The sequence below is a fragment of the Mesoplodon densirostris genome, chromosome 13 (assembly GCF_025265405.1).
Source record: "Mesoplodon densirostris isolate mMesDen1 chromosome 13, mMesDen1 primary haplotype, whole genome shotgun sequence".
Lineage (NCBI taxonomy): Eukaryota > Metazoa > Chordata > Mammalia > Artiodactyla > Ziphiidae > Mesoplodon > Mesoplodon densirostris.
This window is the reverse complement of record NC_082673.1, coordinates 49,848,371-49,920,459: the sequence shown is the minus strand read 5'-3', so window position 1 is coordinate 49,920,459 and position 72,089 is coordinate 49,848,371. Positions and strand designations below refer to the sequence as shown.

At 36.7% G+C, this 72,089-nt stretch overlaps 1 protein-coding gene across 1 annotated transcript; it reads right to left on the bottom strand.

Annotated features, from left to right (window-relative positions):
- Positions 1-22,770: 22,770 nt before the first annotated feature.
- On the bottom strand, positions 22,771-63,580 carry LOC132500616 (large ribosomal subunit protein uL15-like). Its single transcript, XM_060115725.1, has 2 exons — positions 63,434-63,580; positions 22,771-23,201 (listed from the first exon to the last, which is right to left on the bottom strand). The coding sequence occupies exons 1-2, from the start codon at positions 63,578-63,580 to the stop codon at positions 22,776-22,778; spliced, it is 573 nt and encodes a 190-aa protein (XP_059971708.1). The 3' UTR covers positions 22,771-22,775.
- Between the last annotated feature and the right edge of the window lie 8,509 nt (positions 63,581-72,089).

The window sequence follows — 72,089 nt, the reverse complement described above, 5'->3', positions numbered from 1 at the left end:
TTGACAAAATTCAACACCCGTTTATGATAAAAACTCTCCAGAAAGTGGGCATAGAGGGATCCTACCTCAACATAATAAAGACCATATAGGACAAACCCACAACAAACATCATTCTCAATGGTGAAAAACTGATAGCATTTCCTCTAACATCAGGAACCAGACAAGGATGTCCACTCTCACCACTATTATTCAACATAGTTTTGGAAGTTCTAGCCATGCAAACAGAGAAGAAAAAGAAATAAAAGGAATACAAATTGGAAAAGAAGCAGTAAAACTGTCACTGTTTGCAGATGACATGTTACTATACATAGAGTATCCTAAAGATGCCACCAGAAAACTAGTAGAGCTAATCAATGAATTTAGTAAAGTTGCAGGATACATAATTAATGCACAGAAATCTCTTGCATTCCTATACACTAATGATGAAACATCTGAAAGAGAAATTAAGGATACACTCCCATTTACCACTGCAACAAAAAGAATAAAATACCTAGGAATAAACCTACCGAAGAAGACAAAAGATCTGTATACAGAAAACTATAAGACACTGATGAAAGAAATTAAAGATGATACCAACATATGGAGAGATATACCATGTACTTGGATTAAAAGAATCAATATTGTGAAAATGACTATACTACCCAAAGCAACCCACAGATTCAATGCAATCCCTATCATATTACCAATGGCATTTTTTATGGAACTAGAACAAAAACTCTTAAAATTTGTACTGACATACAAAAGACCCCAAATAGCCAAAGCAGTCTTGAGGGGAAAAAAATGGAGCTGGAGGAATCAGACTCCCTGACTTCAGACTATACTACAAAGCTACAGTAATGAAGACAATATGCTACTGGCACACAAACAGAAACATCGATCAATGGAGGAAGATAGAAAGCCCAGAGATATACCCATGCACCTATGGTCAACTAATCTATGACAAAGGAGGCAAGGATATATAATGGAGAAAAGACAGTATCTTCAATAAGTGGTGCCTGGAAAACTGGACAGCTGCATGTAAAAGAATGAAATTAGAACATTCCCTAACACCATACACAAAAATAAACTCAAAATGGATTAGAGACCTAAATAAGACCAGACACTATAAAACTCTTAGAGGAAAACATAGGAAGAATACTCTTTGACATAAATCACAGCAAGATCTTTTTTGATCCACTTCCTAGAGTAATGGAAATAAAAACAAAAATAAACAAATGAGACCTAATGAAACTTAAAAGCTTTCACAAAGCAAAGGAAACTACAAACAAGATGAAAAGAAAATCCTCTGAATGAGCAAAAATATTTTCCAATGAATCAATGGATAAAGGATTAATCTCCAAAATATATGAACAGCTCATGCAGCTCAATATTAAAAAAAAATGAAACAACCCAATCCAAAAATGGGTAGAACACCTAAATAGACATTTCTCCAAAGAAGATATACAGATGTCCAAGAAGCACATGAAAAGCTGCTCAACATCACTAATTATTAGAGACATGCAAATCAAAACTACAATGAGGTATCACCTCATACCAGTTAGAATGGGCATCATCAGAAAATCTACAACAACGAATGCTGGAGAGGATGTGGAGAAAAGGGAACCCTTTTACACTGTTAGTGGGAATGTAAATTGATACAGCCACTATGGAGAACAGTATGAAGGTTCCTTAAAAAACTAAAAATAGAACTACCATATGACCCAGCAATCCCACTACTGGGCATATACCTAGAGAAAACCATATTTTAAAAAACACCTGTACCCCAATATTCATTGCAGCACTATTTGCAATAGCCAGGTCATGGAAGCAACCTCCATGCCCATTGACAGACAAATGGATAAAGAATTATGCTACATATATACAATGGAATATTAGTCTTAAAAAGGAAAGAAATTGGTTCATTTGTAGAGACGAGGATGGATCTAGAGACTGTCACGTAGAGTGAAGTAAGTCAGAAAGCGTAAAACAAATATGTTAACACATATACGTGGAACCTAGGAAAATGGTACAGATGAACCAGTTTGAAGGGCAGAAATTGAGTCACAGATGTAGAGAACAAAAGTATGGACACCAAGGGGGGAACATGGTGAGGGTATGGGGGCATTGTGGTGTGATGAATTGGTCTATTGGGATTGACATGTATACAGTGACGCATATAAAATTGATGACTAATAAGGACCTGCTGTATAAAAAATAAATAAAATAAAATTCAAAAATTAAAAAAGAGAAATCTCTTGCATTCCTTTACACTAACAACAAAAGATCAGAAAGAAAAATCTGTGAAACAATCCCATTTACCATCTTATCAAGAAGAATAAAATACCTAGGAATAAACCTAACTCAGGAGACAAAAGAGCTCTACTCTGAAAACTGTAAGACACTGATGAAAGAAATCAAGAACAACACAGACAAGTGGAAAGATATATCATATTCTTGGATTGGAAGGATCAGTATTGTCAAAATTAATATACTACCCAAGGCAATCTACAGATTCAGTGCAATCCCTATAAAGTTACCAATGGCATCTTTCATGAAACTAGAACAAAAAATTCTAAAATTTATATGGAAACACAAAAGACCTTGAATAGCCAAAGCAATCCTCCCTGACTTCAGACCATATTATAAAGTTACAGTTATCAAGACAGTCAGTTACAAAAACAGAAATATAGATCAATGGAACAGGATAGAAAACCCAGAGATAAACCCATGCATCTATGGTCACCTAATATATGACAAAGGAGGCAAGACTATACAATGGAAAAAAGACAGTCTCTTCAATAAATGGTGCTAGGAAAACTGGAGAGCTACATGTAAAAAGAAATGAAATAGAACACCCTCTAACACCATACACAAAAATAAAGTCAAAATGAATCAAAGACCTAAATGTAACGCCAGGCACTATAAAACTCTTAGAGGAAAACATAGAACACTCTCTGAAATAAATCACAGCAATATCTTTTATGATGTACCTTCTAGGTTAATGAAAATAAAAACAAAATTAAACAAATTGACCTAGTTAAAATTAAAAGCCTCTTCACAGCAAATCAAACCATAAATAAAACGAAAAGACAACAGAATGGGAGAAAATATTTGCAAATGATGTGACCAACAAGGAATTAATCTCCAAAATATACAAACAGCTCAAGTAGCTCTATGTCAAAACAAACAAACAAACAAACAAACAAACAAACAAAAACCCAAACAACTGAAACAAAAATAGGCAAAAGTTCTAAATAAAAGGTTACCAATGGCATTGAGGGTGGTCAGAAAAGAGAACCCTCGTATACTGTTGGTGGGAATGTAAATTGGTACAACCATTATGGAGAACAATATAGAGGTTCCTTAAAAAAACTAAAAATAGAACTACCATATGATCCAGCAATTCCCTTCAGGGGCATATACCCAGGGAAAAATCGAATTTTAGGGCCTCCCTGGTGGCGCAAGTGGTTGAGAGTCCGCCTGCCGGTGCGGGGGATACGGGTTCGTGCCCCGGTCTGGGAGGATCCCATATGCCGCGGAGCGGCTGGGCCCGTGGGCCATGGCCGCTGGGCCTGCGCGTCCGGAGCCTGCGCGTCCGGAGCCTGTGCTCCGCAGCGGGGGAGGCCGCAGCAGTGGGAGGCCCACGTGCCGTGGAGGGAAAAAAAAAAATCTAATTTTAAAAGATACATGCACCCCAATATTCATAGCAGAACTCTTTACAATAGCCAAGACTTGAAAGCAACCTAAATATTCATCAACAGATGAATGGATACAGAAGATGTGATACTTATATACAGTGGAATATTAGTCATAAAAAGAATGAAATAATGCCATTTGCAGCAACATGGATGGGCATAGATATTATTATACTAAGTGAAGCAAGTCAGACAAAGACAAATGTCATATGATATCACTTTTATGTGGAATCTAAAAAAAGTGATAAAAGTGAACTTATTTACAAAACAGAAAAGAGTCACAAATATAGAAAACAAACTTATGGTTACCAGGGAGGAAAGTGGCGGGGAGGGATAAATTGGGAGATTGGGATTGACACATACACACTACTATATATAAAATCGATAATTTTTGGTAGATAAGTAATAAAGACCTACTTTATAGCACAGGGAACTCTACTCAGTACTCTGTAATGTCTTATATGGGAAAAGAATCTAAACAAGAGTGGATATATATATATATATATATATATATATATATATATATATATATATATATATATATACATATACATATATAAATGATTCACTTTGCTGTACACCTGAAACTAACATAACATTGTAAATCAACCATACTTCAGGTTACAGGGGAAGATGTCAGAATAGTAAGATGCGGAGATCACCTTCCTCCCCACAGGTACATCAGAAATTCATCTACACGTGGAACAACTCCTACAGAACACCTACTGAACGCTGATAGAAGACCTCAGACCCCCCAAAAGGCAACAAACTCCCCACATACCTGGGCAGGGCAAAAGAAAAAAGAATAAACAGAGACAAAAGGATAGGGACGGGACCTACACCAGTGGGAGGGAGCCGTGAAGGAGGAAAGGTTTCCACACACTAGGAAGCCCCTTCGCGGGCAGAGACTGCGGGTGGCGGACGGGGAAAGCTTCGGAGTAGCGGAGGAGAGCAGAGCAACAAGGGTGCATAGGGCAAAGCGGAGAGATTCCCGCACAGAGGATCGGTGCCCTCAGGCACTCACCAGCCCGAGAGTCTTGTCTGCTCAGCCGCCGGGGCGGGTGGGGCTGGGAGCTGAGGCTCGGGTATCGGGTTTCAGTCAGAGCGCAGGGAGAGGACTGGGGCTGGCGGCAGGAAGAGAGCCTGAAGGGGTTAGTGCACCATGGCTAGCCCGGAGGGAGTCCGGGAAAAAGTCTGGAGCTGCCGAAGAGGCAAGAGACTTTTTCTTTCCTCTTTGTTTCCTGGTGCACGAGGAGAGGGGATTAAGAGCACTGCTTAAAGGAGCTCCAGAGACGGGCGCTAACCGTGGCTAAAGGCGCAGACCCTGGAAATGGGAGTGGGACGCTGGGACTGCTGCTGCCACCAAGAGGCCTGTGTGCGAGTGCAGGTCACTGTCCACACCCCCTTTCCAGGGATCCTGTGCAGCCCGCCACTGCCAGGGTCCTGGGATCCAGGGACGGCTACCACGGGAAAGCGCACGGAGCGCCTCGGGCTGGTTCAACGTCACGACGGCCTCTGCCGCCGCAAGCTCGCCCCACACTCCGTGCCCCTCACTCCCCTCTGCCTGAGTGAGCCAGAGCCCCTGAATCAGCAGCTCCTTTAAACCTGTCCAGTCTGAGTGAAGAACAGATGCCCTCCGGAGACCTATACGGAGAGGTGGGGCCAAATCCAAAGCTGAGACCCAGGAGCTGTGAGAACAAAGAAGAGATAGGGAAATCTCTCTGTGCAGCCTCAGAAGCAGCGGATTAAAGCTCCACAATCAACTTGATGTACCTGCATCTGTGGAATACATGAATAGACAACAAATCATCCCAAATTGAGGAGGTGGACTTTGAGAGCAAGATTTAAGACTTTTTCCCCTTTTACTCTTTTTACAACGAATTATCCCAAATTGAGGAGGTGGACATTGAGAGCAAGATTTATGATACTTTTCCCCTTGTTCTCTTTTTGCGAATGAGTATGTGTATGTGTATGATTCTGTGTGAGATTTTCTCTGTATAGCTTTGCTTCCACCAACTGTCCCAGGGTTCTATCCGTACGTTTTTATTTTTATAATTATTTTTTTATTTTAATAATGCTACTATATTTTATCATACTTTATTCTATTTTACTTTATCTTCTTTCTCTTTTTCCTACCTTCACTTCCTCCCTCCCACCCTCCCACCTTTCTTTCTTTCTTTCATTCATTCATTCATTCTTTCTTTCTTTCTTTTTCTTTCTTTCTGTCTTTCCTTCCTTCCTCCCTCCTGTCTTTCATTCTTTCTTTCTTTCTTTCGCTTTCTTTCTTTCTTTCTTTCCTCCCTCCAGCCCTCTCTCCTTTCTTTTTTTCTTTCTTTCTTCATTCCTTCCTTGTTTTCTTTCCTTCTTTCTTTCTTTCTTTCTCTCTTTCTTTCTTCTACTAATTCTTTCTTTCTACATTTTCTCCCTTTTATTCTGAGCCGGGTAGATGAAAGGCTCTTGGTGCTGCGGCCAGGAGTCAGTGCTGTGCCTCTGAAGTGGGAGAGCCAACTTCAGGACACGGGTCCACAAGAGACCTCCCAGCTCCACATAATATCAAGTGGTGAAAATCTCCCAGAGATCTCCATCTCAACACCAGCACCCAGCTTCAGTCAATGACCAGCAAGCTACAGTGCTGGTCACCCTATGCCAAGCAACTAGCAAGACAGGAACACAACCACACCCATTAGCAGAGAGGCTGCCTAAAAACATAATAAGGTCCCAGGCACACCAAAACACACCACCAGACGTGGACCTGTCCACCAGAAAGACAAGATGCAGCCTCATACACCAGAACACAGGCACTAGTCCCCTCCAACAGGAAGCCTAAACAACCTAATGAAACAACCTTAGCCACTGGGGAGAGACACCAAAAACAACGGGAACTACGAATCTTCAGCCTGCAAAAAGGAGACCCCAAACACAGTAAGATAAGCAAAATGAGAAGACAGAAAAAAACACAGCAGGTGAAGGAGCAAGATAAAAACCCACCAGACCTAACAAATGAAGAGGTAATAGGCAGTCTACCTAAAAAAGAATTCAGAATAATGATAGTAAAGATGATCCAAAATCTTGGAAATAGAATAGAGAAAATGCAAGAAACAGTTAACAAGGACCTAGAAGAACTAAAGATGAATCAAGCAACGATTATAAACACAATAGATGAAATGAAAAATACTCTAGATGGGATCAATAGCAGAATAACTGAGGCAGAAGAACGGATAAGTGAGGTGGAAGATAAAATAGTGGAAATAACTGATGCAGAGCAAAATAAAGAAAAAAGAATGAAAAGAAGAGAGGACAGTCTCAGAGATCTCTGGGACAACATTAAATGCACCAACATTCGAATTATAGGGGTTCCAGAAGAAGAAGAGGAAAAGAAAGGGACTGAGAAAATATTTGAAGAGATTATAGTTGAAAACTTCCCTAATATGGGAAAGGAAATAGTTAATCAAGTCCAGGAGGCACAGAGAGTCCCATACAGAATAAATCCAAGGAGAAATACACCAAGACACATATTAATCAAACTGTCAAAAATTAAACACAAAGAAAGCATATTAAAAGCAGCGAGGGAAAAACAACAAATAACACACAAAGGAATCCCCATAAGATTAACAGCTGATCTCTCAGCAGAAACTCTACAAGCCAGAAGGGAGTGGCAGGACATATTTAAAGTGATGAAGGAGAAAAACCTGCAACAAACATTACTCTACCCAGCAAGGATCTCATTCAGATTTGATGGAGAAATTAAAACCTTTACAGACAAACAAAAGCTGAGAGAGTTCAGCACCACCAAGCCAGCTTTACAACAAATGTTAAAGGAACTCCTCTAGGCAAGAAACACAACAGAAGGAAAAGACCTACAATAACCAACCCAAAACAATTAAGGAAATGGGAATAAAAACATACATATCAATAATTACCTTAAATGTAAATCGACTAAATGCTCCCACCAAAAGAAACAGATTGGCTGAATGGATACAAAAACAAGACCCATATATATGCTGTCTACAAGAGACCCACTTCAGACCTAGAGACACATACAGATTGAAAGTAAGGGGATGGAAAAAGATATTCCATGCAAATGGAAATCAAAAGAATGCTGGAGTAGCAATTCTTATATCAGACAAAATAGACTTTAAAATAAAGACTATTAGAAGAGACAAAGAAGGACACTGCATAACGATAAAGGGATCGATCCAAGAAGAAGATATAACAATTGTAAATATTTATGCACCCAACATAGGAGCAACTCAATCCATAAGGGAAACACTAAAAGCCATAAAAGGGGAAATTGACAGTAACACACTCATAGTAGGGGACTTCAACATCCCACTTTCACCAATGGACAGATCATCCAGAATGAAAATAAATAAGGAAACACAAGCTTTAAATGATACCTTAAACAAGATGGACTTAATTGGTATTTATAGGACATTCCTTCCAAAAACAACAGTATACACATTTTTCTCAAGTGCTCATGGAACATTCTGCAGGATAGATCATATCTTGGGTCACAAATCAAGCCTTGGTAAATTTAAGAAAATTGAAATTGTATCAAGTATCTTTTCTGACAACAATGCTATGAGACTAGACATCAATTACAGGAAAAGATCTGTAAAAAATACAAACACATGGAAGCTAAACAATACACTACTTAATAACGAAGTGATCAGTGAAGAAATCAAAGAGGAAATTAAATAATACCTAGAAACCAGTGACAATGGAGACACGACGACCCCAAACCTATGGGATGCAGCAAAAGCAGTTCTAAGGGGGAAGTTTATAGCAATACAATCCCACCTTAAGAAACAGGAAACATCTCAAGTAAGCAACCTGACCCTGCACGTAAAGCAATTAGAGAAAGAAGAACAAAAAACCCCCATAGTGAGCAGAAGGAAAGAAATCATAAAGATCAGATCAGAAATAAAAGAAAAAGAAATGAAAGAAACAATAGCAAAGATCAATAAAACTAAAAGCTAGTTCTTTGAGAAGATAAACAAAATTGATAAACCATTAGCCAGACTCATCAAGAAAAACAGGGAGAAGACTCAAATAAATAGAATTAGAAGTGAAAAAAGAGAAGTAACAACTGACGCTGCAGAAATACAAAAGATCATGAGAGATTACTACAAGAAACTCTATGCCAATAAAATGGACAACCTGGAAGAAATGGGCAAATTCTTAAAAATGCACAATGTGCCAAGACTGACTCAGGAAGAAATAGAAAATATTAATAGACGAATCACAATCACTGAAATTGAAACTGTGATAAAAAATCTTCCAACAAACAAAAGCCCAAGACCAGATGGCATCACAGGCGAATTCTATCAAACATTTAGAGAAGAGCTAACACCTCTCTTGTCAAACTCTTCCAAAATATAGCAGAAGGAGGAATGCTCCCAAACTCATTCTATGAGGCCACCATCACCTTGATACCAAAACCAGGCAAGGATGTCACAAAGAAAGAAAACTACAGGCCAATATCACTGATGAACATAGATGCAAAAATCCTCAACAAAATACTAGCAAACAGAATCCAACAGCACATTAAAAGGATCATACACCATGACCAAGTGGGGTTTATTCCAGGAATGCAAGGATTCTTCAATATATGCAAATCAATCAATGTGATACACCATATTAACAAGTTGAAGGAGAAAAACCATATGATCATCTCAATAGAGGCAGAAAAAGCTTTTGACAAAATTCAACACCCATTTATGATAAAAACCCTGCAGAAAGTAGGCATAGAGGGAACTTTCCTCAACATAATAAAGGCCATATAAGACAAACTCACAGCCAACATCGTCCTCAATGGTGAAAAACTGAAACCATTTCCACTAAGATCAGGAACAAGACAAGGCTGCCAACTGTCACCACTGTTATTCAACATACTTTTGGAAGATTTAGCCACAGCAATCAGAGAAGAAAAGGAAATAAAAGGAATCCAAATTGGAAAAGAAGAAGTAAAGCTGTCACTGTTTGCAGATGACATGATACTATACATAGAGAATCCTAAAGATGCTACCAGAAAAGTATTAGAGCTAATCAATGAATTTGGTAAAGTTGCAGGATACAAAATTAATGCACAGAAATCTCTGGCATTCCTATATACTAATGATGAAAAATCTGAAAGTGAAATCAAGGAAACACTCCCATTTACCATTGCAACAAAAAGAATAAAATATCTAGGAATAAACCTACCTAAGGAGACAAAAGACCTGTATGCAGAAAATTATAAGACAATGATGAAAGAAATTAAAGATGATACAAAGAGATGGAGAGATATACCATGCTCCTGGATTGGAAGAATCAATATTGTGAAAATGACTGTACTACTCAAAGCAATCTACAGATTCAATGCAATCCCTATCAAACTACCAATGGCATTTTTCACAGAACTAGAAAAAAAAATTTCAAAATTTGTTTGGAAAAACAAAAGACCCCGAATAGCCAAAGCAATCTTGAGAAGGAAAAATGGAGCTGGAGGAATCAGGCTCCCTGACTTCAGACTATACTACAAAGCTACAGTAATCAAGACAGTGTGGTACTGGCACAAAAACAGAAAGATAGATCAATGGAACAGGATAGAAAGCCCAGAGATAAACCCATGCACATATGGTCAACTTATGTTTGATAAAGGAGGCAGGAATGTACAGTGGAGAAAGGACAGCCTCTTCAATAAGTGGTGCTGGGAAAACTGGACAGCGACATGTAAAAGTATGAGATTAGATCATTCTCTAAAACCATACACAAAAATAAGCTCAAAATGGATTAAAGACCCAAATGTAAGGACAGACACTATCAAACTCTTAGAGGAAAACATAGGCAGAACACTCTATGACATAAATCACAGCAAGATCCTTTTGGACCCACCTCCTAGAGAAATGGAAATAAAAACAAAGGTATACAAATGGTACCTAATGAAACTTCATATCTTTTGCACAGCAAAGGAAACCATAAACAAGACTAAAAGACAACCCTCAGAGTGGGAGAAAATATTTGCAAATGAAGCCACTGACAAAGGATTAATCTCCAAAATTTATAAACAGCTCATGCAGCTCAATAGCAAAAAAACAAACAACCCAATCCAAAAATGGGCAGAAGACTTAAATAGGCATTTCTCCAAAGAAGATATACAGACTGCCAACAAACACATGAAAGAATGCTCGACATCATTAATCATTAGAGAAATGCAAATCAAAACTACAATGAGATATCATCTCACACCAGTCAGAATGGCCATCATCAAAAAATCTAGAAACAATAAATGCTGGAGAGGGTGTGGAGAAAAGGGAACACTCTTGCACTGCTGGTGGGAATGTGAATTGGTACAGCCACTATGGAGAACAGTATGGAGGTTCCTTAAAAAACTAAAAATAGAACTACCCTATGACCCAGCAATCCCACTACTAGGCATATACCCTGAGAAAACCATAATTCAAAAAGAGACATGTACCAAAATGTTCATTGCAGCTCTATTCACAATAACCCGGAGATGGAAACAACCTAAGTGTCCATCATCGGATGAATGGATAAAGAAGATGTGGCACATATATACAATGGAATATTACTCAGCCATAAAAAGAAACGAAACTGAGCTATTTGTAATGAGGTGGATAGACCTAGAGTCTGTCATACAGAGTGAAGTAAGTCAGAGAGAGAAAGACAAATACCGTATGCTAACACATATATATGGAATTTAAGAAAAAAAAAAGTCATGAAGAACCTAGGGGTAAAACAGGAATAAAGACACAGACCTTCTTGAGAATGGACTTGAGGATATGGGGAGGGAGAAGGGTAAGCTGTGACAAAGCGAGAGAGATACATGGACATATATACAGTACCAAACGTAAGGTAGATAGATAGTGGGAAGCAGCTGCATAGCACAGGGAGATCAGCTTGGTGCTTTGTGACCGCCTGGAGGGGTGGGATGGGGAGGGTGGGAGGGAGGGAGACAGAAGAGGGAAGGGATGTGGGAACAGATGTATATGTATGACTGATTCACTTTGGTATAAAGCAGAAACTAATAATAAAAAAATAATAATAAAGTAAAAAAAAGCATACTTCAATAAAAATTAAAAAAAACAAAACAGTGGAAAAGCAAATTACCTTAATCACATCAACTAGGAACAACTACTGCTGTTAACATTTTGGTGTATTTCTTTGTAGTATTTTTCCTGCATATTTATAAATTTGCAGCTATAATATATATACAAATTTATTCTCAGTTATTAATATTTAACGTTTGTATTTTAATTATGTGTGTAATTTTTATGTCCTGAATTAGTATTCACAAATAGAATTTTTTAAATGACCCATAAGTCAAAAGCCTATTTCCATTCTTTTTAAAAATTATATATATATATATATATATATATATATATATATATATATATATATATATATATATATATATATTTATTATTTATTTTTGGCTGCACTGTGTGTTCATTGCTGCACACGGGCTTTCTCTATTTGCAATGAGTGGGGCCTATTTTTCATTGCAGTACCTGGGCTTCTCATTGCAGTGGATTCTCTTGTTGTGTAGCACGTGCTCTACATGTGTGGGCTTCAGTAGTTGTGATATGCAGGGTCAGTATTTGTGGCTTGCTGGCTCCAGAGTGCAGGCTCATTTGTTGTGGTGCACAGGCTTAGTTGCTCCTTGACATGTGAGATCTTCCTGGACCAGCAATCGTACCCTGCACTGGCAGGCAGATTCTTAACCACTGTGCCACTAGAGAAGTCCCTATTTCAGTTTTTAATGCATATTGTCTAACTACCTCTGGAAAAGATTGTATTAATTAGAAATCTTACCACTAACCTGTGAGAGTAATTGCCTTACTACATATTCTTACCAGCAGTGGGTATTATTGGTTTATAAATCTTACCAATTTAATACGTTGAGAATGGTATTTCAATATTGTTTTAATTTATTTGATTGCTATACTGCTAGATACTTTTAATACCTCCTTAGAGTTGTCTTTTCATATTCTTTGTCTACTTTCCTATTGGGTATGTTTAATCAATTTTTACAATCTCTTTATATATTAAAGGTGTTAAATCCTAATTAAATTTATTTTTGCAAAATTTTCCAATTTTAACTTTATTTACGTATTTTAACACATACAGAAATTTAAAATGTTTATGCAATGAAATTCATTGGTACTTGCCATTTTCATTTTTTTCTTTGCTTTTATTCACTGTGCTGAGTTTCCTATTGATTTATATTTACTTCTTTTAAATTATTATTTTTTTATTTTAAGGGGTGGGATTAAAATAATTGTACATCAAATCTTCTCTGTGCTGTTTCAATTTTAGTATATTTGCTGCTAAAATGAGCACATAATCTTGTTTTCTTATGGTTTAACAGTTTTATATTTAACCCTGCTATCCATCTGGAATTTATTTTGTTGAGAATTTATATTGAGTTTTTTCCACAAATAGCTGAATTTTCCAACATAATTTGTTAAACAATCCATTTCTTCCTATAGGCTTCTGATCTCTCTTTTATCATATATTAAATTCTTACATACATACATGACATATCTGATTTAGGGCTCTCCCATTCTAGTCATCTGTAGATTCTAGAGATAATACAATGTTGTTTTAATCTTCAGAGTTTTTTTTTTAATTTAATATAATTTATTTTTTTATGCAGCAAGTTCTTATTAGTTATCTATTTTATACATACTAGTGTATATATGTCAATCCCAATCCCCCAATTCATCACAGCACCACCACCTCCCTCCACCGCTTTCGCCCCTTGACGTCCATACATTTGTCCTCTACATCTGTGACTCAATTTCTGCTCTGCAAAGCAGTTCATCTGTACCATTTTTCTAGGTTCCACATATATGCCTCAATATACGATACTTGTTTTTCTCTTTCTGACTTACTTCACTTTGTATGGCAGTCTCTAGATTCATCCACATCTCTACAAATGACCCAGCTTCATTCCTTTTTATGGCTGAGTAATATTCCATTGTATATATGTACCACATCTTCTTTATCCATTCAGCTGTCAATGGGCATTTAGGTTGTTTCTATGACCTGGCTATTGTAAATAGTGATGCAATGAACATCGGGATGCATGTGTCTGTTTTTTTCTTTTCTTTTCTTTTTTTGAATATTATTTTTATTTTATTATTTTTAATATTTTTAATATTATTTTTATTTTATTTTATATTTTAAATCTTCATTGGAGTATAATTGCTTTGCATGTTTTTTTTTTGAATTATGGTTTTCTCTGGGTATATGCCCAGTAGTGGGATTGCTGTGTCATATGGTAATTCTAGTTTTAGTTTTTTAAGGAACTTCCATACTGTGCTCCATAGTGGCTGTATCAATTTACATTCCCACCAACAGTGCAAAAGGGTTCCCTTTTCTCCACACCCTCTCCAGCATTTGTTTGTAGAGTTTCTGATGATGCCCATTCTAACTGGTGTGAGGTGATACCTCATTGTAGTTTTGATTTGCATTTCTCTAATAATTAGTGATGTTGAGCAGCTTTTCATGTGCTTCTTGGCCATCGGTATGTCTTCTTTGGAGAAATGTCTGTTTAGGTCTTCTGCCCACTTTTGGATAGGTTTGTTTGTTTTTTTTCTAATATTGAGCTGCATGAGATATTTATATATTTTAGAAATTAATCCTTTGTCCATTGATTCATTTGCAAATATTTTCTCCCATTCTGAGGGTTGTCTTTTCATCTTGTTTGTAGTTTCCTTTGCTTTGCAAAAGATTTTAAGTTGCTTTAGGTCCCATTTGTTTATTTTTGTTTTTATTTCCATTACTCTAGGAAGTGGATCAAAAAAGATCTTGCTGTGATATATGTCAAAGAGTGTTCTTCCTATGTTTTCCTCTAAGAGTTTTATAGTGTCTGGTCTTACATTTAGGTCTCTAATCCATTTTGAGTGTATTTTTGTGTATGGTGTTAGAAAGTGTTCTAATTTCATTATTTTACATGTAGCTGTCCAGTTTTCCCAGCACCACTTATTGAAGAGACTGTCTTTTCTCCATTATATATCCTTGCCTTCTTTATCATAGGGTAGTTGACCATAGGTGCGTGGGTTTAGCTCTGGGTTTTCTATACTGTTCCATTGATCTATAACTCTGTTTTTGTGCCAGTACTTTGATTACTGTAGCTTTGTAGTTTAGTATGAAGTCAAGGAGTCTGATTCCTCCAGCTCCGTATTTTTCCCTCAAGACTGCTTTGGCTCTTTGGAGTCTTTTGTTTCTCCCTACAAATTTTAAGATATTTTGTTCTAGTTCTGTAAAAAATGTCATTGGTAATTTGATAGGGATTGCATTGAAGATGTAGATTGCTTTGGGTAATATAATCATTTTCACAATATCAATTCTTCCGATCCAAGAACATGGTATATCTCTCCATCTGTTGGTATCATCTTTAATTTCTTTCATCAGTGTCTTATAGTTTTCTGTATACAGGTCTTTTGTCTCCTTAGATAGCTTTATTCCTAGGCATTTTATTCTTTTTGTTGCAATAGTAAATGGTTGTAAATAGTAAATGTATCCTTAATTTCTCTTTCAGATGTTTCATCATTAGTGTATAGGAATGCAAGAGATTTCTGTGCATTAATTATGTATCCTGCAACTTTACCAAATTCATTGATTAGCTCTACTAGTTTTCTGGTGGCATCTTTAGGATACTCTATGTATAGTCTTATGTCATGTGCAAACAGTGAGAGCTTTATTTCTTCTTTTCCAACTTGTATTCCTTTTATTTCCTTTTCTTCTCTGATTGCCGTGGCTAGAACTTCCAAAACTATATTGAATAATAGTGGTAAGAGTGGACATCCTTGTTTTGTTCCTGATGTTAGAGGAAATGCTATCAGTTTTTCACCATTGAGAATGATGTTTGCTGTGGGTTTGTCCTATATGGCCTTTATTATGTTGAGGTAGGATCCCTCTGTGCCACTTTGTGGAGAGTTTTTATCATAAACCAGTGTTGAATTTTGTCAAAAGCTTTTTCTGTATCTATTGAGATGATCATATGGTTTTTATTCTTCAATTTGTTAATATTGATTTGCATATATTGAAGAATCCTTGCATCCCTGGGATAAATCCCACTTCATCATGGTGTATGATCCTTTTAATGTGTTGTTGGTTTCTGTTTGCTAGTATTTTGTTGAGGATTTTTGCATGTATATTCATCAGTGATATTGGTCTGTAATTTTCTTTTTTTGTAGTATCTTTGCCTGGTTTTGGTATCAGGGTGATGATGGCCTCATAGAATGTGTTTGGGAGTATTCCTTCCTCTGCAATTTTTTGGAAGAATCTTCAGAACTTTATAAATATGTTTTAGTGTCTGTTAAGACAAATCCCTTTGATTAATCTCCTTTTTATTATATATTTTTGATGAATTTTAGAATAATATTATCGAACATAAAATCATTTTAGATTTTGATTGAAAAACGTTAAACATATTAAGGTATTTGGTCATCTCATTCAGGATAATTACGTGCCTTTTCTTTTATTCATAACTTTTTATATGTCCCTTGGTGGAGTTTAGCAGTGTCCTTCATATGGGTCTCTATAAAGTCCTAGTTCTAAAAACGACAAACAGTTCATTCTTTAGTATCTAGTAAAAGCACTTCTTACTCTTCAAACGCCTTAAAATTTTCTACAATTTTGGCCACTGGTATTCTCCGTCTTCCACTTACTTACCTCATGGTTACATCCTCATTTATTTTTTTCTGATTATTTCACGTAGCTTAAGCTATTATTCCTTAACAAAATTAATCACTTTTTTTTTTTTTTTCAGTACGTGGAGCTCTCACTGTTGTGGCCTCTCCCCTTGTGGAGCACAGGCTCTGGACGCACAGGCTCAGTGGCCATGGCTCACGGGTCCAGCCGCTCTGCGGCATGTGGGATCTTCCCGGACCAAGGCATGAACCCGTGTCCCCTGCATCGGCAGGCGGACTCTCAACCACTGCACCACCAGGGAAGCCCCCTAAATTAATCACTTTTAAAGAATATAGACAATGCTTTATAGTTTTTTTTGAAGTACATGCAGTAATCATTTTCACTCATTACATCATCAGCTACTCACTTGGTTCCAACCATTTGAGTGGCCCTGCACTAAGCACGAATATATATCAGCAAACAAGTCCAACACAGAACTTAGCCTTTGAGGAGTTTATATCCTAGTGTGAGAGATAGATTTTAAGAGACTAATTGAAAAAATAAATTTCAAAAGTGATAACTAATAGAATAAAGATCCGCAGGGTGTCATGAGAAAACATAACAGAGACACTTGATTTACATCTGGGGTGTCTAAGAAGACTTCCTTTTATAAGGACCAAAACCTGAGTTTTGGAGGATAACTATGTGTTAATTTGGTAATGAAGGTTTAAGGGTGGGACAACAAGAATTCCAGATATAAGGAAAATAATAACTAAGAGCTAACACTGATTACTTATTACTTATTATGTACCAAAAACTGAACTGTGCTAAGCTCCATATATACTATATATATATATTAACCCTAACAGTCTCCAGTTAACTCATGGAGAAACTGAGGCATAGAGACCTTAAGCAACTTACAGTTTGCAGGCAATGTGTACAAATCTCGTGTGACTCCACAGCTCATAGTCTTAACTCCTATGCTATCTGGTCCTTCTATGCAGGCTTTGAAGGGGGAAGAAGCATTTCATGTTTGCATATCTAAAAGAAGGTCCAGAGTATGGAGAGCTGGGAAAAGTGGAGCTACCTCAGACTGTTGGGTCAGGTAGGTGTCAGATTGAATTTGTAGACCATGGTGAGACATTGGCTTTTGTCCTAAAAGAATTCAGAGCCCACTGGTAGGTATTCATCAGGAAAATGACAAGATCATATTATCACTTAAAAAGGATTTCTCTGGCTATGGTATGAAGAATAGATTGAAAGAGGTGAAATGAGGGCAGAGAAAACAGTGTGGAAACTATCTCAGTACAGGCACACCTCATTTTATTATATTCACTTTATTGTGTTTCTCAGATACTGCATTTTTTTTTTTTTTTTTTTTTTTACAAATTGAGGGTTTGTGGCAATCCTGTGTTGTCAGATGATGGTTAGCATTTTTTAGCAATAAATTATTTCTGATTAAGTTATGTACATTGTTTTTCTAGACATAATGCTATTTCACACTTAACAGACTATAGTATAGTATAAACATAACTTTAATATGCACTGGGAAACAAGAAAAATTCATGTGACTTACTTTATTGTGATATTCACTTTATTGTGGTGTTCTGGAACTGAACCTGCAATATCTCCAAGGTCTGCCTGTACTACGAGTTAGAGATAATGGTAGCTGAGAGTAGGGTAATAGTGACGAACATAGAAAGAAGACTATATTTGAAATATACAGTGGAGCCATAAAGAAATGGACTTCTGATAAGTTGGGTATAGAAATAAGTGAAAAGGAAATATAAAGCACATTTTAGGCACATGTAACAGAGTGACTAGTGGTGACAATCACTAAAATGAGAATCACTTATTAGTTCTAGAAAGAAAAACAACACAGAAAATAGTCTGATTTTTTCCCCCTCTTTAAGAACGCTAAAAAACATTTTTTCTTGTCTTTGATTTTCAGTTTCACTATACTAGCCTTAGGTGAGTTTTTCTCAGTGTTTATCAGGCTTCTTAAATCTGTGCCTTGATATCTTTTGTCAAATTTTTGGAAAGTCATTTGTCATTATCCTTCAAATATTGCTTCAGTTTCCCTTCTCTGTCTTCCCTTTCTGGGACTCCAATTATATATATGGTAGAACTCTTAATTTATTCTCTTTTCTGTATACTCTCTTTTTTCTCTACAGCTTCAGTCTAGATATTTTTTTCTGTCCCCTTCCACATAACAAATGCTCTCTTCACTGAGTTTAATCTGCTGTTAAATCTACTGTGTCAGTAATTACATTATTGCCTCTCAGCTCCAAACCTACTCTTCTGTACTCTGCTTTGGGATGTTGAACTGGGACTCTGCAAACCACATTTCTGCTTCATCACTAGGATCCAAATTAGGTCGTCTGGTTCTACATTAGGATCTGACCAGAGGAAACACTAGAGGGAGAGTGCAAGATTGGAGAAGGAAAAAGGAACTTGTTTCTTACTCTGTGTCCTGTGAGTTTCCTATGAGATTTCTTTCTCCTACCAGATCCTTTGAGCATTACCTCCATGCTTCTTGAAATGCCTTCCTGTTGCATCAGCTGAATACTGTTTGCAGTTTTTCCATATGAAGCTAGCAGAGATAGCTTCATTGTTCTTCCCTCTAAGGCCACAGAATCTCAGAGATTTAAGTCCCAGACTCAGAAACACCAACACCAGCTGGCCAGGGCCTCCTTCTCAGAGGCCCAAGTTTCATCTTCACAGGACTCTTCCTCTAAGTTTCTAAGTTTTAATAATGTCAATGTCTTCACTTTGTTTCCCTATTTCTGTTGTAGGTGTGGTATTAACTCCTTGAAGTTGCTAATTTCATGATATATTAGAGTTCTTATCCTACTCTTTTAGTTACTTAGTTAATAAATTTATGCCTAGCTAACCATTCTCTACATTAAACTCCTCTGTTCAAATTACTGGTAGTGGTTTTCTCTCCTGGGTCCTGTTACTTCCACTTATTGTGTTCTTATTTTCAGTTGTATTTCTCAATTCTGAAATTAGCATTCGTTTTTTTAAAAAGAATTTTTACTTTTCTGATGAAAATTTTCATTTTGTCGTCTAATATATTGTGTATAAAATCATACAACTTAAGAGTTGGTGTCTGGTACTTTTAATATCTCAATATCTAAATCACCTGTTAGTCTATTTCTACTATCTATTTTGTTTGTATGATTTTTATTGCTTGTTTGTGTTTGATCATTTGGTCTTGTTCCTGGTATCCCTTGTAACTTAATGATGAACCTTGTATATGAACATTTGTAAAGGCAATTTGGGTCTTTGGATATATTAGCATCCTCCAGAAGATTTATGCTACTTGTGTCAGGCAATTAAGAGTCAAGAAGATCATCTCAATCAAACAAGGAACTGAGCTGACTTGAAGACAGTTTTCAATATTTTTAGGGCCCAGCTTCTTTTAGTTTGTCTTTATTTCTAGGGTATGACCTTCAGGGGTCTCAGCTAAAAGCTAGGGTGTTTACATTGGTGTAAATGTATCCTGAACTCCATTTTTATTATTACATCACAGGAGATCCAATTAACAATTAAAACAGCCTTACAAATCACTAAATATAGTAGAAAAATGATACTGACTTTGTATATTATTTTAATATTAGACAAAGTTTTCAGCTCAGATGAAGCTGTGTTGCACATACATATCCAATTGAAGAATTAAGGCAATTGCTTTTATAATTTAGGCCACCATCACTCCCTGCCCACCTCCTCAATCCATTAACACATAAATATATCCTTAAATGATTTGTTGGTTTTGGAAGATGAAAAGATAGTAGAAAGATGACTGGTGAATAATGAAGAGAAGAACTTCTTTAAACAATTTAACTGAATAATTTTATGTTATCTATGTGCACATGGAGTTTTGGGTCTCTCTGGTTGAACATATATACATTTGAGATATTTGCAATCAATATTGTTGCATGTTAAATTAAATGAGTTTGCATGTATTTCTAAGGTTGTATGAAATAACTAATGTATATCCAACTTTTAGCTACAGTAATAACTAATCAATTACATCTATTTTAAGATGTGAGTCTATTATAAAGTCTGTTATAGTACTGACAGACAAGCTTCCCCCAAAATTTAGGAATATAAGTTGCAGTATCCATTGCAGGTGGGATCTTATTGTTTTACCTACACATCAGACATTTTCACTAATATGCGAAATAAGCCATAAATTCAACTGATGTAGTTTTTTCCCCCTCCTTATTTACTAATTTGTTTGCAATGCTACTTAACTATCTGGGTAACACAGGTTTATTTCAACTATTGTCAGAAAGAAGTTAAAGAGTCCCTTTCTCTTATTCAAGTTCGATTTCTTATAGTACTGCAAGTATGTCTATATAACTTGAACATGGCTAGAAATATCCCTTAGAGAAATTATACTGGTTTTACAGCTTATGGTGCTTCAGTATAGACATTTTAAAAAGCAAGAGAGTTAATTTAGATACTTTGAAATGACTATGTTAATATGAGCTTGAGATTTGTTTTCAAAAACTAATTTAGGTCAATAGAAAAACCTTGGATGTTGTAACCAATTGGTTGAAGGAGTGAGAAACGTTAGTCTAGGATATAATTTTACTAACATTGGAGCCATTCAGGCTTACGATATAGGCAGTATTGAAAAAGATGCAGGAATTGGTCAATTTTAAGTTATTTAAAGTTAGATGGAGTGAACTTTTACTAATTTTAGTGGTCAAATAAATGAAATACTAAGTCAAGTAACCTAGCAGATATGGGTCAGTGTTCAGGCTTTTTTGAATTGATAAAAGAAGTTGGTGGCATAAAAGTGTTGCAGGTCACATGAACACTTCTTTCAAGTCACGGAGTCACTGCCATAGCAACTTTAAATAGAGTTCAGTGTGTTTCTGCAAGGTCATGGCTGAAATTCTATTAGTGCTTGAGTTGAAATGTCTGCTCGTTATGCCACTTTAAGCATCTGAGGTGGTCTCCCCTTCAACTGCTTAGGGTGACAAAGTTGCTTTCCTAGTTTATTATCAACTTCAATCCTGGAAAATTTTAGAATTAAGTGTAGAAGTGTTACAGAGACTTAAACACATTATTTATTTCTTTGCTTCATTCAGTTTTTTCCTCAAATATTGTCTCAAAACAGATTCAGGTTTCCTAAAACAGGAAATCCCGTCCATTTCCTTATTGTGCTTTATTTTCTTCTATAGCATCTATTACTACCTATTATATATTATACTTTATATAATATATTTATTTAAGTTATTTGGTTCTTTTTCCATTCGGATATAAATTCCTCTAGGGTGTGGACTTTTTTTTTTCTTTGCTATATCCCCAACATATAGAGTAGTGTACCCTGCTGTTACACAATAAACTGTTGTTAAATGAAAGAAAATAACTACTGGAGTCACTGTAAAAAGGAACCCTCACTTTTCAGGCTTCTAAAGCAATCCAAGGAAGCTAAAAATGAAGAAATAATTCCTTAGCATTACTTTGTCTTTGAAATTACAGAACAGCATTTTTATTTTAAGTAGTATTTCTTCCAGTGACTACCTGTTCTTTTCTTATAGTTCTCCAGTTCTAAAAGGTATGGTAGAGGTGTTAATTATGTACTTTTGTATTTTAGTCATCCATAAAATAAGTTAAGCAAACAAGCATATTAAAAACCTTATAATGTTCCAGGCACCCTATTAGATGCTCTAGATTTGAAAGTAAAGAACATGTCCTTGTCCTTAAGAGGTTTTCCAGTCCTGTAGAGGAGGCAGCAAGAAAACAAACACTTAGAACATGATGCAATGACATTTGCACAGAGTGTGAAGAGAGTCCAGAAGTAGGGCATGTAATCTAGAACAGGAGTGTCAGCAAAGATTTGCTAGAATAGATGCTACTTTAACTCAGCATTGACTGATAAACATAATAAAAATATTAACAATCATCATTCATTGAGTGTTTATTATATGTCAGACAATTTACAACCCTGATGTCATTATATCCTTTCAAGAAGCTTCATGTGGTAAATATTATTATTCTTATATTACAGAAGAGGAAAGTATGTTTAGAAATACTGAATTAGTAATTTGCCCAAGATTACATAGGCAGTTCAGTGTCAAAACAGAAAGTTGAGTGTAACAGAACATGACAAGGCAGGAACTAATGGGACTGAATCAGGTATTCTTTGGAAGCTGAGGGAAGTAGCAATAATTTGATCTAATGTTGCAGATGAAAACAGAGCCAGATCATAATGGACAAGGATCACTCCAAGAATTTTAAAGTTTATACTGGTTTTGACCCAATATTCCAAAGAATTGTTAATTAGGTTTGCACAGAAATTGGTGGAAAACTTTGAGATATTAAACGTTCCTTATTTAGTAACTTTTTATTCTTTAGACTAGTGAATTTATTGATTTATTGATTTATATTTTTTGAAAAGCACTTGTTAACATTTAATGAACCTTCTACCATGTGGCTTCAAGCTACCAGGACACAAGCCCCACCTACATCCTTAATCTTCTCCTCAGCTCTTCTGCTGAAGAATTTGGGCTTCACAATGACAGGCTGCTTTGGGAACTTCCCCTTCCCCAGAACTTTGTAGTAGCCCGATAGCACCATATAAATGATAGGAGCAGCTCCAGTCTTGTTCTTTGCAGCATTTACCCAAGTCTCCTCACTGACGAAGGTCCATAATTTATCAAGGTTGACAGATGGGCAGAAGTTCTGGTTCTTCTTTAAGTGGTAATGCCTCATACCAACTTTCCCAACGTAGCCTGGGTGGTATTTGTTGAAGTTGATCCTGTGGCGATGTATGCCACCAGCATTACCCTGGACTTCTGGGTGCTTCCAGTGTTTGCCGATGTGGCCGTGGCTGTGGCCATGGCTCACTTGGCCCCTAATAGACTAGAGAATTTAAACAAGTGTTTTGTCTATGAGTTTGTGAAAAAGACTGAGAATGAAGGAGAGGGAGAAGGTTTAAAAGGGTTTGAAAAGCAGTGTTTCTACAGAGAGCTTGCTCCCTCTTAGGCTTTTTGAGATTTAAGGGATGATCCATGAACTAATATTTATTTTCATTCTACCATATATCAGAGAATGGGCTTGGATTTTCACATGTCAACTCAATGATCCTCACAATCTTCCTGCAAAGTAGGAATATTACCTCCATTCTAGGGTTGAGGAAACTGAGCATATGAGCTAAGGATCTTGCCAAAGGTCACATGGCTGTCAATAGCAAAGTCAGATTTTAAACCTATTTCAAGACACAAGCTCTTTCTAGCTTAAGCTGCTTTCATCTCTTGAGACAGTGTTTTTCAACACTTTAGGTCAAGACTTAAAGGATAATGGAATCAATTTAGTGGTTCTTAAACAGCATTTGAAAAAAATACGAAGACTAGAATAAAATAAAATAGAGGGTATCAGAGTGTACTACACATAGTAAGGGTCAACACTGGTTGAAATTCGTGCTTCAGTTAGACATACACATGTATAAACATAAATACTAGTGTGTCCTGAGTTGTGATGGGAAATATACTTCTTACAATTGGCTGAGTTTTAAAAAGTTTGAAAAACTCATCTAGTGAAATAAAGATCATATCACAGCTACTACGTTAACTCATTTCTTATTTCCTCCTATGAAGTTGAATGTTCGTAGGTAACCGACAGGACACCACACCTCACAGCAAGGGTAGAATAGGAATGAGAAGCAGAAAACTTCATGAGGGCTGAAGGAGGACAGTGGACCTTCATTTCAGTCATGGCAAACTACAAGACTTCTTTAATTTAACCCTTCACCTGCCATATCAAGGGAAGATAGTAGTAATTACTGTTTAAAGGAAAATGTATGTGTGTGGGTCATTTATTGAGGTGATAAACTGAGAGGGGTTCCCCACCTCCTGCTTCCCACCTCCCTCTGGATTTTTTACCTGTAATGAAAGAGAAAGAGGAATAACATTTGAAATTGAAGCGTATGTGTATGCTAATATGTCATACTTATTGAACACATGTGCTTTTGCAGATTTATTATTTATACTGTATAGAATTATATATAAAATCCAACTAAACTCTGTGTGTGGTGTTAAGTTACAATGTTTCTCTTTGGAATCCCATTCTGTGTACAAACATTTTTACAAAACGTGGATTAGTAGTAGGAGTAGATGGTTTAAAAACGTTATGTTAAAGCAACACCTTAAGTCAGCATGTTGAAAGAATGAGAAAATCAAAATAGTACTGTAGTTCCTTTACTGGTGGAAATAAGAGGGGAATCTTAGGATGAGGGGAATATATAGATTTCTCTGTATGTTTACAAATGTCCCAGTAGTTGTTAATTTCTCCTGGAAGAACCTTAGATACACTAAATTTCTCAATAAATATTATTTTACATTTTAGCAAAGAAACTAAACTACTTACCTAGTAAACAAGGTTTTAAATTTGCCATTTTCCTCTTTTCCCTTTTTATATTCAAATATCAGTGCTAGTGCTTTTTTTTGTTTGTTTGTTTGTTTTTTTGCATTACGTGGGCCTCTCACTGTTGTGGCCTCTCCCCTTGTGGAGCACAGGCTCCGGACGCACAGGCTCAGCGGCCATGGCTCACGGGCCCAGCCGCTCCACGGCATATGGGATCCTCCCGGACTGGGCACGAACCCGTGTCCCCTGCATCGGCAGGTGGACCCTCAACCACTGCGCCACCAGGGAAGCCCCGCTAGTGCTGTTTTGAAGAGCCTAGATTTTACTCTGTACTGTATTTAAATTTTATAAGTCTGAATAAATTATTGTAACTAGCTAGTTGTGTTAATTATATTTGAGTTTCTAACTAGTCAGATTTTAGAGGATTAAAAGACAGAAAATTTAATTGCCTAGTGTCAACCATTTCCAAATGCATGATGATACCAAGCAGAGTGGACTTAGATATAGTGAAATAAACAATTCTATGTGTATGTCACTGACACCATAAGATATTTAAATTTATCTAAACCAACTCTTTCCATAGTGTTGCCTACTATAAATTAATATAGAAAGCCCTTAGGATGCTTGGCCAGTGATATGGAAATTGACACTGTAAATATTTGTTTCCTGTTCTGGGAATTGTGTACACTGCAGATCAGTGGTGTTTAATCATTACCATTTGGCCAATTTTGCTTTTTCAGAACAAAGATAAATAATTATGTATTGGATATGGCAGTCTTGGTGCTTGTTAAACACATAGCTCTTTTAGGCTTATACTGCTCTACCTCGAGTCCCTTGCTCAGGAGGTGAAAGCTATAATTTGTGCAGAGAAAGGGAATTTGTTGTCTCAAATAACTGAGAAGGAAAAAATAGGGTAAATTCACGCATGGCTGGATTCAGAAACCCACTTATTGGATTTAGTAGCTGGTTTCTACCTGTTGCCCAGATTGGCCATGTTTTGGCTTCATTTTCAGGATCAGTGAGGTCACAAGATGGTAACAGCTGCGCCAGCCTCACATCTCCTCAAGTCAAAGCCAAACTGAAGGGGGAAATGTCCTTTCTGTTGAAATCTCTCTTTCTGGTTATTCAAGTAAAAGTCCTGAGATTAGCTCTGATTTATTCTGACTAACTTGGCTTGAGTTAAGTGCCTATTCCTGGATCAATCTTTGTAGCCAGGGGAATTCATAGTTCTGATTAGCTGAACTTGGGCCTTATGTTCCATCCCTGGAACCAGGAATTGAGGTTGGATTCAAAGCACATGGATTGAAAGTTGGGAAGGGGTATTGTTTTTAGAATAAAGAGGAGTGGGCTGCTGGAGAACAAAAAATATTCACAATGCTCAGATCATTTTTATTTTCTTTAGGCTAATTCAATATTTTTTAAATGAGAATGGGAAATATATGTATATTTATCAGTCTCAATCTAGGGAGAATATATATGGAAGGAGCCAGTCACTTACTGACTTTATTATCTTGTGTGGATCAAAATATCTTTGATCCTTGTTCTCCTCAGCAGCAAATGGGGATAATATTGTTTTTCTACTACCTCACAGGTGGTTGTGAAGACTCAAACAGTTAATGCTTCTAATGAAAATCATAATATCTAATATTTAATGAGCAGTTTGTCTAGAAATTACATTGTTACATCCCTATAATCATTCTGTACAGTAGATACTACTACTGTAATACTTATTTTTAAATGACCTAAGGCTTACAGAGGTTAAGTAACTTGCCCAGTATCAATCACACAGCAGTTAAATGACTGAGTCAGTACTCATGTCTATCTGGCTACCAAGTTCATGCTAATAGCCACCATGATGCAGATATAGGGGATTGTCATTGGATTCTTCAATTGTAAGACTCACATGTTTTCACATTTCAGCATTAAAAAAAATCAGTATGTGTCTTACAACTGATGGTAAGAGGACAATCATGACGTAGTAGTTGTTGCCTGCTTATGTGTAACTTGGTTACCACTAGTCTTATTGTTATTTCAATTGACTCTGCTACATGTGTTGAGTTTAAATGCTATACAAATATTAAAATATTACATTATGATTTGGCATTGAAATAGAAATTTATTTAATAGAAAGATGCAGAAACAGAACAATGAAGCCTAAATGTGATACAGTGAAGTAATATCCATCACCAGAGGAATAGCCAGTTTCACATTTTCTTATAAGGCAATGACCACATGCTTTATGGGATCTTAGAAAGGAGGATCCCCAAAAGTAGAAGCTACCTTATGTTTTCTACTGATATATGTGCTAAAGGACTGCCTGTCAAATGACAACATTTACCAAAGCAATAATGAATTTATTTTGCTTATATTTTGCTTTCTATGTAGGAATAAGATGATAAATATCTATGTCCAAGTAAGTCACAAAGATCTCTTTTTTAAAATATAGAACACAATGTTAAGTGACAAGAAGCTTTGTGCCATAGTTTAATTGACATTGGTCTTCCATTTTAATGTGTATAAAACATTTGTGTTTCTTACAGTTTATGGAGTCTTAAATTCTATAAAATATGACATTATTGTAATGTAGAAATAAGAGAAAGGTTTTTTGTTAAACATCTTTATTGGAGTATAATCACTTTACAATGTTGTGTTAGTTTCTGCTGTATAAAAAAGTGAATCAGCTATACATATACATATATCCCCATATACCCTCCCTCTTGAGCCTCCCTTCAACACTCCCTATCCCATACAACTAAGTGGTCACAAAGCACCAAGCTGATCTCCCTGTGCTATGCAGCTGCTTCCCACTAGCTATCTATTTTACATTAGGTAGTATATATATGTCAATGCTACTCTCTCACTTTGTCCCAGTTCACCCTTCTCCCTCCCCGTGTCCTCAAGTCCATTCTCTACATCTACATCTTTATTCCTGCCCTGCCACTAGGTTCATAAGAATCTTTTTTTTTTTTTTTTAGATTCCATATATATATATGTTAGCATATGGTATTTGTTTTTCTCTTTGTGACTTACTTCACTCTGTATCAGAGACTCTAGGTCCATTCACCTCACTACAAATAAATCAATTTCATTTTTTTTATGGTTGAGTAATATTCCATTGTATATATGTGCCACATCTTCTTTATCCATTCTTCAGTCGATGGACACTTAGGTTGCTTCCATGTCCTGGCTATTGTAAATAGTGCTGCAATGAACATTGTGATACATGTCTCTTTTTGAGTTATGGTTTTCTCAGGGTATATGCTCAGTAGTGGTATTGCTGGGTTATATATAGTTTTATTATTAGTTTTTTAAGGAACCTCCATACTGTTCTCCATAGTGGCTATATCAATTTACATTCCCACCAACAGTACAAGAGGGTTCCCATTTCTCCACACCCTCTCCAGCATTTATTGCTTGTAGATTTTTTGATGATGGCCATTCTGACTGGTGTGAGGTGATACTTCACTGTAGTTCTAATTTGCAGTTTTCTAATGATTAGTGATGTTGAGCAACCTTTCATGTGTTTGTTGGCAATCTGTATATCTTCTTAGGAGAAATGTCTATTTAGGTATTCTGTCCATTTTTGTATTGGGTTGTTTGTTTTTTGGTTATTGAGCTGCATGAGCTGTTTGTATATTTTGGACATTAATCCTTTGTCAGTTGCTTCATTTGCAAATATTTTCTCCCATTCTGAGAGTTGTCTTTTGATCTTGTTTATGGTTTCCTTTGCTGTGCAAAAGCTTTTAAGTTTCATTAGATTCCATTTGTTTATTTTTGTTTTTATTTCCATTTCTCTAGGAAGTGGGTCAAAGGGGATCTTGTGTGGCTTCCCTGGTGGTGCAGTGGTTGAGAGTCCACCTGCCAATGCAGGGGATACGGGTTCGTGTCCCTGTCCAGGAAGATCGCACATGCTGTGGAGTGGCTGGGCCCATGAGCCATGGCCACTGAGACTGCTCGTCTGGAGACTGTGCTCCAAAACGGGAGAGGCCACAACAGTGAGAGGCCTGCATACCACAAAAAGAAAAAAAAAAGGGATCTTGCTGTGATGTATGTCATAGAGTGTTCTGCCTATGTTTTCCTCTATGAGTTTTATAGTGTCTGGCCTTACATGTAGGTCTTTAATCCATTTTGTGTTTATTTTTGTATACTGTGTTTGAGAGTGTTCTAATTCCATTCTTTTACATGTAGCTGTCCAGTTTCCCCAGCACCATTTAATAAAGAGCCTGTCTTATCTCCATTGTATATTCTTGCCTCTTTATCAAAGATAAGGTAACCATATATGTGTGGGTTTATCTATGTGCTTTCTATCCTGTTCGATTCACCTCTATTTCTATTTTCATGCCAGTAGCATACTGTCTTGAATACTGCAGCTTTATAGTATAGTCTGAAGTTAGGGAGCCTGATTCTTCCAGCTCCATTTTTCTTTCTCAAGATTGCTTTGGCTATTCAGGGTCTTTTCTGTTTCCATAGAAATTGTGACATTTTTTGTTTTACTTCTGTGAAAATGCCATTGGTAATTTGACAGGGATTGCAATGAATCTGTAAATTGCTTTGGGTAGTATAGTCATTTTCAGTGTTGATTCATCCTAACCAAGAACATGGTATATCTCTCCATCTATTAGTATCATCTTTAATTTCTTTCATCAGTGTCTTACAATTTTCTGCATACAGGTCTTTTGTCTCCTTAGGTAGGTTTATTCCTAGATATTTTATTCTTTTTGTTGCAGTGGTAAATGGGAGTGTTTCTTTGATTTCACTTTCAGATTTTTCATCATTAGTGTATAGGAATGCCAGAGATTTCTGTGCATTAATTTTGTATCCTGCTACTTTACCAAATTCATTGATTAGCTCTAGTAGTTTTCTGGTAGCATCTTTAAGATTCTCTATGTACAGTATCATGTCGTCTGCAAACAGTGACAGTTTTACTTCTTCTTTTCTGATTTGGATTCCTTTTATTTCTTTTTCTTCTCTGATTGTTGTGGCTAAAACTTCCAAAACTATGTTGCATAATAGTGGTGAGTGTGGGCAACCTTGTCTTGTTCCCGATCTTAGAGGAAATGGTTTCCATTTTTCACCATTGAGGATGACGTTGGCTGTGGGTTGGTCATATATGGCCTTTATTATATTGAGGTAGGTTCCCTCTATACCTACGTTCTGGAGAGTTTTTATCATAAATAGGTGTTGAATTTTGTTAAAAGCTTTTTCTGTATCTATTGACATTATCACATGTTTTTTATTCTTCAATTTGTTAATATGGTGTAACACATTGATTGATCTGCATATATCGAAGAATCCTTGCATTCCTGCGTTAAACTCCACTTTATCTTTTTTTTTTTTTTTTGTGGTACATGGGCCTCTCACTGTTGTGGCCTCTCCCGTTGTGGAGCACTGGCTCTGGATGCACAGGCTCAGCGGCCATGGCTCACGGGCCCAGATGCTCCACGGCATGTGAGATCTTCCCAGACCGGGGCATGAACCTGTGTCCCCTGCATCGGCAGGCAGACTCTCAACAACTGTGCCACCAGGGAAGCCCTATCATGGTGTTTTATCCTTTTAATGTGCTGTTGGATTCTGTTTGCTAGTATCTTGTTGAGGATTTTTGCATCTATGTTCATCAGTGATACTGGCCTATAGTTTTCTTTTTTTGTGACATCTTTGTCTGGTTTTGGATCGGGGTAAGTTGGCCTCGTAGAATGAATTTGGGAGTGTTCCTCCCTCTGCTATATTTTGGAAGAGTTTGCAAAGGATATGTGTTAGCTCTTCTCTAAACGTTTGATAGAATTCCCCTGTGAAGCCATTTGGTCCTGGGCTTTTGTTTGTTGGAAGATTTTTTTTCTTTTTTTTTTGCGGTACGCGGGCCTCTCACTGTTGTGGCCTCTTCCATTGTGGAGCACAGGCTCTGGATGCACAGGCTCAGTGGCCATGACTCACGGGCCCAGCTGCTCCGTGGCATGTGGGATCTTCCTGGACCGGGGCACGAACCCGTATCCCCTGCATCGGCAGGCAGACTCTCAACCACTGCACCACCAGGGAAGCCCTGTTGGAAGATTTTTAATCACAGTTTCAACTTCAGTGCTTGTGTTTCCTCTGCTTATATTTTCTATTTCTTCCTGGTTCAGTCTAAGAAGGTTGTGCTTTTCTAAGAATTTGTCTATTTCTTACAGGTTGATCAATTTATTGGCATATAGGTGTAATCTCTCATGATTCTTTGTATTTCTGCAGTGTCAATTGTTAGTTCTCTGTTTTCATTTTTAATTTTGCTCATTTCAGTCTTCTCCCTTTTTTTCTTCGTGAGTCTGGGTAATGGTTTATCACTTTTGTTTATCTTCTCAAAGAACCAGATTTTAGTTTTATTGATATTTGCAATCATTTCCTTCATTTCCCTTTCACTTATTTCTGATCTGATCTTTATGATATCTTTCCTTCTGCTAACTTTGTTTTTTTTTTTAATTCTTTCTCTAGTTGCTGTAGATGTAAGGTTAGGTTGTTTATTTGAGATTTTTCTTGTTTCTTGAAGTAGGATTGTATTGCTATAAACTTCCCTCTTAGAACTGCTTTTGATGCATCAAATAGGTTTTGGGTCATCGTGTTTTCATTGTCATTTGTTGCTATGTATTTTTTGATTTCCTCTTTGATTTCTTCAGTGATCTCTTGGTTATTTAGTAGTGTACTGATTAGCCTCCATGTGTTTGTATTTTTTACAGTTTTTCTTCCCTGCAATTGATATCTAGTCTCATAGTGTTGTGGTTGGAAAAGATACTTGATATGATTTCAATTTTCTTAAATTTACCAAGGCTTGATTTGTGACCCAAGATATGATCTATCCTGGAGAATGTTCCATGAGCACTTGAGAAGAAAGTGCATTCTGCTGTTTTTGGATGAAATGTCCTATAAATATCAATTAAGACCATGTTGTTTAATGCATCATTTAAAGCTTGTGTTTCCTTATTTATTTTCATTTCGGATGATCTGCTTATTGGTGAAAGTGGAGTGTTAAAGTTCCCTACTATTATTGTGTTCCTGTCAATTACCCCTTTTACGGCTGTTAGCATTTTCCTTATGCATTGAAGTGCTCCTATGTTGGGTGCATAAATATTTACAATTGTTATATTTTCTTCTTGGATTGATCCCTTGATCATCAAATACTGCGTGTCTTTGTCTCTTGTAAGAGTCTTTATTTTAAAATCTATTTTATCTGATATGAGTATTGCTACTCCAGCTTTCTTTTGATTTCCATTTGCATGGAATATCTTTTTTCCATCTCCTCACTTTCAATCTGTATATGTCCCTAGGTCTGAAATTGGTCTCTTGTAGACAGCCTATATAGAGGTCTTGTATTTGTATCCATTCAGCCAGTCAATGTCTTTTCATTGGAGCTTTTAATCCATTTACATTTAAGGTAATTATTGATATATATGTTCCTATTACCATTTTCTTCATTGTTCTGTGTTGTAGGGCTTTTCCTTCTCTTGTCTTTCCTGACTAAAGAAATTCCTTTAGCATTTGTTGTAAAGCTGGTTTGGTGGTACTGAATTCTCTTAGCTTTTGCTTGTCTGTAAAGGTTTTCATTTCTCTGTGAATCTGAATGAGATCCTTGCTGGGTAAAGTAATCTTGGTTGTAGGTTTTTCCCTTTCACCTCTTTAAATATGTCCTGCAACTCTCTTCTGGCTTGCAGAGTTTCTGCTGAAAGATCAGCTGTTAACCTTATGGGGATTCCCTTGTATGTTATTTGTTGCTTTTCCCTTGCTGCTTTTAATATTTTTTGTTTGTTATTAATTTTTGATTGTTTGATTAATATGTGTCTTTGCATATTCCTCCTTGGATTTATCTTGTATAGGACTGTCTGTGCTTCCTGGACTTGATTTACTATTTCCTTTCCCATGTTAGGGAAGTTTTCAACTATAATCTCTTTAAATATTTTCTCAAACCTTCTCTTTTTCTGTTTTTCTTCTGGGAACCCTTTAATTTGAATATTGGTGTGTTTGATGTTGTCCCAGAAGTCTCTGAGACTGTCCTCAAGTGTTTTCATTCTTTTTTCTTTATTCTGCTCTGCAGTAGTTGTTTCCACTATTTTATCTTTCAGGTCACTTATCCGTTCTTCTGCCTCAGTTATTCTTCTATTGAGTCCTTCTAGGGAATTTTTAATTTCATTTATTTTGTTGTTCATCATTGTTTGCTCTTTTGCTATTCTAGGTCCTTGTTAAACCAATTTTTGTATTTTCTCCATTCTATTTCTATGATTTTGGTCACCTTTACTATCATTATTCTGAATTCTTTTTCAGGTGGACTGCTTGTTTCATCTTCATTTGTTTAGTCTGGTGGGTTTGTACTTTGCCCCTTCATCTACTGCATATTTCTCTGTCTTGTCACCTTGTTTAACTTACTGTGTTTGGGGTCTCCAATCTGCTGGTTCATATTTCCTGTTGTTTTTTTTCTGCCCCCAATGGGTGAGGTTGGTTCAGTGGCTTGTGTAGGCTTCCTGGTGGAGGGGCTGGTGGGTGGGACTGGATATTTTCTTTCTAGTGTGCATGACTGTGTCCGGTGGTGTGTTTTGAGGTGTCTGTGAACTTATTATAATTTTAGGCAGCCTCTCTGCTAACGGGTGGGGTTGTATTCCTGTCTTGTTAGTTGTTTGACATGGGATGTCCAGCACTGGAGCTTGTGGGCCATTGGAGCTGGGTCTTAGCATTGAGATGAAGATGTCTGGGAGAGTTCTCACCAATTGATATTACTTGGGGTCAGGAGGTCTCTGGTAGTTCAATGCCCTGAACTCGGCTCTCCCACCTCAGAGGCTCAGGCCTAACAGCAGGCTGTAACACCAAGACCCGGTCAGCCACACGGCTCAGAAGAAAAGGGAAAAAAGAAAGAAAAAAAACAATAAAAATTATTAAAATAAAAACATTAAAATAATAATAATAATAAAAAGTAGAGAGCAATCAAACGAATATACTAATCCACCTAAGATAACAAGCACTAAAAAGCGTACTAAGAGAAACATAAAAATCTGAAACAAATCAGTCACAGACAGCAAACCCCAATTGTACAGTTGCTTGTAAAGTCCACCGCCTCTGTTTTGGGATGATTTGTTGTCTATTCAGGTATTCCACAGATGCAGGGTACATCAAGATGATTGTGGGAATTTAATGTGCTCCTTCTGAGGCTGCATGGAGAAATTTCCCTTTCTCTTCTTTGTTCGCACAGCTCCTGGGGTTCAGCTTTGGTTTTGGCCTCACCTCTGCATGTAGGTCACCCTCAGGCACCTGTTTCTGCCCAGACAGGATGGGGTTAAAGCAGGGCTGATTAGGAGGCTCTTGCTCATTCACGCCAGAGTGAGGGAGGGGTATGGTAGTTATAATTGTAATATGGAGTGAGCCTGCTGTGGCAGAGGCCAACGTGATGTTGCAATAGCCCGAGGAGCACTGTGTGTTCTCCCAGGGAACTTGTCCCTGGGTCACATGACCCTGTCAGTGGAATTCTGCGCAGGCTCCTGGTGGTTGTGTGCATGGATAGTGACCTGTGCTTGCATACAGGATTCCTGGTGTCTGTAGCAGCAGCATGAGCATTTCATGCCCATCTCTGTGGTCTGAGCTGATAGCTGTGGCTCACGCCCATCTCTGGAGCTAATTTAGGTGGTGCTCTGCCTTCTGTGGGCAGACAGGGAAGGAATCCCCTCTCCTTGTGCACCCTGAAACAATGGTCTCTTGCCTCTTAGGAAGATCCAGACTTTTTCCTGGACTCCCTCTTGGCTAGCTGTGTTGCACTGGCCCCCTTCACGCAGTCAACCCCAGTCTTCTCCCTGGGGTCTGACCTCCAAAGCCCAAGCCTCAGCTCCCAGCCCCCACCCACCCTGGTGGGTGAGCAGACAAGCGTCTCAGGCAGGTGAATGCTGGTTGGCACTGATACTCTGTGTGGGAATCTCTCCACTTTGCCCTCTGCACCCTTGTTGCTGCTTTCTCCTCTGTGGCTCTGAAGTTTCACCCTGACCACTCCCCATCTCCACAAGTGAAGGGGCTTCCTAGTCTGTGGAAACTTTCCCTCCTTCACAGCTCCCTCACAGAGGTGCAGGTCCAGTCCCTATTCTTTTGTCTGTTTTTCCCTCTTTCTTTTGCCCTACACTGTTACATTGGGGAGTTTATTACCTTTTGGAAAGTCTGAGGTCTTCTGCCTGCATTCAGTAGGTGTTCTATAAGAGTTGTTCCACATGTAGATGTATTTTTGATGTATCTGTGGGGAGGAAGGTGATCTCCATGTCTTACTCCTCCACCATCTTGAAGGTCCCCAAGAGAAAGTTTTATATTTTGAGTTTTTCTTACAGATCTGTAGTAGATCAAATATTTTCAAGATCTTTAATATAAAAATTAAACCATTAATTCTAAAAGCTAAAGCATTGGAGATTCATTATAAAATTCAGAAAAATTATAAGTACTTAAATTTTCATTTAACAAATTATAAAATTGGCTAAAAAAATAGAAACAGGAACAGATTTCTGGCCAGGTAATTACTCAACCTACTCTTTCTTTAGCAAATACTAGACAAATATGGGTATATGGGCCTCAAAGTATTTTGAAACTAATACTTAGTTTGGGGCTCAAGATTGCTCTTAATCAGCTCTACTTTTATTTTTGTATAAAATAGGAAGTTTTAAAAATATTCTCTATCATCCATAACTATGATTTCATAGGGAAGAAAGAGGGATCAGTTGAAATCCAGGAGGGATTATTTCTTACCATTAATGATTCTCCTTCCTCCAAAGAATTGAATCTTAAGATACTAAACCTTTTCCCACAAAACAATTATTACAGAGAAAGGGTATCCATTCTCAATTTGCTTGAAGCATTTACTTAAAAACCCCATTTTGATCAACTTTTATTAAACTGCAGAACTTCTGCAGTTATTAAACTGCAAAAGTTCACAGGAACCTCTTATTCAGAGGCTGTGAAGTAACTGAATGAAATAAAATCAAATTTGGCCTGGTATTGCATGGAAATCTCATTAGCAGAGGCTGGGCTGTTTTCCTTGGGATTGAACCTACTTAGCACTGTTTATTGATGATCTCCTAGGTCTCAATAGGTTCAATAGTAACAGAATATTTTTACACTAAATTGTGCTGAAAAATACAATATATTTTCTTTTCTAGGAAAATGTCAATATGAGTAAATTTGATTTGATTTTTATCCCTGGACATTTACAGATTGCCATTTTAGTCTTGAGTTCCTCAAACTATGAAGTTTTGCAAATAAATAACAATGAATGTGTTCTTAGAAATTATTACTGTTACTACTGCCAGTACTACCTAAACTTCATCTAATGCTTTGTAATTTATAGTGTCACTTCACATGTATTATCTCACTAAATTCTTACATGTTTATTGTAGAATACCTATAGAATTCAATATGTAAAATATATTTTGTCTCATGTACTGGTTTCCATATACTGACCTCAATCTTTCCTATTACAAAGGGAGGTGTGTGCTTTACCTGGTAGAAACCTCCAAAGATTATGCAGTGTGTCTGTCAGAACAATTTTCCAGTTAGTCATGATGGGTAATCTCCCTAGTATTACAATAGTCTTGATACAATGTTTGAGAGTAAGGGTTGGGAATTTGTGGCACACTGAAAAATGGTGTGAAGTATAAAGTATTGAAAAGGAATTCGATTAATGCATTGAAAGATTAAAAGGAAAACAAAAAGGAGAAAACATGCTCTCACAACACTTCAGAAAGTGTCAATTTTGTTAGTTCAAATTATTAGTTATCTAGCTTTTTTTTTAATTTAAATGTTCTATCATGGAGACACAATCTCATCTTAGTCCATGACTTTGGTGTTGGGACGTTGATTTGGGATTCTGGGATTTTGCTTGTATTTATCAAATAAAAAAGATTATCTTAAAAATGCAGTCCTTCAGGAGTTGAGCTTTTTATTTTAAATTGAATTTTCCTTATCTGTTTTATTACATGTATATGTTTATGATTTTTATCAAGATGATGAAAAGAAATTTTAAATTTTAATTTTTATGATAGACTAGATACACTACTTCCAGTTAAGGCCATGTTCATGCAAATCAGGGTCCCTGGGAAGCTTCAGTAAGCCAAGGCCCCTCAGAGTGAACCAGCAGGAGGAAAAAATAGGTTGAGAGGCAGTGAGAAGAAGCTCATAATTGCACATGTTTAATTTCAATAATTAGGCATAGTGTTAATAGAAACATTCATTTGAAGCAAAGGCTGGCTATTTGCACAAACAGAGGAAATATGTGGTGCTGTAGTTTTGCTATGAAGACTGCAAAATTAAGCAAGAAATACTCAGCTCAACGTAAATTTAAAAACATGTTTTCAAAGAGAATTAGAAATAGAACTTGGGAACTAAACCTCAAAATGTCTAATAGATTTTATTTCAGAAGAGTGTCCTTAACATAGTTAGTTCTATTTTCTTTTAAAAGCTTCATTGAAATATAATTAGTATACTATACAATTCATTCTTTGAGTGTAAAATTCAGCACCTTTCAGTATATTCATAGTTGTGCATCCATCACCACAATCAATTTTAGAACATGTTCATTGCCTAAAAAGAAACCCTGGATCCCTTAGCTACCATTCTCTAATCCTCCCATACTCTTAACAACCTTAGGCAATCTCTGATTGATTTTCTGCTTCTATAGATTTTCCAATTCTGTACATTTTATATAAATGGAATTGTACAATATATGATCCTTTAACACTGATTATTTAACTTAGTCTAATGTTTTCAAGGTTCAACCATGTTGTAGCATATATCAATAATTTATTTTTATTGATGAATAATGTTCTATTGTAGAGGTATACTGCATTCATTAGTTGATAGACATTTGGGATGTTTCCACATTTTCACTATTATGAAGAATGCTGCTAAGAACACTTGAGTACAAGTTTTTGTGTGCACATATATTTTAATTTCTCTTGGGTGTATACATAGGAGTGGAATTGCTGGATCATATAGTAACTCTATGTTTAACATTTTTAAGGAACAACCAGACTGTTTCCCAAAGTGGCTGCAACATTTTACATTCCCATCAACAATGCATAAGTGTTCCAATTTCTCTATATCCTCTCTGGTACTTATTATTTTCTCTCTGTGTGTTGTATGTGTGTATGTGTGTGTGTGTAATGATAGCCAGCCTAGTGGCTGTGAGGTGGTATCTCCTTGTGGTTTTCATCTTTATTTCCATGTTGGTTAATTACACTATCTTAGACATTTGTATATCTTCTTTGTAGAGCTATCTATTCAGATCCTTTGCCTATTTTTAATTGAGTTGTCTTTTTATTATTGAGTTTTATAGCTCTTTATGTAGTCTAGATACAAATCACTTATCAGATTTATGATTTGCAAAAATTTCTCCTGTGAGTTGTCTTTTCACTGTTTTTTTAATTTTATTGCAGTATAATTGCTTTACAATGTTGTGTTAGTTTCTGCTATACAATGAAGTGAATCAGCTATATGTATACATATATCTCCTTCTTCTTAGACCTCCCTCTCCCATCATCCCACCCATCTAGGTCATCAGAGAGCACTGAACTGAGCTCCCTGTGCTATACAGCAGGTTCCCACTAGCTATCTATTTTACACATGGTAGTGTATTTTTGTCAAACCTTATCTCTCAATTCATCCCATGCTCCGCTTTCCCCACTGTGTCCACACGTCCGTTCTCTATGTCTGCATTTCTATTCCTGCCCTACAAATAGTTTCATCTGTACCATTTTTCTAGATTCCACATATATGCATTAATATACGATATTTAGACTCTAGGTCCATTTCTACAAATGACTCAATTTCATTTCCTTTTATGATCTCCCTGTGTTACACAACTGCTTCCCACTAGCTATCTATTTTACATTTGGTAGTGTATATATGTCAGTGCTATTCTTTCACTTCATCCCAGCTTACGCTTCCCTCTCCCTGTGTCCTCAAGTCCATTCTCCACGTCTGTGTCTTTATTCCTGTCCTGTCCCTAGGTTCATCAGAAACTTTTTTTTTTAGATTCCATATATATTGGTTTGCATACAGTATTTGATTTTCTCTTTGTGATTTATTTCACTCTGTATGACAGACTCTAGGTCCATCCACCTCACTACAAATAAATCAATTTCATTTCTTTTTATGGCTGAGTGATATTCCATTGTATATATGTGCCACATCTTCTTTATCCATTCATCTGTCAATGGACACTTAGGTTGCTTCCATATCCTGGCTATTGTAAATAGTGTTGCAATGAACATTGTGATACATGACTCTTTTTGAATTATGGTTTTCTCAGGGTATATGCCCAGTAGTGGTATTGCTTGGTCATATGGTAGTTCTATTTTTAGTTTTTTAAGGAACCTTCATACTGTTCGCCATAGTGGCTGTATCAATTTACATTCCCACCAACAGTGCAGGAGGGTTCCCTTTTTTCCACACCCTCTCCAACATTTATTGTTTGTAGATTTTTTGATGAAGCCCATTCTGACTGGTGTGAGGTGGTACCTCATTGTAGTTCTGATTTGCATTTCTCTAATGATTAGTGACGTTGAGCATCCTTTCATGTGTTTGTTGGCTACCTGTAGGTCTTCTATGGAGAATGTCTGTTTAGCTCTTCTAACCATTTTTGTATTGGGTTTTTTGTTTTTCTGATATTGAACTGCATGAGCTGCTTGTATATTTTGGAGATTAATCCTTTGTCAGTTGCTTCATTTGCAAATATTTTATCCCATTCTGAATGTTGTCTTTTCGTCCTGGTTATGGTTTCCTAGGCTGTGCAAATGCTTTTAAATTTCATTAGGTGCCATTTGTTTAGTTTTGTTTTTATTTTCATTACTCTAGAAGGTGAGTTATAAAAGATCTTGCAGTGATTTATGTCAAAGTGTTTTTCCTATGTTTTCCTGTAAGAGTTTTATGGCGTCCAGTCTTACATTTAGGTCTTTAATCCACTTTGTGATTATTTTTGTGTATGGTGTGAGGGAGTGTTCTAATTTCATTCTTTTACATGTAGTTGTCCAGTTTCCCTAGCACCATTTAATAAAGAGTCTGTCTTATATCCATTGTATATTCTTGCCTCTTTATCAAAGATAAGGTAACCACATTTGCATGAGTTAATCTCTGGGCTTTCTATTCTGTACCATTGATCTATATTTCTGTTTTTGTACCAGTACCATACTGTCTTGATTACTGTAGCTTTCTAGTATTGTTTGAAGTTGGGGAGTCCTGATTCCTCCAGCTGCATTCTTCTTTCTCAAGATGGCTTTGGCTATTTGGGGTCTTTTGTGTTTCCATAAAAATGGTAAAATTTTTTGTTCTAATTCTGTGAAAAATGCCATTGATAATTTGATAGGGATTGCACTGAATCTGTAGATTGTAGATCTGTAGATCTACAAACAATAAATGCTGGAGAGGGTGTGGAAAAAAGGGAACCCTCCTGCACTGTTGGTGGGAATGTAAATTGATACAGCCACTATGGCGAACAGTATGAAGGTTCCTTAAAAAACTAAAAATAGAACTACCATATGACCAAGTAATACCACTACTGGGCATATACCCTGAGAAAACCATAATTCAAAAAGAGTCATGTATCACAATGTTCATTGCAACACTATTTACAATAGCCAGGATATGGAAGCAACCTAAGTGTCCATCGACAGAAGAATGGATAAAGAAGATGTGGCACATATATACAATGGAATATTACTCAGCCATAAAAAGAAATGAAATTGATTCATTTGTAGTGAGGTGGATGGACCTAGAGTCTGACTATAATCATTTTCACAAAATTGATTCTTCCAACCCAGGAGCATTGAATATCTTTCCAACTGTTTGCATCATCTTTGATTTCTTTTATCAGTGTTTTATAGTTTTCTGAGTACAGGTCTTTTGCCTCCTAAGGTAGGTTTATTCCTAGGTATTTTATTCTTTTTGTTGCAGTGGTAAATGGGATTGTTTCCTTAATTTCTCTTTCTGATTTTTTTGTTGTTATTGTATAGGAATGCAAGAGATCTCTGTGCATTGATTTTGTAACCTGCAACCTTACCAAATTCATTGATTAGTTCTAGTAGTTTTCTGGTAGTATCTTTAGGGTTTTCTATGTATGGTATCATGTCATCTGCAAACAGTGACAGTTTTAATTCTTCTTTTCCAATTGGGTTCCTTTTATTTCTTTTTATTTTCTGATTGCCATGGCTAGGACTTCTAATACTATGTTGAATAATAATGGTGAGAATGGACATCCTTGTTTTGTTCCTGATCTGAGGAAATTCTTTCAGTTTTTCACCATTGAGAATGATATTGGCTGTGGGTTTGTCATATCTGGCCTTTATTATGTTGAGGTATGTTCCCTCTATGCCCACTTTCGTGAGAGTTTTTATCATAAATGGGTGTTGAATTTTGTCAAAAGCTTTTTTTGCCTCTATTGAGATGATCATATGGTTTTTATTCTTTAATTTGTTAATATGATGTATCACATTGATTGATTTCCATATATTGAAGAATCCTTGCATCCCTGGGATAAATCCCCCTTGATCATGGTGTATGATCTTTTTAATGTGTTGTTGGATTCTGTTTGCTAGTATTTTGTTGAGAATTTTACACCTATGTTCATCAGTGATATTGGTCCATAATTTTCTTCTGATATCTTTGTCTGGTTTTGGTATTAGGGTGATGGTGGCTTCACAGAATGAGTTTGGGAGTGTTCCTCCATCTGCAATTTTTTTGAAGATTTTGGGAAGGAGAGGTGTTAGCTCTTCTTCAAATGTTTGTCAGAATTTGCTGGTGAAGCCACCTGGTCCTGGACTTTTGTTTGTTTGAAGATTTTAAGTACACTATCAATTTCATTACTTGTGATTTTTCTGTTTATATTTTCTAATTCTTCCTGGTTCAGTCTTGGAAAGTTGTACCTTTCCAAGAATTTGTCCATTTCTTTTAGACTGTCCATTTTTTTTTTTTGGCATATAGTTGCTTGTAGTAGTCTCTTATGAGCCTTTGTATTTCCTCATTATCAGTTGTAATTTCTCCTTTTTCATTTCTAATTTTATTGATTTAAGTCCTCTCCCTTTTTTTTTTGTTGAGTCTGGTTAAAGCTTTGTCAATTTTGTTTATCTTCTCAAAGAACCAACTTTTAGTTTTATTGGTCTTTCATATTGTTTTCTTCATTTTGAATTCATTTATTTCTGCTCTGATCTTTATGATTTCTTTGGGATTTCTTTGTTCTTCTTTTTGTAGGTGAGTTAGGTGTAAAGTTAGGTTGTTTGTGATTTTTCTTGTTTTTTTGAGGTGAGATTAAATTGTTATGAACTTCCCTCTTAGAACTGCTTCTGCTGCATCCCATAGGCTTTGGATTGTTGTGTTTTTGTTGTCATTTGTTTCTAGGTATTCTTTTATTTCTTCTTTGATTCCTTCAGTGATCTCTTGGTTATTTAGCAGCACACTGTTTAGCTTCCATGTGTTTGTGTTTTTCACATTTTTCCCCTGTAATTTATTTCTAATCTCATAGTCTTGTGGTTGGAAAATATGCTTGCAATTTTCGTAAACTTTCCAAGTCTTATTTTGTGACCCAAAATGTGATCTACTGTGGAGAATATTCCATGTGCACTTGAGAATAAAGTGTACTCTTTTTCCTTCGAGTGTAATATCCTATAAATATCAATTAAGTCAATCTGGTCTACTGTGTCATTTAAAGCTTGTGTTTCCTTATTTATTTTCTATCTGGATGATCTATCCATTGGTGTAAGTGGAGTGTTAAAGTCCCCCACTATTATTGTGTTACTGTTGATTTCTCTTATGGCTGTTTGCATTTGCCTTATGTATTGAGGTGTTCCTATGTTGGGTGCATAAATATTTATAATTGTTATGTTTTCTTCTTGGATTAATCCCATGATCATTATGTAGAGTCATTCCTTATATCTCTCCTTTTTAACTAAATTTTTTTTTTTAATTTTTGCCTGTGTTGGTCTTTGTTGCTGTGCACAGGTTTTCTTTAGTTGCAGTGAGTAGGGGCTACTCTTCATTGCTGTGTGGGGGCTTCTTTTGTTGTGGAGCATGGGCTATAGGCACGTGGGCTTCAGTAGTTGTGGCTTGTGCACTCTAGAGAACAGGCTCAGTAGTTGTGGTGTACAGGCTTAGTTGCTCCATGGCATGTGGGATCTTCCCAGACCAGGGTCTGAACACATGTTCCCTGCATTGGCAGGTGGATTCCTAACCACTGCATCACCAAGGAAGTCTCTTTCCTTGTCTCTTGTAACAGTCTTTATTTTAAAGTGTATTTTATCTGATATGAATATTGCTACTCCAGCTTTCTTTTGATTTCCATTTGCATGGAATATCTTTTTCCAGCCCTTCACTTTCAGCCTGTATGTTTCCCTAGGTCTGATGTGGGTCTCTTGTAGACAACATATGTATAGGTCTTGTTTTTGTATCCATTGAGGCAGTCTGTGTATTTTTGTTGGAGCATTTAATCCATTTACATTCAATGTAATTATTGATATGTATGTTCCTATTACCATTTTCTTAATTGATTTGTGTTTGTTTTGGGGGGTCCTTTTCTTCTGTTGTGTTTCCTGCCTTGAGAATTTCCTGTAGTATTTGTTGTAAAGCTGGTTTGGTGTTGCTGAATTCCCTTAGCTTTTGCTTGTCTGTAAAGCTTTTGATTTTTCCATTGAATCTGAATGAGATCCTCACTGGGTAGAGTAAACTTGGTTGTAGGTTTTTCCCTTTCATCACTTTAAATATATCCTTCCACTCCCTTCTGGCCTGCAGAGTTTCTGCTGAAAAATCAGCTGATAACCTTATGGGGATTCCCTTGTATATTATTTGCTTTTCCCTTGCTGCTTTTAATATTTTTTCTTTGACTTAAATTTTGTTAGTTTGATTAATATGTGTCTTGGTGTATTTCTCCTAGGGTTTATCCTGTATGGGACTCTCTGGACTTCCTGGACTTGGGTGGTTATTTCCTTTCACATGTTAGGGAAGTTTTTGAATATAATATTTTCAGATATTTAAAAATATTTTTCAAACATTTTCTCAGGCCCTTTTTCTTTCTCTTCTTATTCTAGGACCCCTATAATTCAAATGTTAGTGCATTTAATGTCTCAGAGGTCTCCAAGACTGTCCTCAATTCTTTTCATTCTTTTTTCTTTATTCTCCTCCTCAGCAATTATTTCCACCATTCTATCTTCCAGCTCACTTATTTGCTATTCTGCCTCAGTTATTCTACTATTGATTCCTTCTAGTGTATTTTTCATTTCAGTTATTGTGTTGTTCATCACTCTTTGTTTATTCTTTAGTTCTTGTAGGTGTTTGTTAAACTTTTCTTTTATTTACTCGATCCGCGCCTCCCTTCTATTTCCAAAATTTTGGATCATGTTTACTATCATTAGTCTGAATTTTTTTTCTGGTAGGTTGCCTATTTTCTCTTTTTTTTATTTGGTCTTGTAGGTTTTACTTTGCTCCTTTGTCTGTAACATATTTTTTTTTACTTGGGTGTTGCTCTGTTGCTGTCTTACTGGTTGTTTGTCCTGAGTTGTCCAGCACTGGAGTTTTCAGGCAGTTGGGTAGAGCTGGGCCTTGGTGCTGAGTTGAGAACCTCTGGGAGACCTCACTCTGTTTAATATTCCCTGGGGTCTGAGTTTCTCTGTTAGTCCAGTGGTTTGGACTTGGCACTCCCACCACAAGAGCTCAGGCCTGACCCCTGGCCTGGGAACCAAGATTCCACAAGTTGTGTAGTGTGACAAAAGAAAAAAAAAGGAGAGTACAATAACAAAGAATAAAACATGAAATAAAAATAGAAAATATCTTAGGAAAAATAAAAATATAGGTGAAACAACTACAACAAGGTAAAACAGAACAATAACAGAAAAAAGAAAAAAGAAAAAAAGGGGGAGAACAAGCCAAAAGGAGGAGAACAATAATAAAATATCAATAAAATAAAATTAGAAAAATATAAATTTATTAGAAAAAATAAAGATATAAATGAATCAAAAACAACAAAGTAAAACAGAACCACAACCTAAAAAACCCCAGAAAGGTCAGAAAGGCTTTGGCTGTGGGGCCAGGACTTAGGCGGTGGTGGGGCTAAGGTTGGGTGGGGTTTAGGGTGGAGGCGGGGCCTAGACTCAGGACCCACGTGGCCAGAAAAGGCCTTGGGAGCAGGGCCTAAGCGGGGGTGACATTAAACATAGTGCAGCTGGAAAAGGCAGCAAGGCTGGAGGGGTGCCTGGAGTGTGGAGCTTGGAGGTAAGCACCTGGGTTGGACTGTGGAGACAAGGCTTAGGCTCAGTTCAGCAGGAGGGAGCATTGGAGGGCAGAGGATTAGGCCTGGGACCTCAGTAGGCTCCCTGGGGCCCAAGTGGGTAGGGGAAACAATGGCTTCATTCCCTTCCAATTCTCCCCTCTTCCGAGGGCCTAACCCATCCCTGTTGATCCCCTAACCATGGGTGGGCCCCTCTGGGCATGAAAACCCATCACTTCCCTCAGCTGCCCCTCAGAGGCGTCAGTCCCATCTTGTCAGCCTTTACTTTTCCTCCCCCATTACTCCTTCAGGACTCACGTGGCTGGAGGGGGCCTCTCTGGGCAGAGAATCAGGTCCAGGACCTCATCAGGCTCCCTTGGGCCCAATTAGGCAGAGGAACACTGGCCTCATTCCCTTCTGATCCTCCACCCTCCCAAGGGACCTTCCATCTCCATTGACCTGTTGATCCCCTAACCATGGGTGGGACTCTCCAGGTGTGGGAACCCCTCTCCTCCCTCAGCAACACCTCAGGGGTGCTGGTCCTGTCCTACCTCTACTTCTCATCTCCTATCTCCCGCCACATCCTACCCAGTTGTTTGGGGATTCCTTCCATACCCTCAGGTGTCTGTGGTCCTCCACTAGTGCCTGGTAGGTGGCTTAGTTGTGCGGAGAAGTGAACTCTGCATCCTCCTAGTCCACCATCTTGACTCTGCCCCCTTTTTTCACTTTCTTCATAGTGTCCTTTGGAGCACAGAAGTTTTTAATTTTTATGATTTACAGTTTATTTTTTTACTTGTTGTTTGTGCTCTTGGCATGACATCTAAGAAACCATTGCTTAATCCAAGTTTACAAAGATTTATGCCTAAATTTCATTCTAATATTTTTATAGCATTTACCTCTTAGGCTTAGTTCTTCAATCCAGATTGAGTTAATTTTTATATATGGTATAAGGTAAGGGTCCAACTTCATTGTTCTTCATGTGAATATCTAGCAGTCCTAGCACAATTTGTTGAAAAAACTATTGTCTTGTCATATTTGTCAGAAATCAATTGGCTGTAAATGTGAAGGTGTACTTCTGGACTCTCAATTATATTCCATTGTTCTATATGTCTATTCTTAAGCTAGTACCTTTTTTTTTTTTTTTTTTTTTTTTTTTGCTTACCATAGCTTTCTAGTAAGTTTTGAAATTGGGAGGGAAATGTAAACCCTCTAACATTGTTCTTCCTTTTCAAGATTTTTTGGCTATTCTGGTTCTTTTGCATTTACACATAAATTTTTTTTTTTTTTTTTTTTTTTTTTTTTTGCGGTATGCGGGCCTCTCACTGTTGTGGCCTCCCCCGTTGCGGAGCACAGGCTCTGGATGCGCAGGCTCCGGACGCGCAGGCTCAGCGGCCATGGCTCACGGGCCCAGCCGCTCCGCGGCATATGGGATCCTCCCAGACCGGGGCACGAACCCGTATCCCCTGCATCGGCAGGCGGACTCTCAACCACTTGCGCCACCAGGGAGGCCCTACACATAAATTTTAGAATAAATTTGCTAGTTTATCAATTTGTGGAGTATTGCCATCTTAACAATATTAAGCTTTCCAATCCATGAGCATGGTATGTCTTTCTATTGATTTAGATCTTTAATTTCTTTCCACATTTGTAATTTTCAGTGTATAACTTCTTCACTTATTTGGTTGAATTTATTCCTAAGTATTTCATTACTTTGCTGAATTGGTTTATTAGTAGTTAGTTCTATTTTTACAATAAGCTTTCAATGGCATATTTAAGACTTAAGTTTGGGTCACATTCTCAATACTTTCTGACAAGATTAGAGACTTCCTGACTTACAGCAAAACATGGTCTGAAACACAAAAACTTTATCATTTCTTTTTTAAGTAAATTAATACTATGGTGGAATAACAAACAATGCAATTCATTTTGTGGCACTAAATTTCCATTATTTTGTATACTACGTTTAAAATCTAGATCTGGGGCTTCTCTGGTGGCACAGTGATTGAGAGCCCACCTGCCGACACAGGGGACACTGGTTCGTGCCCTGGTCCAGGAAGATCGTACGTGCCGCGGAGTGGCTAGGCCTGTGAGCCATAGCCACTGAACCTGCATGTGCAGAGCCTGTGCTCCACAATGGGAGAGGCCACAACAGTGAGATGCCCGCATACCACACACAAAAAAGTCTAGATATGAACTTAAGAAAATAATAAGTTAGGTGCATGAAAAATTTTAAATCATTCTTTCTCAAAATGAAGTCTCCAGACCAGCAGAATGTACTAGCATCACTTGGAAAATTGTTAGACACTCTTGTGTCCCACTTCAGACTTACTGAATCAAAAGCTCTGGGGTTAGTTAGGGCCCAGCAATCTGTGTTTCAACAGGCCCTGATGCATATTAAAGTTTGAAAGCCACTGCACAAGTCACCCTTTCTTTAGTCTGTACATAAAAATCATCTGAAAAACTTAAAAAAAAAAATTCCTGGTTTCCATTTCAGATATAATGAATCAGAATTTGGGGGGTTGGGTACTAAGAATCTATATTTTTAAAATGCACCCTAAGTAAATCTGATGTGCAGGTTTGTGATCCACTGCTTCAAATAATGGTATACCCTCATATTTAGAAGGGTTTCCTGGAAGTTCTGAAGCTGGTGAAAAAAAATAGTGAACTTGTTATAATTTTAGGTATCATATTTTAATCTTGGTAACTGAAAAAAGCTAAATATATTTATATCTTGTTAATTTTGTAACTTCTTTTAATGAAAAACTATTTCAAATAATTTTGTTGACAATTTAATTAATTGTTGCAAAACGTTTTCCTCCTTACCTGAAATCAGGGGTTGGTAACCTTTTTCTATAAAGGTCCAAATAGTAAATATTTCAGTCTTTAAATTTATACATAAGATAAAATACATGGCACCCAGTTAAATTTGAATTTCAAATGAACCACAAATAATATTTTTGTATAAATATATCCACATTACTGCACAGATCATACTTATAATAAAATTATTTGTGGTTTATCTGAAATTCAAATTTGACTGAGCTTCTTGTATTTTTATTTACTAAAATACAAATCTGGCAACGTTATCCATTTGGTCTCTGACTCTGTTGCAACTACTCAACTTTGACACTATGGTGTGCAAATAGCCATAGACAGTATGTAAGCAAATGGGCATACATTGTGGTAATCCAATAAAACTTTGTTTACAAATATATGTACAGTGCATGGATGGATTCCCTGCCCATATTAATGAGCACATGTGGTGTGGCCTTCTTTAATCCATCTCTTCCTGCTCCCACCTAACCCTGAATGTTAAATGTGTCTTGTCATACTGCACTGATTACTGAAGCTTTATAGTTAAGTCTTGGACTGAGGTAGTGTGAATCATTAAACTTTGGGGTTATAAACAATTATTTTGGTTATTCTATGTCCTCTGCTTTTTCATATAAATAGTAGGATCATATTTTCAGTTTCTACAAAAGCCTTCTGGGTTTTTGATTGGAATTTCATTGACTCTATTGATCAGTTTGGGGAGAATTGGCATCTTTATAAATATTGATCATTTTAAACCATGGACACCATATATTTTTTAATTCCTCTCACCAATGTTTTATAGTTTTAACATACGAATCTTGTTAGATTTAACATACAAATTTTTTAGATTTATTTCTAGTTTATTTTTTGGATGCTATTTTAAATAGTACTTTAAACATTTCAACATGCAATTTTTCAGTTATTGAATATAAAAATACAACTGATATTTGAAGATTGACCTTATATCTTGAGAGCTTGCTAAACTTCTCATTAGATCCAGTGGTCTTTCTTTCTTTCTTTCTTTCTTTCTTTTTTTTTTTTTTTTTTGTAAATCCTTGGTATTTTCTACATAGACAATCATTATTCTTAAATTTTTTTAAAAAAGTTTTATTTCTCTTTCCCAATTTTTTTTTTTTTTTTTTTTTTTTTTTTTTTTTTTGCTGTACGCGGGCCTCTCACTGCTGTGGCCTCTCCCGTTGCGGAGCACAAGCTCCGGACACACAGGCTCCACGGCCATGGCTCGCGGGCCCAGCCGCTCCGCGGCATGTGGGATCTTCCGGGATCGGGGCACGAACCCGTGTCCCCTGCATCGGCAGGCAGACTCTCAACCACTGCGCCACCAGGGAAGCCCCCCAATTTTTAAAATTATTTTTCTTCCCTTGTTGCACTGGTTATGATTTCCCATATAATGTTAACAAGGGGTGATCAGAGCATAAAGCATTTCAAAATGTTTTATCTACCATTACATGTTATGTGGAAATGTGGGAGAAAGGCTTTAAGATATAAAATTATGATATACTTATTTTGTAATCATCAGAAAAAAATCAATTAACAATTTTAAAGAGAAAATAATAGATTGTACAAAGTTTTACACCAGCATTTGACAACAGAAATAGGAGGAATGGGAGGATATAGGAGATCACTCTATCCAACTCTCTTATTATACAGACTGTGATACTGATGATCTAAGTTGAAGTGACTGGCAAATTTTAGTATAATAATCAGATCTTGAGACTCTTAGCCACATTCTCTTTCCCTTGAAAGATAATTTCTTAAGAAATGATGACATCTCCATAGCCATTGATTTAAGTTTTAATTTTGGGTGTCCAGAGCTCAGTCTCCACACCCTCAACACACCACATAAAAAAACACTGCAGCTTTGCACTATGAGAAGTGGTCCTTTCTGTCTGCATCCTGCCCTCTGCAGGGGCAGTTTATAGATAAGTATTGATGCTTGGATCCACCACCAAAGATTCTGACTTAATTGGTCTGGGGTATAGCCTAGCCATTGGGACTTTTAACAACTCCCCATGTGATTTTATTGTGGTAATATTGTCCTTCCTAAGTGCTCAGAAGCTTTAGGTGGAAACTTGTTATAATCTTAGAATCAGATGTGATTCAGGAGTTTGGGATATTAATATACACCAGGCCCTTCTTTGGACAGCTTAAGTGTTCAGTGTATATCACCCTTGGCCTACTGCCTATGTAGACATAAAGAGCTCTTAGAGGGCAATTTCTGCTGCTGGGGAAACAGCCTTTCTGTGCAATCAACTTTCAGTGATCATCCAACATTGATGATTGCCATCTGGCCTCCACCTGCAGATGTCTGCTTGCCTGTTCTCACTGGCTGGCTTGGCAGAACTGCTCATGCCATCTGTCCTGGGCTGCCTGGACCAAGAGGGTGTGAACAGAGGGCAGACTTTCCAGGGAGACAAAAGTCAGCCATGTACACTAGTCCCCTCCACCAGGAAGCCTACAAAATCCACTGAACCAACCTTAGACACTGGGGACAGACACCAAAAACAGTGGGAACTATGAACCTGCAGCCTACGAAAAGGAGACCCCAAACACAGTAAGTTAAGCAAAACGAGAAGACAGAGAAACTCACAGCAGATGAAGGAGCAAGGCAAAATGCCACCAACCTAACAAATGAAGAGGAAATAGGCAGTCTACCTGAAAAAGAATTCAGAATAATGACAGTAAGGATGATCCAAAATCTTCAAAATAGTATGGAGAAAATACAAGAAACGTTTAACAAAGACTTAGAAGAACTCAAGAGAAAACAGTGAGGAACAACATAATAAATGCAATTAAAACTTCTCTAGAAAGGATCAATAACAGAATAACTGAGACAGAAGAACGGATAAGTGACCTGGAAGATAAAATAGGGGAAATAAATACTGCAGAGCAGAATAAAGAAAAAAGAATGAAAAGAATTGAGGACAGTCTCAGCAACTTCTAGGACAGCACTAAATGCACCAACATTTGAATTATAGGAGTCCCAGAAGAAGAAGAGAAAAAGAAAGGGACTGAGAAAATATTTGAAGAGATTATAGTTGAAAACTTCCCTAATATGGGAAAAGAAAGAGTTAATCAAGTTCAGGAAGCACAGAGAGTCCAATACAGGATGAATCAGAGGAGAAACACGTCAAGACACATATTAATCAAACTATTAAAAATTAAATACAAAGAAAAAATATTAAAAGCAGCAAGGGAAATACAACAAATAACACACAATGGAATCCCCATAAGGTAAACAGCTGATCTTTCAGCAGAAACCCTGCAAGCCAAAAGGGAGTGGGAAGACATATTTAAAGTGATGAAGGAGAAAAACTTAAAACCAAGATTACTCTACCCAGGAAGGATTTCATTCAGATTTGACAGAGAAATTAAAATCTATACAGACAAGCAAAACCTAAGAGAATTCAACACCATCAAACGAGGTTTACAACAAATGGTAAAGGAAATTCTCTAGCCAGGAAACACAATAGAAGGAATAGGCCTACAATAACAAAGCCAAAACAATTAAAGAAAATGGTAATAGGAACATAAATATTGATAATTACCTTAAATATAAATGCATTAAATGCTCCAACCAAAAGATATAGACTTGCTGAATGGATAGAAAAACAAGACCACTATATATGCTGTCTAGAAGAGACCCACAGCACACCTAGGGACACATACAGACTGAAAGTGAGGACATGGAAAAAGATATTCCATGTAAATGGAAATCAAAAGAAAGCTGGAGCAGCAATTCTCATATCAGACAAAACTGACTTTAAAACAAAGACCATTACAAGAGACAAAGAAGGACACTACATAATGATGAAGGGATCAATCCAAGAGGAAGACATAAAAACTGTAAATATTTAAGCACCCAACATAGAAGCACCTCAATACATAAGGAAAATATTAACAGCCATAAAAGGAGTAATCGACAGTAACAAAATCATAGTAGGAGATTTTAACAGCCCACATTCACCAATGGACAGATCATCCAAAATGAAAATAAATAAGGAAACACAGCTTTAAAGGATACATTAAACAAGATGGACTTAATTGATATTTATAGGACATACCATCCCAAAACAACAGAATACCCATTCTTCTCAAGTGCTCATGGATCATTCTCTAGGATAAATCATACCTTGGGTCACAAATCAAACCTTGGTAAATTTAAGAAAATTGAAATTGTATCAAGTATCTTTCTGAACCACAACACTATGAATTACAGGAAAAAAATCTGTAAAAAATGCAAACACATGGAGGCTAAACAATACACTACTTAATAACGAAGTGATCACTGAAGAAATCAAAGGGGAAATTAAATAATAACTAGAAACAAATGAAAATGAAAACAGAATGACCCAAAACCTATGCGATGCAGAAAAAGTAGTTCTAAGAGGGAAGTTTATAGCAATACAATGCTACCTTAAGAAACAAGAAACATCTCAAGGAAGCAACCTAAACTTATACCTAAAGCAATTAGAGAAAGAAAACCAAAAAACCCCAAAGTTAGCAGAGGGAAAGAAATCATAACAATCAGATCAGAAATGAATGAAAAAGAAATGAAGGAAATGATAACAAATATCAATAAAACTAAAAGCTGGTTCTTTGAGAAGATAAACAAAATTGATAAACCATTAGCCAGACTCATCACAAAAAAAAAGGGAGAAGACTCAAGTCAATAGAATTAGAGATGAAAAAGGAGGAGTACCAACTGACACTGCGGAAATACCAAGGATCATGAGAGATTACTGTAAGCAACTATATGCCAATAAAATGGACAAACTGGAAGAAATGGACAAATTCTTAGAAATGCACAACGTTCTGAGACTGAACCAGGAAGAAATAAAAAATACGAACAGACCAATCACAAGCACTGAAATTGAAACTGTGATTAAAAATCTTCCAACAAATAAAAGCCTGCAACCAGATGGCTTCACAGGTGTATTCTATCAAATATTTAGAGAAGCGCTAACACCTATCCTTCTTAAACTCTTCCAAAATATAGCACAGGGAGGAACACTCCCAAACGCATTCTAGAAGGCCACCATCACTCTGATATCAAAACCAGCCAAAGATGTCACAAAGAAAGAAAACTACAGGCCAATATCACCGATGAACATAGATGCAAAAATCCTCAACAAAATACTAGCAAACAGAATCCAACAGCACATTAAAAGGATAATACACTATGATCAAGTGAGTTTTATCCCAGGAATGCAAGGATTCTTCAATATATGCAAATCAATCAACGTGATACACCATATTAACAAACCGAAGGAGAAAGACCATATGATCATCTCAATTGATGCAGAGAAAGCTTTTGACAAAATTCAACACCCGTTTATGATAAAAACCCTGCAGAAAGTAGGCATAGAGGGAACTTTCCTCAACATAATAAAGGCCACATATGACAAACCCACAGCCAACATCATCCTCAATGGTAAAAAACTGAAATTATTTCCACTATGATCAGGAACAAGACAAGGCTGCCCATTCTCAACACTATTACTCAACATACTTTTGGAAGTTTGAGCCACAGCAATCAAAGAAGAAAAAGAAATAAAAGGAATCCAAATCGGAAAAGAGGAAGTAAAGCCATCACTTTTTGCAGGTGACATGATAATATACATAGAGAATCCTAACGATGCTACCAGAAAACTACTAGAGCTAATCAATGAATTTGGTAAAGTAGCAGGATACAAAATTAATGCACAGAAATCTCCTGCATCCCTATTCACTAATGATGAAAAATCTGTAAGAGAAATTAAGGAAACAGTCCCATTTACCACTGCAACAAAAAGAGTAAAATATCTAGGAATATACCTACCTATGGAGACAAAAGACCTGTAGGCAGAAAACTATAAGACACTGATGAAAGAAATTAAAGATGATACAAATAGATGGAGAGATATACCATGATCTTGGATTGGAAGAATCAACATTGTGAAAATGATTATACTATGCAAAGCACTCTACAGATTCAATGCAATTCCTCTCAAACTACCACTGGCATTTTTCACAGAACTAGAACAAAAAAATTCACAATTTGTATGGAAACACAAGACACCGAATAGCCAAAGCAGTGTTAAGAATGAAAAACAGAACTGGAGGAATCAGACTCCCTGACTTCAGACTATATTACAAAGCTACAGTAATCAAGAGAGTATAGTTCTGGAACAAAAACGGAAATATAGATCAATGGAAGAGGTTAGAGAGCCCAGAGATAAACCCACACACATATGGTCACCTTATCTTTGATAAAGGAGTCAAGAACTTACAGTGGAGAAAAGAGAGCCTCTTCAATAAGTGGTGCTGGGAAAAGTGGACAGCTACATGTAAAAGAATGAAATTAGAACACTCCCTAACACCATACACAAAAATAAACTCAAAGTGGATTAAAGACCTAAATGTAAGTCCAGACACTATCAAACTCTTAGAGGAAAACTTAGGCAGAACACTCTCTGACATAAGTCACAGCAAGGTCTTTTTTGATCCACCTTGTAGAGTAATGGAAATAAAAACAAAAATAACCAAATGAGAGCTAATGAAACTTAAAAGCTTTTGCACAACAAAGGAAACCATAAACAAGATGAAGAGACAACCCTCAGAATGGGAGAAAATATTTGCAAATGAAGCAACTGACAAAGGATTAATCTCCAAAATTACAAGCAGCTCATGCAGTTCAATATCAAAAAAACAACAACCCAATCCAAAAATGGACAGAAGACCTAAATAGACATTTCTCCAAAGAAGATATACTGATCGCCAACAAACACATGAAAGCATGCTCAACATCATTAATCATTAGAGAAATGTAAATCAAAACTACAATGAGATATCATCTCACACCGGTCAGAATGGCCATCATCAAAAAATCTACAAACAATAAATGCTGGAGAGGGTGTGGAAAAAAGGGAACCCTCCTGCAGTGTTGGTGGGAATGTAAATTGATAAAGCTACTCTGGAAAACACTATGGTTGTTCCTTAGAAAACGAAAAATAGTACTACCATACAACCCAGCGATCCCACTACTGGGCATATACTCTGAGAAAATCATAATTCAAAAAGTATCATGTACCAATATGTTCATTGCAGCTCTATTTACAGTAGCCATGACATGGAAGCCACCTAAGTGTCCATCGACAGATGAATGGATAAAGAAGATGTGGCACATATATACAATGGAATGTTACTCAACCATAAAAAGAAACAAAATTGAGTTATTTGTAGTGAGGTGGATGGATGTAGAGTCTGTCATACACAGTGAAGTAAGTCAAGTCAGAAAGAGAGAAACAAATTCCATATGCTAACACATATATATGGAATCTAAAAAAAAATAAAGGTCATGACGAACCTAGGTGCAAGACAGGAATAAAGACACAGACCTACTAGAGAATGGACTTGAGGATATGGGGAGGGGGAAGAGTAAACTGGGACAAAGTGAGAGAGTGGCATGGACATATATACACTACCAAACGTAAAATAGATAGCTAGTGGGAAACAGCCGCATAGCACAGGGAGATCAACTCGGTTTTTTGTGACCACCTAGAAGGATGGGATAGGGATGGTGGAAGGAGGGAGACGCAAGAGGGAAGAGATATAAGGAGATATATATATGTGTGTGTGTGTGTGTGTGTGTGTGTGTGTGTGTGTGTGTGTGTGTATAACTGATTCTTTTTCTATAAAGCAGAAACTAACACACTATGTAAATCAATTATACTGCAATAAAGATGTTAAAAAAAAAGCCATGTTGCTGTAGCTCAGAGCAAATATTTTCTAGCTGGCTCTATTTCACAACTTCTCACATCACATTGTGTCTTAAAAGAGGTGTGGAATATATATATGGAGGATATTTATGTACTTATGAAATAAAAAACAATTATATGCAATTATTTGAATTATTTTCCACAGCCAAACAATTGTTATATGCAATTATTACATGTAAACAATTATTTGCCTATAATAAGGACATACAAATCTTATTTAATGAAATAATTATAATATTTTACCTTCATTTCACTAACCAGTTTATTGACTGTAGTAAGAACTACTCCAAGACCAAAGATTTAAAAAGCTTACAAATTAAAACCACTCCTGATGTGGAAAAATCCCTTCTAATCTGAAACATTCCTTCTGATTCTGTTTTTAAGATCTGTAAACACCATATGTTGAGGGGACAGTATTATCGTGTTTTGACTTAAACTGTGGTCTGTTTCTCTTTCTTTCTTTTTCTTTTTTTATTCTCCTGAGACTGACCTAATTGATTCAAAAGACAAAAGACCAAGGACATTACAAGAGAAATAGGAATTGAATACTAACAATTCATCTACATATGGAATTACTTATTTTAGCATCAAAAAATGTTCACACAGAGAATGGCCAAAGTGATTCTTTTACCATCTGATTTCTCAGTTAATGTAAAGAGTCCTGTGCTGCATTCCTACCCTGGAAAGACATGCAATAAAGTAGATAGTGGAAAGTTCTCTTACCCTGGCAAAATAGCAGTTACAATTGGCCAAAGAACAAATTTTGCTGCTGAGAAGCTTGGGAAAAAATTTACAGACACCCAAATTCACAAGATCATGGCTACTTTTTCTCTGGAAATAGGGTCAAATTTTATGGATTATGAGCCTCAATAAGAGTAAAAGTTTTTTAGGAAATTATTTTCTACCTAAATCTAGCTCCATGTCACTTTCTGCACCCCTCCCTCTCTCCTGATTTGATCCACCTCAGTCCCTCCTTACACATATTCAGACTTGCTGTTTCAGGATGTCCTTGGGTGATGAGTGAGAAAGGCTAACATTCGTGTAAGATGATCATCATGTTGATAAAACTGAATCTGTGAGTTCATGGGCTTAATATGCCACAAATCAAAGAACTGTATTGTCAAACATATGTATTTTTTAAAGAATAAACATTATTGACAGCAAGCATATGCCTTATGAAACTGATAACATACAATCCAGCATTGTTTCATCTCAGGACTGGTACACCTGGCTGTACCTCAAACCCTATCCACTGACAGACAATAGAGTTCTTAGCTGTAATATTCAATAAGATTCATCCTCCAGTAAAATCACCTTTGTCAAGTGCCGAGCCACAGATGACTGCTCACTAGCAGTGGAGGCCACACCTGTTGAGTCCATGAATAAAGATGCAAGTCTAAGACCTCTTAAATTCAGGCCAGGCAAAGGAGAGTCCTTCATGATTCCACTCAGGAAAAAGCATGTGCCTGAAGCCATCTGATTTCACAGATTGCAGGGCAATGCACACCCCATCCTGGAGGTATTGATAGATGGGTCAGGATGAGTCGAGATGCAAGCCTAATGTGCACCCCTCCCCATTTTCCACAGCCAAACAAGTACACCTCCTTTCTCCTGGGAGAAAAACAAATGGGTTTAGAACAGAAGAGAAATAAGGGGAGAATATTTCTCTCCTTTTGCTGTGGGAACTAGATAAGGAAACAATTGAAAGTAAATACTGTTTCTTTGGCCCTGGATGTTTCCAAGTAACATTTTTAGGAACTCTAATAATAACAGCTAATATTTTTGAGCATTTATCATGCATTAGGCACTTCTATAAGCGTATGAATTAACTAATGTAATCTGCACAACAATGCTCCTAGTATTTATTATCTCCATATTCCCGAAGAGGAAACTGAGACTAAAAGAGAATTACACAGAAAGTATGTGACGTGTTTATGTTTAAACTTTACACTGAGGTTAGAGTCTGCATTATTAACCATTATTTTATAGGGATGTCTTTGAATAAGCACTTTATGTACATCAGCTTATTAAATCTCAACAATGCTATGAAGTGACTACTGTTGTTTTCCTACTTTACAGATTAAGCTACCGACGTCTGGAGAGGTTAAACAACTTGCTTAAGAAAACCCATCTGTATACTTCTGGAGATGAGGTCCAAACCCACACAGGTTGACCAGAGACAGCTCCCTTAACATCCTTGCAATATGCCCAATGTTTCTGATCAACCACAGTCAGCAGAGACTGCATCTCTGTGGTCTTCTGCTTACCTCCTCCCTTTGCCTTCGGCATTGCCATTTCCACCCCTGTCCTAGGATGAGCTCATGTGAACATAATTGACTACACCAGCTCCGGGGTCACTCATTTCGCCATTTCTAAGCTCCAGGTCATGGCAGGCTGCATTTTCAAATCACATAATCATTATACTTTAGGACTGATATTAAAACTGTGGATGGTATTTCTATCTATGTTTGCCCTTGTGACAGAAAATACCTATGCAAAAAGAATGCATTTTCAAACATCAAAATATACTTCAAAATAGAGCTTAAATACTAAGACTTTCAGTCTGACTAGGTACCTTTAGAAGGCAAGCTATCTTTTGTTCAAAATATATTTGATATGAAGAAGCAAGAGTTAGAATATATTTCCCCTGGAGTCTATAAAATTCACATAGCTTGCAATAGAACATCATAAATTTACTTGAGCCCTTTCAGATATTGAAACTAAATATATCAAATATAAAATACATTCACATATCTTTAACCTGCACATGTTTATGGTAGTTGGTCTCTGTGGAATTTCTCTTCTCGTTGTATAATGACTGTAAATTCTTTGAGAGGCAGGGAGAGAAGGAACATTCCTTTCAATATCTCCAAATGATAAAAGATAGACATCTTTTGTTTGATGAGAACTATGGTCAAAATAACCATTTAAAGGATACAGAAAAAGAGAGCACAGAGCAAAGTACAATTGAACAAAACCAGACCCTGAGTCTCTTTGGCAGAGAGAGTCCAGATATAGCACAGATGGATCCCGAAAAAGGCCAGCATCATTAGACTTTTAAAATGAGGGATGCAATCTTTGATAGGAGGTGGGGGAACAAAAGCTTTCTTGGCTGTTGTCCACTTTGGAAGTCTTTATCAAAGAATAAGAGGAGTTTCCTTTTGATAATGGCCTCTTAGATAGAGTTAATCCTTCAATTTTGGATTCCCCCTGTTGTCTTGTGCCAGCTACAAATACTTAAAGCAACTCCAAGATTCCTAATGTCTATGTAAGTGCAACTGCAAACACTGAATAAGGTGTGAACATTTCACTACATTATAAAATATTTTTACCAATATTGTCTTGAAAATCCAAATGTGGACTTCAGTGTTTATCTGAATAATGTCAAACAAGAAATTTTGTTTAGAAAATTTTCAGGTTTGTGAAAGTTTCAGGGAGAGAGAAAGGGAATCCCTAATTTCTTGGTTTCCAGTGATATGCTGGCAGAGGATAGAAGGGTTCTAGCTTTTGGGATGATAGCAGGAACCATTGCCCTGAAAAATCAGAGACACCTGACCCAAGAGGTATCCTGGATTGGTGGAGAGAGTATTAAACAGAGAATCAAAATTATAGATTTTCACTGAGCCTGCCTTAAGTTGCCTATCCTGGATCTCAGCTATTAAACTGGGTAAGCTCTGGAGGCCTCTTTCAAAAGTCTAAGCTATAAATTTACTGTTATTGTTAGTAGCTCTTATTATTATTATTATCATTTTTATTATAACCCACTTTGTACAAAAAGTGTTTGAGGTCATGGTTTGAAAAAACAGACAACTTGCAACTAGATACAATAAGTAGATAAATGGGTCAAAGGAAGAGTAGAATAGTTAAAATAAAGATTAGTGCCCTGCCACTAATATTGATATTAAGGTGGTCTGAAGTACTGGCTAAAGGTAAGACAAGTTTTTATGCAGAAAAAGTCCTTGGTCCACTTGAACTTTTATGCCCATGGGTGACTGAGTTCCCAAAGTCCAATTCTATAGAACACAACTATACCAGTTTATTTTGAAGTATTTTCAAATGAACCATTGCCAAATGTCTGTGGTAGCTAAAAAGTTTCAGTGAAATACACACAGGTTAACTAATTTAAAACAATTCAGCTTCTTATAAAAATCAGATAAAGATTAGTGAGTAAAACGTAACCCTGGAACATGGAATGATTTGATTCCATGTGTAGAACTGACAGGTACTTGCTAATTAAATATTAGAGGCCACCTGTCAAAAATGATTATTTTGGTCTTAGAATAATTGATTTTGTCTCACTCTTTTTTATGAAAATCACATGGAAACCCAACTACTGTTTGTAAATTGGCCTTTGTACTTGTACACAGAGGGCAAAGAGACATCAAAGAAAGATGCAGACCACTCCAGGTTGGTAGGTAGCATGTTTAATAAGCAAGGGAACTTACTTAGGAGGGTGTCTTGGGCGGCTGAGTAGATTCCCGCACATGTGCACCAGAATCTTAAAGTTTATATAGAAGCCTTATCTGGGTTCAGTCACCTATACTGTTCATATGGCCTCAACAACACTTTACTCTCTGAACTGTGTCCTTGGGGCAGCTTCTAGTGTGGGGAAGGCAAGTGGAACACACATCCCAAGGGCGGAAAGGGAGTGAGGAGACTAATTGCCTGGATCCAGTTTGCCGGTCAACCTGATGGTCATGTCCTGTCGATGACCTCCTCCAACAACTACTCTTTTTATCACTATTCTTAGCTACCTAGGATCGTCATTGTCTTTGAGCCAGCATATAACTACAGGTACAATGAAGGAGACATTTGTCTAGTTGATCAGAACAAACCTGATGAGAATTGAAATGACAGATTGTGGTACAAGATCACTCGATTATCCATCTGAAAACAGTGAAATAGAGAAGAATGTTTAGCTCTTTATATTTGGTAGTACATGGCTATAGCTCCTACTTCTTAAGTATTGCCTTCAAATCATTAAGGTGCAAGGCAAAGAGAAGGAGGCCAAAACCCATCACCATTTTACATATCTCAATCTAAAAAAATGATACAAATGGACTTATTTACAAAACAGAAATAGACTCACAGACTTTGAAAACAACCTTTCCAAAGGGGAAAGGTTGGGGGAGGGATAAACTAGGAGTGTGGGGTTAACATATACACACTACTATATATAAAATAATCAATAAGGACCTACTGTATAGCACTGGGAAATCTACTCAATATTTTGTAATAACCTATATGGGAAAAGAATCTTAAAAAGAATGGTTATGTGTATATGTAAAACTGGATCACTTTACAAACTAAACGACATTGTAAATAAACTATAATTCAATATAAAAAATTAAATTAAATTAAAAAAATTTGATATCCAGTCTGTACATTAATAACAATGAATCTAGGTAAATTCATACATGATCGGTTTCTGCCCACAGTCAAACCCTAAGTAGATACTAGCTGAAGAATAGTCAGTCTTCTGTTACACCTCTGAATTTCTCAAAATATGATGGAGTGTGTTACAATCATCAATTGTTGGAAGAGCTCACCTGCTCCTTGTGTGGAATATTGGCCAAAACTTAACAATTTGTGGGGAAAAAAAACCGGCATGAAGTTAGAAAAAAGTGTTTAACTAACCAACATGTTCATAATTTGCTGAGGCTATAGGGTTTTCTTTTCTTTTTCTTTAGTTTTATTGAGATATTATTACATATAACACAGTAAAAGTTTAAGGGGTACAACATAATGACCTGAATTATAAATACTGCAAAATGATTACCACAGTAAGTTTAGTAAACATCCATCTCCTTATATAGTTACAAATTTTTTCCCCTTGTGTTAAGAACTTTTAGGATTTACTCTTAGCAACTTTCAAATATACCATAAAGCAGCATTAACTATAGTCATCATGTTGTACTTTACATCCCTAATATTAATTTATCTTACAACTGAAAGTTTGTACCTCTCAACTACCTTCATTCAATTCCTCCTCTCTCCACCCCCAGCCTTTGGTAAGAACAAATATATCTCTTTTTCTATGAGTTTTGTTTGTTTGATTTTTTAGATTTTATGTATAAGTGAGATCAAACAGTATTTGTCTATCTGTCTGGCTTATTTCATTTAGCATAGTGTCCTCAAGATCTATCCATGTTGTTGCAAATGGCAGGATTTCCTTCTTTTCTTAGGGCCATATATTATCCATATATCCATATCTATATCTATATCTATATCTATATCTTTATCTATCTATCTATCTATCTATCTATCTATCTATCTATCTATCTATATACATACAGTAAGTCCCCTACATATGAATGAGTTCTGAGAGCATGTTTGTAAGTCCAATTTGTTCGTAAGTCAAACAAAGTTAGTGTAGGTACCCAACCAACACAATCGGCTGTATAGTACTGTATTGTAATAGGTTTATAATAATTTTCTCACAAATGATACATGAAAAACAAATAACAAAAAATAAAGAAAACATTTTTAATCTTACAGTACAATATCTTGAGAAGTACAGTAGTACAGTACAACAGCTGACATACAGGGGCTGGCATCAAGTGAACAAGAAAGAAGAGTTACTGACGAGGAGAGAGGGGAGGTGGGAAATGGTAGAGCTGAAGGATTATTAGCAATAGGAGATGGAGGGAAAGGTGCAATTTCACTTATGCCTGACGTTGAAGGCACAGGTTCTAGTTCCTTGCTGGATTCGATTCTATCTACCCTCTTGAAAAAATGATCCAGTGATATCTGGGTAGTAGCTCTGTAAGCTTCACATACTGTTCTACATTTGGGCCCTGTGTCTCAAAAACTAACAGTGCCTCCTCAAATAAAGAAAATCCCCTTGCCATTTCCTGCATCATGAATCTCTTCATTTCTTCAGTTCTTCTTCCTCTTGTCTCTCTTTGTCCTTTCTCTGGGCCTCCAATTCCATCAGGTCTTCACTAGTAAGCTCCTCGTGTTACGCAGCAAGGAGTTCAATGAAGTCGTCCTCTTGCAGATCTAGCTCCAGCTTCTCTCTGAGGATCAATAAGTTGCAGAAGACCTCTTTGGACTCCTCATCCACCTTCTCAAATCCACAAAAATCATGAACAAATTGCAGGCAAAGGTTCTTCCAAGCCACATTCATGGTGACAGCTGTAACCTCATGCCAAGCAAAGTCAATGTTTTTTATGGCCTCATAGATGTTATAGTCCTTACAAAATTTTTGCAAGGTTGTTCCTGATTTGTCACTCACCTTTACTGCTTGACAAAAAGTGTGACATAAATAATATTTCTTGAAAGTTGCTATAACTCCCTGGCCCATAGGTTGGATGAGCAACATAGTATTTGGTGGCAGATGCACTACTTTGATGTTGGGATGAAAGTTGTCCATGAATGGAGGGTAGCCCAGAGCACTGTTGAGCAGCAAAATAATGTTGAATGAGACTTCCTCCTCCAAGCAATATTTCTCTACCTCCAGGATAAAATGGTGGGAAAACAAGCCTTGGAAAAGGGCCTGTGTAACACAGGCTTTGAGGTTACTCTTCCACACAACAGGAAGAGAGCCCTTGACCATGTTTTTTAAGGGCTCTTGGTTTCTCTGAATAATAAACTAAGAGAGGCTTCAGCTTCATATCGCTGGAAGCATTGCCACCAAACAATACAGTTAGCCTATCCTTTGCTACGTTATAGCCTGACATCAACTTTTCCTCCTTAGTGATGTAACTTCGGTCTGGCATCCTCTTCCAGTACAATCCTGTCTCATCCACATTAAAAACTTGCTTGGGTAAATACACGCCTTCACCAAGAATTTATTGAAGGGTTTCAGGAAATTTCCGGGCAGCTACCATATCTGCACTTGCTGCCTCGCCACTTACTTTTACATTGTGAAGGTTGGCTCTAGCCTTGAACTGATGAAATCAGCCATGGCTGACATTAAAAGATGTTCCCTCTGATTCTTCTTCATGTTTCTTCTTCAAGTCTTCATAAAGGCTTTTAACTTTCTCTTGAAACAGCATTAAGCTAAGCAGGACTCGACACTGATGCTGATCCTGCATCCACACACTGAGAAGTTTCTCCATCTCCTCCCTCACTTTTCCACATTATTGTTGACATCATCGGCACAGCAGACTTCACATGTTCCATGATCTTGCCTTTGTTTAGAATCCTGCTGATGGTTGAACGATTCATGTTATAAGAATGAGCAATGTCTACCAACTTTTGCCTTTCTCTACTCTCTCAATTATTTTCACTTTTGTTCCCATCATTATCTCTTGGTGCTTCTTAGCAGTACCAGCTATATCACTGTTGCTTTTACACTTGATTCTGGATACCCTGGGCTTGAAATAAAGAGACTGTACTACCGTACTGTATGCAGTACTGTAAAGTACAAAAAGCACAACCACTTGTAGAGGATACACACACGTGACAATGTACACCAGACACATACATGAACTAACTTACATGATTGGACATGTGAATGCACGTTTACATATTTGAAAGTTCGCAACTTGAAATATGTAGAAGACACTGTATATGTTATATATATATATATATATATATATATATATATATACACATATATATATATACACATACACACACACACACATCACATTCTCTTTATCCATTCATCTACTGATGGACACGTAGGTTGTTCCCATGTCATGGCTATTGTGACTAATGCTGCAATGAACATGGGGGTGCAGATATCTTTTTGACATAATTTAATTTTTTTCAGATATATACCCTGAAGTGGAATTGCTGGATAGATTTTCTTTCTTTTAGAAAACTGATAATTTCTACTTTGGGCCCTTTCAGTGTAAAATTGGGGGTCATACTCATAGAGTTAACAACAGAAAATGAGGAGTCAATGATCAGGACTCACAAAAAAGAATTAATATAATAAAATTCCAGTGGTAAAAAGACAGAGATTCTATAAAACTCTGCCATTACTTTTCTGTTAAAAAACAGCCTCTGTAAATGCCAACCAAGATTGGTACTTCTATAATTGTATTTATTGTTTGCCAAATTCATGACAAGAGAAAATATATCATCAAATCTGACCTCATTCTTTTCTAATTGCCAAAGTCATGTCTTACTATCAGGATTATTACATTTAAATTTTATAAGGGCTGTAAAGAGCCTAGTACAGTTTAAATGACACAAGCACCTATGTGGCTATTTCCAAATTCTGTCTCCCCCGTTACCCCTCCAACCTGGTCAAGAGTTAGTTTAGCTCCTTGGTGGTCTTCTTCAAACAAAGGACTAAGAGGGTGAGCCCCATGACTAAAAACACGCATAGTACATGCACCAGTTTTAGTTTTATATACTGAGTGATATAGACTGAATATTTGCGTTTCTCCCCTCCTCCCCACCAAATTTATATATTGAAACCTAATCCCCAGTGCAATGGTATTAGAGGGTGAGGCATTTGGGAGATGATTAGGTCCTGAGGGTGGAGCCCACATGAATGGGATTAGTGCCATTTAAAAGAGACCTCAGAGAACTCCCTTGCCTCTTCTGCCATGTGAGGACACCGCAAAAAGCCATCTATGAACCAGGAAATGGACTCTCATCAGACACTGAATCTACCAGCCCCTCAATCTTGGAATTTTTCAGCCCGCAAAACGGACATGAATTTCTGTTGTTTATAAGTAACCTAGTTTATGGTATTCTGTTATAGCAGCCTGAATGGACTAAGACACTGAGACATCAATGATGGAAGTTTAAAAAAGTTCCTAGGCTTAAAAGGTCACTAATGGATATTGAAAAAAAAATTTTATTCTATTTTTCTAAAAAATTGAAGACTTACCATTCCAATCTTATGAACAAAACAGTATGGTATAACTTTTTCAAGGATTAGGGAAGGGGCTGCTATTGTGTTCTACTTGGTCTCAAAAACCTTACTAAATGTGTTGGTAAGCAAAGAGGATAAACATAATACAGCCTGTAACGTTGGCCCACCAGGAAGTGATGCAAAGATAGGTACACCCAGAGTTATTTTATGTTTTACCATTTAGGATATTTGCATAGGATATTTCACATATATTATCACATTTAATTATCATTTCATAAGCTTATTTTACAGATGAGGAAACTGAGGATAGGAGAATAGGAATAATATTTACCATATTTAGTACATATGAGTCTTGTCTGATGTAGTCTCCTCAAAATAAGAAAGCATTTCTTAATAATTATTTCATTAAAAGTTAGTGTTAAAGCTGTTGCTGTCTTAGTAGTTTATGGTTTGTAACAATCTTCAAGTAATAAATTTAAACAAGGTAGATTGGATTATAGACATTTAAAGAAAAAGTAAGTTAAACTACATATGTTTTCTCTTTTCAGTAGTGACAATTAGCATTGATATTTGGTTGGTTGAAATGATTACCTACTTCTAAGATATAACTGTAATAATTTTACCAAAAATTCCAAGTACAATGTACCAAGAACTAGTTTCTTTTTTGTTAATTAACTTTTATTGGAATATAGTTCCTTTACAATGTTGTGTTACTTTCTACTGTACAGCAAAGTGAATCAGCTATATGTACACATATATCCCCTCTTTTTGGATTTCCTTCCCATTTAGGTCACCACAGAGCATTGAGTAGATGTCCCTGAGCTATACATATGTTCTCATTTGTTATCTATTTCATACTTGGTATTGGTAGTGTATATATGTCAATCCCAATTTTCCAATTCATCCCACTCACCCCCTTTTCCCCTTTGATATCCATATGTCTGATGTCTACATCTGTGTCTCTACTTCTGCTTTGCAAAAAGATCATCTATCTAGATTTTCTAGATTCCACATATATGCATTAATATATGATATTTGTTTTTCTCTTTCTGACTTACTTCACTCTGTATGACACTCTCTAGGTCCATCCACATCTCTACATGACCCAATTTTGTTCCTTTTTATGGCTGAGTATATTCCACTGTATATATGTATCACATCTTCTTTATCCATTCATCTGTCAATGGACATTTAGGTTGCTTCCATGTCCTGGATATTGTAAATAGTGCTTCTATATACTCCAAATGCAACTGTCTTTTTGAATTATGTTTTTCTCTGGGTATATGCCCAGTAGCAGGATTGCTGGGTCATATGATCATTGTATTTTTAGTTTTTTAAGGAAATTCCATACTGTTTTCCATAGTGGCTATATCAATTTACATTCCCACCAACAGTGCAAGAGGGTTCACTTTTCTCCACACCATCTCCATCACTTATTATTTGTAGATTTCTTTTTGATGATGGCCATTCTGACCAGTGTGTGGTGATACCTCATTGTAGTTTTGATTAGCATTTCTCTAGTAATTAGTGATGTTGAGCATCTTTTAATGTGTTTGTTGGCAATCTGTATGTCTTCTTTTGAGAAATGTCTGTTTAGGTCTTCTGCCCATTTTTTGACTGAGTTTTTTGTTTTTTTGATATTGAGCTGCATGAGTTGTTTGTATATTTTGGAAATTAAGCCTTTGTCAGTTGCTTCATTTGCAAATATTTGCTCCCATTCTGAGGATTGCTTTTTATGTTGTTTATTGTTTCCTTTGCTGTGCAAAAGCTTTGAAGTTTCATTAGGTCCCATTTGTTTATTTATTTTTGTTTTTATTTCCATTACTCTAGAAGGTGGGTCAAAAAAGATGTTGCTGTGATATATGTCAAAGGGTGTTCTGCCTATGTTTTTCTCCAAGAATTTTATAGTGTCTGGCCTTACATTTAGGTTTTTAATCCATTTTGAATTTATTTTTGTGTATGGTGTTAGGGAGTATTCTAATTTCATTCTTTTACATGTAGCTGTCCAGTTTTCCCAGCACCACTTATTGAAGAGACTGTCTTTTCTCCATTGTATATCCTTGCCTCCTTTGTCATAGATTAGTTGACCACAGGTGCGTGAGTTTATCTCTGGGCTTCCTATCCTGTTCCATTGATATATATTTCTGTTTTTGTGCCAGCATCATATTGTCTTGATTACTGTAGTTTTGTAGTATAGTCTGAAGTCAGGAGTCTGATTCCTCCAGCTCCTTTTTTTTTCCCCTCAAGACCTCTTTGGCTATTCAGTGTCTTTTTTGTCTCCATACAAATTTTAAAATTTTTTGTTCTACTTCTGTAAAAAATGTCATTGGTAATTTCATAGGGATTACATTAGGTAGTAGATTGTAGATTGCTTTAGATAATATAGTCATTTCAAAATATTGATTCTTCCAATCCAAGAACACGGTATATCTCTCTATCTGTTTGTGTTGTCTTTGATTTCTTTCATCAGTATGTTATAGTTTTCTACATACAGTCTTTTGCCTCCTTAGGTAGGTTTTATTCCTAGGTATTTTATTCTTCTCATTGCAACCAAGAACTAGTTTCATATTTTCTATGATACATCTTGATCTCTTATTTCATAATCAGTATTTTCCTTGAACTTCCTCCCAATGCAATTATTACATGAGTTTTCAATGAGTTGATTTTCATTAAAATCTGGTGTCTCAGAGAAAATTGCTTTGGATTAAAAATGGTGTAGGGCTTACCTGGTGGTACAGTGATTAAGAGTCTTCCTGCCAATGCAGGGGACATGGGTTCAAGCTCTGGGACAGGAAGATCCCACATGCCATGGAGCAAGTAAGCCTGTGCGCCACAACTAGTAAGCCTACGCTCTAGAGCCCGCAAGCCACAAGTACTGAAGCCCACGTGCCTAGAGCCTGTGCTCTGCAACAAGAGAAGCCACCACAATGAGAAGCCTGTGTGCCACAACAAAGAGTAGTCCCTGCTCACTGCAACTAGAGAAAGCCTACGTGCAGCAATGAAGACTCAGTGCAGCTGGAAAGAAAGAAAGAAAGAAAGAAAGAAAGAAAGAAAGAAAGAAAGAAAGAAAGAAAGATAGAAAGAAAGAAAGAAAAAGGAAAATTAACAACAACAACAAAAAAGAAAAATTTGGTGTAGATCAACTGTTTGCCTTTCAGCAACTGTTTGGCAAAGCTCTCATATTCTGATTCTCCTCAGAGCAGTCTCAAGAGGGGACTATGTCTTGCACAAGTTGTGTCCTTAGGGATATGAGGGCCTGACTCAACAGGCCAAAACCTGAGAGATGATGTCTTTAAAGTATTTGTCAGAATACCCTTCAAGAAAAGAAAAATAAAACAGATAAAAATCTCTAATACATCTGAAAATTATATACTCTACTGTACTTTCCATTTGGTGAGTGAAAGAACAAATTACATTATTGATTAACGTATTTCATAGATGGATTTTTATCTGTTCAGTACTTCTAGAGAAGGTTACTAATATACAGTTCTGTATCAAAAAGTTGGAATCAGCAGAAATTGCACTTGTCAATTGATCACAGATGCCACTTTTTAGGATATCCTTGTAGGAAACATGGATTTCATGTACCTTTCTCTGAAGAGCACTCAGCCTTTGCTAACTAACAGAATGAACCAAGAGAGGTATATTTGGTAATGTCATAATCTTTCTCCACTAAAAAAGTTGCCATCACTTCTACAGCTCTAGAAATCTAAAATCACAAAGTACCAATCTACAAACAAAGTCTTTTCAAGACTTCTCAGTGCTTTACTCACAAGTACAAGTACACATGCTTTGTTTTGTTGTGTTTCTAGAGACATCCGGTCCCTCAGGCCCTCTCTTTTCTCCCTTTCTTCCCACTTCATTCTCTAGTGGCCTTGATGGTTCAGTCATTCTACCACTTTTCTCGTTTCATGACCAGCACACTAGATCCCCTACATTTTTCCCTCAGATGTCCTGTAAACTCTCAATTATGGATCAGTCCATACATATGCCAAATTTTTAAATTCTGGAGCTGCTTTTTCATAAATTTCTCCTCTGCTTGGATAGCCTTTATAAAGTATTTTCATCCATAAAACTATGGTATTTCATACTCAGCTCAGATGCTCCCTTATTCTGAATCCCGACTTCTTCTTCTTCACTTACTCTGCAGTTCATAAATCTCCTGTGTGCTTCCTTAGTACCAAAGCACACTATCACCCTGTATCAACAGTATTTCTCTGTTTTACCTGCCTGTGGATTATGTGATTTTTTTAGGCAAAGGTCAATGTCCAATCCACTTTATATCCTCAGAATCTATCCAGGAGTATGCCACATTCTCAGAAGTGTTTATTGAACAAATAAATGAAGAACTTATTAAGAGTTTGAGAACATGACAAGATAAATGCTCTCAAAGCACTCATGTATGTCTTTCTCTGGGGAAAAGGCAAAGATTGCAAATAAGAACAGAATATGATGATCTAGGTTAAGAGTAGTAGCTAACTACCAAGAATGCAAAAACACTCTAATGTAACATTCAAGAATATGGATTTTGGAGCCAGGGTTCAAATCCTAGCTCTCTCTGGTCTTTGAAGAGGTTTATTTTCTCTTCCTTCAGCAAAAGAAAAAACTATTTTTAAATACTTACTATGAAAAAGTGCCCAGCAAAATTCAAACCTGTTAACGTATCTTGATTAATTTATTCATATATCAAATTTATGACTTTTTTGAGACATATGATGAGTACATGAAACCTCTAGTCTCTAAAGAAATGAACCCTCAGGTATTTGGGACACAGGTATTATAAATTAAATGATCTTCATTGCTGCTAATCAGAATCAATACAAATCTGACAAGTTAGCCACCTGCACCAGTCAGTTGTGGCCACATCAATTTGTAAACCTGAGTCAGGGAAGGATATTTCACAAGTGGCTTAGCAAGAGGCCTGGTGCTCTCAAATCAAGCAAGATGGCTAGTGTCTTCCTGAAAAATATTACTGTATTGCAACTGATAGAAAGATTGTCTTCACAATCTGAGGCAAATTGCAAAATAACTAAAATATGATTTTCATGAAATACAGAAAATAATAAACAGAAAATTTTGTGTGTCTTTTGAGAACTGCCCAAGATAGAGCATCCTGAGACTAATAAACACTGTGTGTGATAGTAACATGGTTACTAGTGTAGGAATTATTAAACGGGAAATAGTGTGTACAGCTAGCTAATGTGAATATATACTTGCTTGCTCCTGTGCATATTTTTCACTGCAAATTAAAAAAATGTACTGCAGTCTTTGTATAGTATTGCTTTGTAGTTTTATAGATCTATTTTCATATCCTGACTTTCTGGGTAACTTTGGACTGGATTATTGAATCTCCCAGATACTCAGTTTCTTCATCTGGAAAGCAGAGATAAAACACCTTCCTCAGCGTAGTTATGGAAAGTTAATTAGCAATACATCAAAAGCACTTTCTGCAGTGACTGACATTTGTGTAATTCCCAGAAATGTCTTCAGCCATGGGTGACCCTTTTCTTGGTCTGACATCAGGCAAATAAACAAACATATGTGTGTTCATGTGACATAATGCAAATAAACAATTGTGTCTATGTGACATCATACCAATAAATAAGACTTTGTTTAGAAATGGCACCATTGACAATTATTCTTGATTGATTTGTATAAACAAAATTGTTTGGTGAAATAAATCATTTAACTATGGGTCCATACTATTCTTTAGGCACTAGGACCCCCAGTATTATAGACATGATGGGAACTCAATAAAATATAAACTCTCCTTGATTTATTGCTCAGTCAGCCTCTGGATCACTAGTCAAGAAAATAAAAATATTACCCTCATGCTCAGAATGCTCAGAATTTCCACCCTGTGTCTTTCATGGAAAACCAGACTTTTATGAATGTTGAAAAAAAATTGTTTAAATGAGACAAGGTACAATTTATCCATCATTGGAAATCTATTGATTGTCACTAAGCCTGGGCCTTTTACATCTTAACCAGGCAGATAATGAATTAAATATAGAAAATAGTCATTAAGAGACTTCATAGAACACTAAGAGAACAAGTTCTGGAGTAAGTTTGTAAGGAGTCAGCTTCTCTATTTCCTTCTCTTAGTTAGTTCCGTGATCTTGAGCAAGATATTTCATCTTACTGTGAAATGGGGATGGTAACAGCTATAGCCTCATCAGAGAAGAAGAATGGTGCCAAGAAGAGGGATGAGAGTGTCAGATGGTGAGGGGTAGTAAGAGAATTTTAAATAATGTGGTTAAGGAAGGCCTTACCGAGGAAGTGATTAAGAGCAGAAAGGGGATGGAGGGTGAAGAGGAGGTGTCTCAGGAAAGAGGGTACCAGGCAAAAGGATCATAGAAAGTTAAAGGGCCCTGAGGAAAGAGCATGCCCTGTAAGACAGAGAAGCATAGTGAGCAGTGTGAGATGAATTCACATAGAGTGTGGAAGAAAAGTGTGTGAGGCCATTATAGTGACTTTGAGCAAGGAAGTCATTGGACCGTGCTATGGGTTGAATTGTGTCCCCCACCAGTTGAAGTCCTACCCACCAGTAGGAATGTGAATATGATCTTATTTGAAAACAGGATCCTTGCAGATGTAATCAAATGAGGTCATACTGGATTAAGGTGTGCCTTAATTCAATGACTGATGTCCTTATAAGAAGAGGGAAATTTGGACACAAATACATAGAGAGGGAAACGCCATGTGAAGATAGGAGCAGAGATTGGAGCAAAGTATCAACAAGTCAAGGAATGCCAAGGATTGCCAGCAACCACCGGAAACTAGGAAGAGGT

Bases quoted from the DNA above. Each gene is read 5' to 3' on its own strand.
- LOC132500616 (XM_060115725.1), bottom strand. From the start codon at position 63,580: ATGGAGAAACTTCTCAGTGTGTGGATGCAGGATCAGCATCAGTGTCGA. The intron at 23,202-63,433 runs GTCAGCCATGGC...TAAATTCTCTAG, and splicing joins CAGAGGGAACATCTTTTAAT to TCTATTAGGGGCCAAGTGAG.